The 72,089-nt window shown below is 41.1% G+C and overlaps 2 protein-coding genes across 2 annotated transcripts; both read right to left on the bottom strand.

Moving 5' to 3' along the window:
- Nucleotides 1–15,449: 15,449 nt before the first annotated feature.
- LOC117545318 (zinc finger protein 454-like) lies at nt 15,450–35,926 on the bottom strand. Its single transcript, XM_034215044.1, has 2 exons — nt 35,472–35,926; nt 15,450–16,805 (listed from the first exon to the last, which is right to left on the bottom strand). Exons 1-2 carry the CDS (start codon nt 35,656–35,658, stop codon nt 15,574–15,576), a joined length of 1,419 nt encoding a protein of 472 aa, XP_034070935.1. The 5' UTR covers nt 35,659–35,926; the 3' UTR covers nt 15,450–15,573.
- Nucleotides 35,927–57,138: 21,212 nt separating this feature from the next.
- On the bottom strand, nt 57,139–66,463 carry LOC117545321 (oocyte zinc finger protein XlCOF22-like). Its single transcript, XM_034215048.1, has 2 exons — nt 65,999–66,463; nt 57,139–58,563 (listed from the first exon to the last, which is right to left on the bottom strand). Exons 1-2 carry the CDS (start codon nt 66,183–66,185, stop codon nt 57,332–57,334), a joined length of 1,419 nt encoding a protein of 472 aa, XP_034070939.1. The 5' UTR covers nt 66,186–66,463; the 3' UTR covers nt 57,139–57,331.
- Between the last annotated feature and the right edge of the window lie 5,626 nt (nt 66,464–72,089).

Here is a 72,089-nt window from a genome sequence, read left to right as displayed (position 1 = left end):
GTATATTCCATTTAAACTATAAAAAACACTGTGAAACGCCTACAGACAATCCTAAAGTTTTAGCGTATCCAATTACAGACAGGCGACTTTCATCGTCTGCTTACCTTATTTGCAAAGTTGCAGAGTCCTGCTGATTGTCTGAGATGTTGAAAGCGTCTGAATTCTTCCTCCGCTTCGTTATCTCTAGACGTCGGGTCACCATTTTGTTGGAGATTTGGAGGGATAACTGGTCCGCTTTTCAAATCTCCGCGCGTTCCATGAAGCTGGTTATAATACAGGAAGGAATCCATAGCTACAAAGTAACCGTTAACAATAATCTACTTTAATGGCAATATGACAATGCAATACAATCATTACAATACAACATGATATTACAGTTATATTGCAATGCTTAAGGAGTAATGCCGGCTTACTCCTGCTCTAGTCCGCATACTAACAGAGCTACTTTCACCCGAGGGCAGCATGTGAAGAAGAGGCCGAACGCCAGGGATCCACCGGAGATATACCAAGTAAGAAGGAGGGGTTTGGTGTTAGGTCAGCTGGTCATCTTTTCAGGTCATCTCATTGGGAGACGCAACGCAGCAGGAAACCAAACAGGCTCACTTTACAACCAAAGGTCTCAAGGCCTGCATACCTACACCTCCCCCACAGAGCCATAAAACCCTGTTTACTCCAACCAGCCCAGAATGTTTATAGCCATTTGTAGTCCTTACATTTGAAAGGATAAAACAGAGAAATCAATATAAAACACAAACACAGGTATTGTTTTGAACAGTATTCACTTAACTGCTACTATTGATAACCACCAGAGAAACCCAAGAGACCTCTCTTAACCTCACAAACACTGCAGCTAGATCTAAGTTGAATGCAAATCAGGACATGCTCTCCCCTTCCCCCATCTTCCTTTGTCCTCAAAAACACATGTCAACAGGCCCCAAATGCAGCTCACAGTTTTACCCAAATTATTCTCATTTTAAGCTTATCCATAGTTTGCTAACATGAATAAATACAAATATAACTCTACAAAGGTCCAGTTGATCTCAGTCTTTTTTGGCCATGTGTCGTGCTCTGCAGAGACTTTGACATTTCAGCATAGACCAGTATCCTTTGTCTACAAAAATATGTATGTATGGAGCGCCATCATTTATTAATTCACAATTACAACTATAATGTTCAAGATATCTCTAACTTTTCATTGAGACAGCTGCTTCCCACATTCCCTGAAAAGTGTTTAGCCAAAAAATGTCACTTCCTTATTGTACTACTACTGCAGTTTATCAACACCTAATCCATATTCAAATGTCTAATAAATCTATTTCAGAAACTTGTGCACATAATTATTATCTTGAGTCAAACCATTACTAGGATCTGTAAAGCTCTGCTATGTATTTCATAACTCATATTCACTCATCTTCAAATCTGGTCCACTTAAAGAACAATGTTAACCTCTTTAACAGTGCGTGGAACCTTGGGTGTCCGAATATGTAACAATCACTCCTTCCTTTATCAAGGATTCTAAAAACAAGTCATTTCATCAATGGTTTGGAGCCAAATTCAGGAATTATCACTTATGGTAGGTATGTTTTTACTTTTTAACATCTCTAAATGTCAGTTAATTACTAACTAAATAGATGTCCATTAGGAGGTGGTGACGCTAGTCTTCCAAACTCATAATCTGGTGCCATGTGCTTCCTGTGAAGCTGCAAGTAAGATTTAAAAAACCACTGCAGGGTGGGTCGAGTGACCCCTCCTCCCTATTGGTCGTCAATAATATGCACCATTACAATGGGTGATTGAAGGCCTCACATTATGTCCAATTTCAGCATCAGTCTTCTTTACTCTAAAATTACTTTTTTTAAATAGGAATATTTAGAAATGGAACAAATATTCAATCTTCAGAAAAGTTCTTAACCAAAGTCTATCTAGTGAATAGCCAACATATTTGAAAATGTCAGATGTATAAAAATAAGCCTAAATACTCCCTTACCATCAAAGTCCAAATCTAGACATAAGGTTAACAGTTTTGGTAATGGACAATTTAATCTAAAAACAAAATTGGACTTGTGTCCTTGTTATTTGTTCTTCAAAATACATTAGCAAATACCTTGTGAAGTATTCGCAACATAACTAACCCTCTCTCGGATATAAAATCCATTCATCTTTTTACTCATAGTTATATGTCAAGATTATTAGGTGTGACCTAATAATCAGATGTGTTGTTTGCTAAACAAGGATATTGAACTTTAATCTTTTCAGTATTCCAGACCATCGTTTAAACAATCAGCCTCCCTTCTCAAACACTAAACCTATTGTTGTACACCACCCTCTGGAAAACTCTTGCACAGTTATGCTGTAAAATCATCGCATAATTTCTTCAGAGTCTGAACGATCTGAGACAAGCCTGTCTCAGAACTTGTCATAATGTGAACAGTCAGTGATGTGTTGTCTTCTGCAGCTGTAGTGAATTGGATCAATGAAACTCTTGTTTTGCACTGGGATGTCCTGAGGGGGAAGGAACCTCTGGATCAATGTGGTACAATCAGCAGACACACGTTGTCCTCTGCACAGCAGGAATCCCCAAAAACTGCAGTTCCTCTTCACACCACTGTTGCCTTGGCAACGAGGCCCAAGCAAAAATGTCAAACCCTCCTCAGAGATGCGTTCTTTGCATAGTTCTTCTGTTTCTGTAGTGAGCAACTCTTCACCAACACACTGATTCAGAATACAACCAAAAGGTGGCGCACAACTATCCAGTGCTGCTGTAATCACAGCAAATCAGCAACTGGAGAAAAACTCAATTTAAATCTCTCCCCCAAGGGTTACAAAATAAAACGGCTGAGTGTCTATATGGTCAGGAATGCTGAAACATGTTAATGTTAAAACAAACCAATGGCAGTAGTCTACCCAGATTCTTTACTCCATTAAAAGTAGTAAAACCACATTGTAAAATATCTTGTCTTAGTTGAAGTCCTGCTTCTAAAATTGTTTTCAGGAAATCTATAAAAAACCTCTATATTTAAGAGGAAAAATGTATTTTGTTCCTTCAAACTATTAACACATAGGAATGTATATACCCACACATATATTAGGGATAACATGATGCAATACACCTCTTATATATTGGTGAGATTAAAATGAATATACCAAAAATATGCTGCATCATATCTTCTGCATAATACTCTTCATAAACTTCCACACTAGCCACAATGAAAATAAGATTTTATTGAAACCAGTGGCTCATTTCAATGGAAAGGACGAAGGCTTGTGATTAACATAGGGAGCCATATGCATCCTTAATGATTCCTGAGTTTATGTCTCATTGAATTGGCCAAGGCAGGGAACAGATGGCCCCACGGGTGCCTGTGACAACTTTGAAAACTAAGTGTGTGTGAGTCAGTTTTATGCATGAACGTTGGGTTTATGTGAATGTGTGAATGTGTGTTATATGTATTTATTTTCCAACATTTGCTTCTGCGGGGTGTAGGGGATTTCACATGCATCCACCACAAATGTATGACCTGTGGTGTAAGTGGTCTGCCAATACATTCATGGTGGAACCACCGGTTACACACACATCACAGGCGATCTATGAAAAAAACAATTGCATTGTGTTAATATTTTCAGTTCATACCATAATGATAGCAGGGAAAAACAGCATTTTTGTTGTTTCAGTTATAACAAATCTATAATTAACATGATTGTTATGTCAATATAATTTTTACCCAGTATGTTACTCGTTCCTCTGCGCAACAGATAGCGCTAAGGTAATCTGTTAACAAAAACAGTTGGCACAAGAAATGACAATCAATATATATATGCAGTACATATTTTACTGAATCAACCACCTATTTGCTGTGAGATAAGAGTTAATTTTTTATTGCAGTTGTATATTTAAAATCTTGTCTAAACCTACGCTTTTCTGTGTATCCTTAAAAAGAACATGCATTTAGACAAATACAATTTAGGGAAACATTTATTTACAATACATCTGCTAGCAAGAGTAAACATACCAGTGTGTTGGATCAGGGTTGTGGCTATGTTCCATCTGTGCTCTGCAATAGCCTGCTTGGTTGTTGCGAAAGAGATGTGTGTTCTGCGCTCAGAGTAAAATGCTTTTGTGAGCACAAACTAGAGGGGAACAGCAAGCAACAGTGTGATGTTGGTGAGTCTGTGACTATCCTGGAGAAAGATATAGGGGGGGGTTCCAAATCCGGCAGCTCTAGCAACTGCACTGCCGGATATGGAAGACCCTCTTAGTTTTTGACCTGCTGGGCCCAGAGTGAAATGCTTTTGTGAGCACAAACTAGAGGGGAACAGCCAGCACCAGTGTGATTTTGGTGAGTCTGTGACTATCCTGGAGAAAGATATAGGGGGTTTCCAAATCCGGCAGAGAAATACCTGCTCTGAACATGTTATAGAGAACAGTGCAGATCTTCCCTATTGACACCAGGATTAACCTAGTCTAAAATAAGGAACATTAATAGTGTGATAGAAAATGAAATGTAATAGAGGCACAGATATAAGATCAATATACACTTTATTTTAGGGCACCTTTCAAAGCATTCAATGTCACCTTAAAATACAATTTAAAAAAAAATAGGAGTGGCATTACAATGCAAACATGTGTTGAGTAGGAATATATAAAAATGATATTCAAAAGAGCAATTCAAGTGAGTGAAGCCAGTTTGAACACATTATCTTTTAGGCTTGATTGAAAATAACACAGTGTCTGTCTGACATGATCATGTGATATCATTACGGTTATATCATTGCTTACTATTCGTGGTTATCAGACACTTAAACATCAGAGAAGTTTTTAAGAAATAAGACTATTGACAAATCACATATTATCCCGTCATTGTCTGTTCTGTAGGAAGGAGGAATATAACAGAGTGGGACTATACACTCAAAAACGGAAGTTTATTCCAATACGAAGATTGTGACAGATCTGAAAAACGTGTCCTTAAAACGAGCCTCCTCGCAATTGTATGCACATTATTTATTCAGCCGTTTGCTGTTTAATCTGATATATCATTCAAAAGAGAAAAAAGCTTTGAAAAGGGTGAAAAAACGGCAAAAACTCAAGCCAGGCGATGACGTCACCTTTGCGCGTCCCCGCGAACAGGGCTTCAATCCACGGCAGGGCTTCAACCTACGGCATAACACCGTTTCCAATTACTTCAGAAGTTTCCATCACACAGGGTTTTCTCTAAACTGGGTAACAGGGGCGCTGCACCCTCTTCCTCTCAGCGTGCACCCTCATACCAAAATGTAGATTTCCCCCATAAAATGTTAAAGTGATGCCAGAAAAACAATATTTATGTTCATCAAAAAACGGTATAATTAGAGCGTCATGCGGCAGAGACAGCTATTAAGAGTATAACGAGTTAATACAGAGTCTAACGAGTGAGAGAGAGTGAATAAAGAGGGAACAGACCTGCTCTGTGGATCTGAAGCTGAGGCTGTAAAACAGCGTCCAGTAGTTTCCGGTGTCTCTCGTTCTCCTGTTTTGAACGAGACAGTTCCTCCTCGTACTCTGCTATCGTTCTTTCAAACAGAACAAAGATGTCTTCGGCAGCCGCAGTGAGTCGCTGCTTCACCAACGAGAGCAGGACAACACTCATGTTTACTAGATCACCACTTCCTGTTTCTCTTACTCTGTGTTGCTAGCGTGTTACCAGCTAGCATGCTAAGCTAGCTTCTAGAATCCGAGCTAAAGGCTTCAGAAGAAAGAGCACAAAGTCAGAGGTTCATCCAGACACACAGACGATGGACGGATCAGCTGCTCACACACACTTCCGCAGGAACACCGAGAGAGAACCATGGATGTAGCGAGAGAAGCGATCTGGTTCCATTAGAAAGAGCGAGACCATCACTTCCGGTGCATCTGGAAGTGATGGTCTGGTGCATGGTGCATGCATGCGTCCCCTGGATATTATTTTATTAACTGCTTTCATAACGACGCGATGTTTACAGTGAGAACAGCTGTGAGGTCCGTGCAGAAAGCAGAGCAGTGTGTATCATATATATTGTTGGCGCAGCAGCCATTACCAGCAAAGGTCTAGATAGCCTTGGACTAATACTACGGAGGAATAAAAGACGCCATACACTTGCATTGTAGTTCACATGACACAGTGCTTCTCAAAGTGTGGTCCGCGGACCACTGGTGGTCCGTGAGCGCCCCCTAGTGGTCCGTGGGAATATTGGTAACATTTCACATTTGAAATAAATTAACTTATTTAAGTTTTCCGCACTCTTGCGGGAATATCTCTGCAATGGAGCGAGTTTAAGTTTCACTTTTCGATTGCATGATATAGCCCAGCGCAACACCTTCATCACACATGTTGCCACTTGTTTGTACCATTTGCAGGCGATTTATAATCTGTTCTAAAAAAACGATGTGTTTTTGGATATTTGTGGAGTTAGGTGGTCCGCGATTTTTTTTTTATTGGTTAAGTGGTCCTTGGTATGAAAAAGTTTGAGAAACACTGCACTAGAGGCTTCTCAATACTCAAATGTCCCCTCCTCGGTCCTCCGGTAGTGACCCGGAAATGAATTTCAGCGCACCATTTTGAAGGACATCTAATTTCTCTAAATGCACACCGAGGACAGAGCATCGAGCGTCGAGGAGGCTCTCTGGAGGAGCTATAACCGAGGATACACTGATGGTTCCTCCACGGCTCCTCCGCGGATGCATTTCCGGGAACGGTGGAGGCGTGACGCACGGCCGGACTTATCTCAGCCAATGACAGCTCTGCATGCATCCGCTGGATATTATTTTAGAAACTGCTTTCATCGTGTCGCGATGTTTACAGTGAGAACAGCTGTAAGGTCCGTGCAGAAAGCAGAGCAGTGTGTATAATATATATCACTCAGTATAACAGGCCTCCTCTCTTTATTTGCTGTAGTTTAGTAGATAACTACAAACAAAGAGTCGATATTTTTCTAAGACCATTTAGTGCTTCACATAATAAAATACACAACGGCTGTAGCCTGATATGCTTTAGGAGCTGTAGGTGTGTGTGGTACAGTATGTTGGTGTGTGTTGTACAGTACGTAGATGCGGCAGACAAACGGGTCTCAGTTGGTTTGGTGACCTCTGCTTACTTTTAATATTTGTAAATACAACTTTTGGCCCGTAATTTCAATTCCCGATTTCAGCGACCAGAGAGAGGGGGGGATCCAGTCTCTGATGCTGTTACGTTATTATGAGAGTGCTCCGTTTGATTCTGAAATTGTATATATTTATATAAATATATTTGTGTGTGTGTGTCCGCATCTGTAGCCTGTTATTGTCTCATTATACCGCACTCTCAATGAATTCAAAGTAAATATGTGGGGGAACAATGTTCAGCTGATCTAACAGAGAATATAAAATACAGCGCTATGACAAAACACTCGACAGCTGATGCCACGTAATAATGAACGGACGTCGCTTTAATATGACCGCTCAGAGGAGAGGAGTTCTCATTTCTTTAAACGTCTGCTGCTTCCCCTCCTCTCTCCTCGGTCCTCCGCTCGCATCTCCTGTGGGCGGGACTAAGTCTCGAGGAGGGGAGTCGAGGAGGGGACATTTAAGAATTGAGAAGCCTCTACTGACTGAGTTCACCAAGTGAGCCAGCAATGATCCCTTTATTAGAACCAGCTGTGCGATTGACAGATTGACAGATAACGTCAGCATAAGAGCATTCAAGAGATGAATCGTTCACAACAGTTCAACACCCCCACTTGATCTTATTCTGACAACCTTTGACATACATTTACACTTTTTTTTCTCATTTTAACCTTCAACACCAAAAATGAAATACAAACTTTTCAATAATGCCCTTTGTTACAGGCTTGGTTAAAATATCAGCTACCATTTCTGTTGTTGGGCAGTATTCAATAATAATGTTTCCATCACTAACTGCAGATCGAACAAAATGATATTTGAACATGTTTACACCTTTGACGACACACAGGATTCTTTGATAGTGCAATTGCCCCTTGGTTGTCCTCAAAGATTGTCACTGGTGCATAATCATTTCCACTGTCCATTCCTTTTAATAATTGCACAAGATAAAAACGTTCCTGTGTAGCAGCTGCCAATGCCATATATTCTGCTTCACATGTGGATAAAGCAACTGTAGGCCGTTTCTTAGATCTCCAGGAAATAACAGGTCCTGTCTGACAGAGACTAAAACAGTACCCAGTTGTGCTCCGTCTGTCATTTTGATCTGCTGCCCAATCAGCATCACAATATGCAACAAGTTTTAGTTTTGAATCACTTCTCTTGTAACACAACTCCTGGTCTACAGTTCCCTTCAAGTATCTCAACACATGTTTTGCTGTTACCATATGCTGTTCTTTTGGTTCGGATAAGTGTTGAGACAACTTACTGACAATAACACTTAGATCAGGTCTAGTACATGTCATCACATAAATCAAGCAGCCTACCTCTTCACGATACCTCTTTTGATCAACAGATTCACCTTCATTGTCAAATTGTTGTTTATGTTTTGTTGCATGGAGTCGATCTTGCCTTGCAGTCAGACATGTCAAACCTTTGCAATATTTTCATGATGTACCTTTTCTGGTTCATCTTTATTTCACCATCTGTCTGTGTGAAATCAATGCCTAGAAAGTTCTTAAGTTTGCCAAGATCTTTCATCTTAAATTTGGCTCCCAAAATGTCTTTTACATTTTGGATTGTTTGACTGTTGCTTCCTGCAATGATAAAATCATCAACCCAGATTATCAAAATAATCCTTTCACCTTTAGATGTTAGTTTACTGTAAACACAATGGTCAGCCGGATTTTGAATAAAACCATTTTCACTTAGATAATCATGGAGCATTTTATTCCAATTCCGTCCTGATTGTTTCAGACCATACAGTGATTTGTTAAGTTTACAGACCAGTTTCTCCCCGTTCTCTGACTTAACCTCAAATCCTTCAGGTTGTTCCATAAACAACTCACAGTCTATGAGCATGTAAATATGCCGTTTTAACATCCATTTGATGCAAATCTAAATCATGTTGTACTGCGATTTGCATGAGACTACGTACAGATGTCATATTTGCAGTTGGAGAAAAGGTTTCCTTATAATCAATACCAGACACTTGACTATAGCCTTTTGCTACATACCTGGCTTTGCATGTTTTAACTGGGTTCTCTTTCACTGTGTAAACCCATCTGCCCCCCACTGCATGTTTACCTTCTGGCAGTGTGGTCAGGGTAAATGTGTCATTTTCCCTTAGTGAATCCATTTCCTCCTCCATAGCTTTAGCCCATAATTGAGAATTTGGTGATGTCATAGCCTCCTTCAATGTTTGGGGCACATCACAAATAACTCTATAGCAGTAATCAAGGGTTAGTTCTCCTTGCTCATCAGATTCGACTTCACACTCATAATCCTTCAAATATTGAGGAGGTTTTCTTTCCCTTTGTGGATAAGATGTCCTCTGGCTACTTTGGCCTTCACCTGTCTGAATGTTATCACAAATCTCAGTCTCATTTTCCTGTGACTCTTTTGGGATTACATTTGCCTTTTAAATTTTTGGTAGGTGGTTTACAGCTCTCCTCATACTGAAATCTACATCATCCGTTTCCTGCTCTGTTTGAGTCTGACTCTCAATGACACTCTTGGTGATGAATTTGACCAACCTATTGTTGAGTACTCTTCCTGTGTCAGGATAAAACACCAAATAAGCAGGGCTGTTCTTATCATAGCTTACAAAAATACCCTTTTCAGATATTGAATCCAACTTTTTCTTGTTTTGCTTGTAAGCATAGCATGGTGACCCAAATGTTCTCATTTTTGAAAGGTTAGGCTTCTTTCCTGTCAACATGTAGTATGGAGTCTGTCCTACACGTTTGTTGCAACACCTATTTCGAATGACAGCAGCAGTCATAACTGCATATGTCCACAACTCTTTTGGTAGGTTACTCTCAATTAGCATGTAGCGTAGGTCTTATCCCTGAACGAATAAATGAAACTTTTTAGACACAGAAAAAGAGGGATAGCCCGGTGACCTAGCTACTGAATTTTACAAAGGAAAAATAATAAATCAATTCACTTTCAACATCAAATGTCTGTATTTTTGTTAACTCCAAATAATAAATCAGTACATCAAACAAACATACTCATGTCACAGACCATTTACCAGATAAACTTAACTCAAATACATACAAACAAATAAGCCAAGTTAACTCACAAAACATCAATACATCCTGGGGATTGACTGTGAGTGAGTGTGGGGGAGGGGAGAAGTCTTTTTTGTCCTTTGTCACTCAGTTTAGGAGTGTATTTCAGGGGATAAGGATGTGTGAAAGTAAAGTTGTAAAGTTCAGCTTTTCCAGTCCAGAGTGTGTGTGTGTGTGTGTGTGTGTGGAGTGCTAGAGGAGGAGAAATGATATTGGTGTAGTGAGAACCACTTATCTGAGGGTGACAGAATAGCTCACTGGATTGCAGGGTTAACTTGGAAGGGGAAAGTTGAATGTTTCCCCAACAGCTCCTGTGTTCAGTGACAAAAACTCCCAAAATATAGCCTGATTCAGCTGATGAAGTCCTCAAGAATCCACTTTTCTCCTTGTTCGATTCCGACTTCCTCTTGCTTCTTTCTCCCTCCTTCGAATGACATGCTGTCCTCCTTTTAACAGCACACAGGTGCCAATCATTCTCTTGATTGTTTCCTCCAGTTTCTCTCAGGGGTGCTTGATTAGCCACTCCCCTTTTTCTCAGGGAATCTGTAGGAGTGGGTTTACTTTCTCCCTGTCCTGCTACAAGCATGCATCTTGCCATTTCAAACAATGTTCTCCAATTTCTCTCAGCTGTCCCATTTTGATGGGGTGAATAAGGAGCTGAGGTCTCATGTCTGATGGCATTTCTACTTAGCAATGACTGAAATTGACCAGAAGTATACTCAGTACCATTATCAGATCTAATGCATTTGATTTTTCCATAAGGTGAAACGTCAGCAATGTACTTCTCAGTAGCCTTGACTGTGTCACTCTTAGATTTCAAAAAATAAACAAAAACTGCTCCTGAATTGTCATCAGTAAATGCTAATGTGTATCTGAACCCATCTTTAGCTGTAGGATCTATAGGTCCAGACACATCTGTGTGTACAAGCTGCAGTGCAGCCTTTGCCCTTTCATCTGGCTCTCTGCTCCTGCTACGAGCAAATGTACCTTTTGTGTACACTTCACATGTCAAATTAGATGTATCAGTTTAGCCTTTAATTGTCATACCCTCTGTGACTTTTTGCAATTTCAACACATCTTCGTAGTTACAGTGACCTAGAATTTCGTGCCATGTTTTGATATCATAACACCCATTACATTCATCAACATTTTCATCATTAACTGTGTTTAAATAAAACAATCTATCATACACCTTAATATCAAATGTCGTACCGTTCTCGTGAATGAGCTTGTTCTGTCCTTCTTTGAATACGACAGTGGCTCCATTGGTCGTCGCTGCTTTGACCGAGAAAATGTCTTGGGGAAAGGATGGGACGTACAGTGCCCCCGTCAGCATCGTCTTCACCTCTCGACCCGTATTGTCTTTCAGCCAAACTTTGGCTGCACCTCTCTTCAGCGCTATGCCAGAGGCCCTCACTCCATCAGCCAACTCCAGGACATGTTTTCGTGGCTCGAAACTCTCGTCAAAGTCTTTGAATTTGTTCATGTCAGTCACTATGTGCGATATAGCGCCGTTGTCGACCATAAGCCCTCTTTGCTTCAGTCCATCGCCCGGGTCGCTGTCCACCTGTTGTTCGTGGGCCTTGAAGGCGAATGTGTGGTGGTGGTCGTGGTCCTCTTCATCCATGGCCTGTTTTACGTTGTCTCATCATCCTCTCCGCCTGCAGTTTGCATCTCTGTGCGTGGAACTCCTGCCAAAAACGGCACCACTGTCTCTGTTGTGCCCCGTGACCAGCAGCCTTGCACTCGCGGGCCCTTCTGGCCGCAAGTATAACAGGTCAGCAGCTTCACATCAAAGTCTTTGCCTCTTACGGCCCGTCCACACAGCGGCGTGCGTTGCAGCTTTCAACGCTTCTGCCTATTCACTTTTAATGGGGTGACGTCACTTTTAGCCGAACTGCATCGTGGGAAGCGACGCGGAGCGTTGCTGGCGTGGCTCGCTGCAAAAGTTGAGCAATGTTCAACTTTTGACGCCTCGGCAGAAGCGTCAGCCAATCGAATCATATGCCAGTACAAGTTCTAGCCAATCAAACCGCTGCTTGTGTGTCAGGGGCGGGAGATTCATGTGATTGGTTGTTGGTCGAGTGTCAGACACGCCCGCCGGCAAGCGTCAACGCACGCCGCTGTGTGGACGGGCCGTTACTTTCATCACGCTGTCATCAACTAAGCTCCCACTGAACTTCTCAGTGCTCTCGTAGCTCCTCAGCTTGGTCTTGAACTCGGCGAAGGTGATCTTCTCATCACTTTGTGTAGTGTGGATAGAAAACGGCTTAGATGACGCTGGCAGCCCCTTCAGAATCATAGCTATCAATAAACCGTCACTCAAAATCTCTTCTGCATTCCTCAGTGCTGTGATAGCAGTCTCTGCTCGTATAATATAGTCTGTGATGCTTTCATTAGCATATTTCTGGAGAGACGTAAGCTCTGTATACAAGCTGATCACACGCGGTTTTCCTGTACCTGCGTAGTGATCCCTCAGAATCTTCAACGCCTTTCTTCCATCGTCCGCTGCATCTCTCATGACCAGAGACAAACTTGTATCGTCCAACAATTGAATAAGTTCAGCGTTGACTTCTTCATTTTTATCAGCGTCTTCTGCGGCTCTTACCGCGGCTCCTTCTGCGTCCTCTTCGCCTCCGCCACTGTCAGGCTCTTTCAATATGGTGCTTTTCAACCCTTGTAGACGCAGGTGGCCAAGAACATTTGTTTCCCACAACTCATAGTTTTTCTCATCTCCGTCAAAGCACAAACAATTCCATCGGTTTTCCAAAATCCTTTCTGGGCCCATAACCTGTTGGCGCAGCAGCCATTACCAGCAAAGGTCTAGATAGCCTTGAACTAATACTACGGAGGAATAAAAGACGCGACACACTTGCATTGTAGTTCACATGACACTGACTGAATTCCCCCGAGTGAGCCAGCAATGATCCCTTTATTAGAACCAGCTGTGTGATTGAGAGATTGACAGATATGACGTCAGCATATGAGCATTCAAGAGATGAATCGTTCACAACAGTTCAACATATATCACTCAGTATAACAGGCCTATTCTCTTTATTTGCTTTAGTTTAGTAGATATCTACAAACAAAGAGTCGATATTTTTCTAAAACCATTTAGTGCTTTCACATAATACAATACACAACGGCTGTAGCCTGTTTTAGGAACTGTATGTGCGTGTGTGTGGTGTAGGTGTGTGTGGTACAGTGTGTAGTTGCGTGTGTGGTACAGTGTGTGCGTAGATGCAGCGGACAGACAGGTCTCAGTTGGTTTGGTGTCCTCTGCTTACTTTTTAATACTTGTAAATAAAACTTTTGGCCCGTAATTTATTTTCCTCGTTGTAGCGACCAGAGACTCCAAATTGCTCCTGTGGGGATTGCCCGCAGTATTGAGTATGTAAGTCACTTTGCGCTCAACACACACACAGACTCAAAACCATGGACACACTGGCACATAAGTATCTTATGCAATTTATAGGCCTAAATTGCATAAGCTACAGTATTGCAACTAAGCAGACAGTGCTGCTTCTCTCTCTATCTCTGAAATTAAGTTATTAAATAAACAAAACGAAAAATATAGCCATACTTATGCAAACAACATTGAATCTGGACTTGACATTATTCTGATTAGGCCTAGCCTACATTGCAAATAAGCAAATAAACACACACACACACACACACACACACACACACACACACACACACACACACACACACACACACACACACACACACACACACACACACACACACACACACACACAGGGTTTTGAAGATTGATAAATCCGAAATGGATGAACAAACTTTGCAGTGTATCCAAGGGTATTCCTCTTGTTTCCTCCGCCACATCTCCTCCGTCCATACCTCTGGGTAAGGTGAGCTTGATCTAGCCAGGGGAACGTTGCTAGCGCAGCTAACGTGCACGTTAGCTAGCATTATCCACGTCTTTAGGCGGCTCTTCTGATGATGTATTAATAGCAGCTTCACTTGTAGCTTCGGTGCTGCTAGCCTCTTTCTTCTTGTGAATTATATTATTTTTAGAAAATAAGTCAAGTAAAACATGTTAGCCTGCCATTATAGAGCTTTTTCGTTAGTGTTCTTGAGGGAAAGAGCTGCCGCAAAATCGGCGGGCGCGGCGAGCTGGCTCACCGTGGGTGTGTCAGTGACCGCGGGGTCACGAGCTGATGAATGATGAATCACATTTTTTTAAGGAAATCGTTTTAATTTTTTATTATAATTACTGTGAAATGTATTATGTTTTCGTCATTATTACAACAAATACACACTTGCAAATGATAACACTGGCAATGATTTTATATTTATTAGACTTAAAAAAAAGATCATGCTCCAAATAAGTGGGGGTACGGCGTACCCCCGCGTTCAACGCCCACTACACCACTGGATACAAATGAACACATAATGAAATATGACACCCGGTTTGATGATTGACAGGTCACAGTACAATGGGAGCTATCTACCCTTACCCACAATTTAAAGTCATTCACACAGACCATCTCCTCTTTACTCTTCTCTCTGTGAGGAGCAGCAAGTTCAGCTTCAGAACAAAGTGAAACACAAAGAATGGCATCAAATATTATTAATATGTCAGGTAGTAGCCTAATAGATTTATTTATTTTCTTCTCAGTGTACTAGAATGCAGAGCCATCCCTCCCTACACTCAGATCACGTGGGGCCTCATCTTGCGGAGGGGCCCCTCAACTGAGCGCACCGTTATGCGGCGCAATTAGTGTAAGCGCGGCACAGTTTTGCCGCTGCGACACGGAGGGCCTCATCATATAACTTTGCGTGGGGCCACAAAATGGCCAGGGAAGGCCCTGCCAGAATGCGTAGTTTATATGTTAGCATTTCAAAAAATCTCTGCATGTGTGCCTTTTTATGTTATACAGTTCAGCTTTGATTCCATCATCTCATTAAACTTTTTTAAAAGCATACTTTAGTTCTGTGAAGGGATATAAGGGATATATGCACTGTACTTCACTTTAATTGATTTTGTCTGCTGAAAAGCAAATAAGCAAATAAGCAAATGTCGGTCGCGATTTATTGACAAAGGAAAAAAGTGCGTCCCGAAGCCTGACCAGTTGAGAACCACTGGTTCAGAGTGTTTAACCGGAATAACAGATCTTTCCAATCACCACTGATTTCAGGGTCAGGAGAAGCTAAAGTCATGTTCTTGGCTGGCTCTGGTTCTCTGTCAGTGTCGCCATAAGTGTTGGTTACTTTTGTGTCATAAGAGCACAATGGAATTGTTTCTGTGCTTAATATTTGTTTTAATGCACATTCAGACTTCACTTAGAGCAATGATGTTTTAACACATTTCGAGCAGGTATCGCGTTATAAACATTTACTGGGACTAACTCAAAGAGTTTGAACCTAACAATAATCGCTGTCTTGAGGGTCAGGTTCTGAAGAGTCTCCAGAGTTGTCCTCAGTATCTGGTTGTAAATGTCTCTCTGGATCTGAGTTCCTGGCTGGTTCTGGTCCTCCACAGTCCTCTCCATCAGCTTCTGTTTCCATGTGTTCAGCTGAGCTGCTGGCTGGAGGCTCTGCCTCTCTGATCTCCTCAGTTTGAGTTTGATGAAGCTGTGAGGACTGACGACCAACACACTTATGAATTTTGACCAGATATCTCCGGGTGAATCTTTTGTCACAAACACTGCAGCTGAATGGTTTCTCTCCTGTGTGGATTCTCAGGTGGTACTTTAAATGTCCTCTCTGTCCAAAAGATGTCTTACAAATAGAGCAGCTGAATGGTTCCTCTCCTGTGTGGATTCTCATGTGTTTCTTTAAATCTCCTCTCTGTCGAAAAGATTTCTTACAAATTGAGCAAATGAATGGTTTCTCTCCTGTGTGGATTCTCATGTGGTCCTTTAAATCTCCTCTCTGTCCAAAATATTTTTTACAAATTGAGCAGCTGAATGGTTTCTCCCCTGTGTGGATTCTCATGTGTACTTTTAGATTATACTTGCTGCGAATTTCTTTACCACACAAAGAGCAGCCAAATGGTTTCTCTCCTGTGTGGGTTCTCATGTGACGATTTAAATTTCCTCTCTGTGTAAATGTTTTCTCACACAAAGAGCAGCCAAATGATTTCTCTCCTGCACTACGTCTTGAATCACTGACAGGGTTTTGTTTATTTTTCTGAGAGTTTGAACCTGGTTCTCTGGTCTCCTTCAAATCAGCCCTGTCTTCAGTGTCAGGTTCAGAAGAGTTTTCAGTGTCAGGTTCAGAAGAGTCTCCAGGGTTGTCCTCAGTCTCTGGTTGTAAATGTCTCTCTGGATCCGAGTTCCTGGCTGGTTCTGGTCCTCCACAGTCCTCTTCATCAGCTTCTGTTTCCAGGTGTTCAGTTTGTCTTTGATGAAGCTGAGAGGACTGAGGTTTCTCTTCATCATATTCACTCTTCACAGGGACAGGAGTGAATGTGGACTTGGTGATATCAGCCTCCTCCAGCCCTTGAAGCTGCTCTCCCTCCTGACTGCTCCAGAGTTTCTCCTGTTCCTCTTTAATGTGTGGGGGGGGCTCTGGGTCCTCCTGGTCCAGACTGGAGCTCCACTCCTGCTGCTCAGGGGGAACCTCTTCTTCAACCACCTCCAGCTGCTGGAAGTCTGCAGGAAACAGGAAACACATATTCAGAGAAACTGTAGAGTATTATAATTTAAAATCTAACCACGATTAACACTTCTTTAACTTTGCAGCCCTTATCCATTCCTTATTTTAAATGCTTTTCCAGATTGGTCGGCCTTTCACGGAGTGTGAGGCCGTAGCCTTATAGTTTGTGACCTGTCTCCAGAGTCGTTAGCTGAGAACTGGTGTTGGGGTTTCTCAGAGTAGTCGTTTAGCATCTCTCACCGCCTCGCTAAACCTGTACTTGGACTCATACAGGTGCATCTCAATTCAATTCAAAACCTTTATTTATCCAGGTAAAATCCCATTGAGATCAATGATCTCTTTTTCAAGGGAGACCTGCAGCAGTAGGTTCCACAAGAAGACATAAAAACATAAACAACAGAACAACAAAAGGACATCATAGGGCAACATGTACAGGGATTACAATTGACATATTTAACCACATGTACAGGTACCAACAGCATCTGATTTTGTAGCATCCAACCGAGCTTTAAAAACATGTAGTGGTACTAGCTTGGTAATTTTCCATTCTTTTTGCAGACTGTTCCATGTTAGTGGAGCTGCACATCTAAAAGCTTTCTTCCCTAAGACAGTCCTATTACTTGGCACATTTAATAAAACCACAGCATGCGATCTCAGGCAATAAGTACTTTCAATTCGCAGAGAGATCAGGGAGCAGATATAAGATGGTAGTTTATCCAACATTGCTTTGTAAATGAAAAAGTACCAGTGACTGAGCCTCCGTACAGTAAGTGATGGCATAACCGCCTTGGTATACAGGGTACAGTGATGCATAAGTGCTTTACAATTTGTCAACAATCTCAGTGCACTGTGATACGCAGCATCTAACTTGCTCAGGTAATTGGCAGGTGCATTCATATTTAACAAATCACCATAATCCAGCACAGGTCAAAAGGTCACAGTGACTAGCCTTTTCCTGGCCTCAAGCGAGAAACAGGACTTATTTCTGTAAAAGAAACCTAGCCTAACCCTCAGCTTTTTAAGCAGGTTATTGACATGAAGTTTAAAAGTGAGACAGTCATCAAGCCAGATACCCAAGTATTTGTAACAGGTAACCACTTTGAGTTTTATTCCTTGCGTAGTTACAATATCCAAAGCAGTCTCTGGTGTATTTTTAGCTTTAGCTTTCGAAAAGTGCATTACCTTGGTTTTAGCCACATTTAAAAGAAGCTTAAGCTCAGAGAGCTGAGCCTGAATAATGTTAAAAACAGCCTGTAATTTAACAACAGCCTCGTTAATCGAGGGACCTGCACAGTACATAACGGTATCGTCCGCATAAAAATGTAAGGTTGCTCCTTCGACATTTTCACCTAAACTATTAATATAGACAGAGAATAATAGTGGACCTAAAACAGAACCTTGAGGAACACCATTAGTGATGTTTAACCACTCAGAAGACAGCCCATCAAAGTGAACACATTGGGACCTTTCAGAGAGGTAGTTTACAAACCACCCTACTGCATGGCTGGACATGCCTATACTGACCAGCCTTTGCTTCAAAATGCAAAACTGATTTTTTATTAATATAGAAATGCTGTCCTTCTGAAAATCATGTTAATGTCTATGCATTCAGTACTTGGTTGGACCTCCTTTAGCGTGAATAACTGCATCAATGCGGCACAAATCTCTCTATTTCAGCGTGATAAGCCGATGAACTGCTGCCTTTGTGCATTAACCTGTTTTAACCCTGAGCCAGTTTTTCAGGTCTCAGGCTCGAAAATGACATTCCCAGAACAAATGACTATATCTTCCCTTTTAAAAAGGGGTAAATTAATAATCCTTTTTCTCAAAGCAATGATAAACCTTCGAGTTGGATGTAGAAAAGTCACAATCAATATAGATTTTGTTTATTTTAAAGTAAATTCAGATTGAACATAGTAAAAAAAAAAGTAAATTATAGTGTCCGTCCAAAAAAAAAACAGTACTTATCGTGAAAACCACCCTTGGATGATGGGATAGTAGACTAAAAGCTTTAGGAATCCAAACTATAACATATAATAAGTACCCTGTATCAAGATTGATGCAAAACAAGTGAAATTTGACCTTTTTAGCGAGATTTAGAAAAGAAAACCCACTTCTGGGTCATTTGGGTGCATTTTCCATATCTCTGGCCCCCCTTGTTCGATTTTGATGATTGAGATCTCTTCTTAACCGTTAGAGCCAATAGAATTGAGGGGAAGTTCCTAAAATCCATCTAAACATTACCCATTGGTGAATGAGTGATGCGTAGCCAGAATGCCCCGGAACCGGAAGCTGTGATACACTCAGCTAATATGAAAACTCCGTTATTGACATAAAGTGAATGATGGATTATCAGTAATCATTTCAAAGTGACACAGACACATTGGATTAACCTTCAGCAGCGTTTTTATCATTTTAATGCCATTGAACACGACTTTTTATCAGAACAACAGCAAAGGTAAGACAATGTCCCGTGAATGCTCCGTAATGTTACGTGGTGTGATGTCTGGTTTTGCTTCCCATGTCGCGAGTTCTATCTCAGTGATGATACTTATACGTCTGGAATCTGTGGAATCTCAGCTTGATAATCGATATCTTGTTTGTACAGATCCGATAAGTAATAAGGGTATTTATACCTATAGTTCTGTGCTAAGTGTGTTAGTATTTCTTCGCTCAGGGCTCATTTAGATGCTTCTTGTGAGACTTGTGTTTTGTTTCGGTAAAAATGGTTCATATCGTCAGTTAGCTGAGTTTCTTCCCGTTAAGTGGGTATAACACAATCATAGGGCTTCTTAACATTTAAAAACCTGAGACACAGTTTCGTGAGAAAAAAAACCAGAGAGCCCCCGCTAAACAGGTTAAGCCAGTGGTTCTCAAACTTTTTCTGTCAGGCCCCCCCTTTGGAGAAAAAAAAAGTCGGGCCCCCCACCAACACAAATAGTCAGGCTCAGTGGCGGCGACAGAGATTTATTTTGAGGGTTCTGTGGGGTAGCTTGACGTTTCATAGAGGGTGCTCAAACATTTAGGGTTTCCCATTAATGTACCGGTCGCTACAGAGGAATGTTTTACTGCAACAATCCCCACGCATATACACAGTGTACCCGCGACTGTTACAATGAAGGCTCGATAATCAGCTCACGGCATATAGGTGTAAGCAGGGGTAAAGTGCTATTTTTATAGGTGGTGTGTGGACCTCACATAGGGGGGGTCCGGGGGCAAGCTCCCCCGGGAAGATTTATTTTTAAATATTGAAGTTAAAAGCATCAATCTGGTGCACTTTGAGAGCATCTCTCAACACCCACATGAAACAGAACTGTGAACAGATTTACTTTTTCTTTATGGATATTTTACTAATCACTCTCCTTTTAAACTTTATTCTTTTGTTACTGTCATATATTATTTCATACCTGTTATTCATTTATTCTCTTATTTTTTTATAACTATAATGATCATATAAATGTGTGCCTCGGAAATAATTGTTTACATTAATGGTGACCAAAACGTGTGAGACCCACTGAGATAACACTGAGAGAGTCCTTTAGCTCACTGAGTCTCTCAGTCTGACAGGAGAGGACTCTCCTCCACTTTGTTGTTGAAAAAAACTCCTTATATCCGTTAGCGTAGCTCGCTAGCACCAGCTAAAAGCTGCAGATAGAGCCATAAGAAATGAATGCAACTGATTATGTTGCTATATGCTATATGTTGTTTTTATAGGCAATAATTTAAGCTTTGTTAGCTCCAGGTTTAATTTGTGCAATAAGTTCATTTCAATAAGTTCTGCAATAAACATTGAATCAGTCCGGCGCTTGACTAGTAACGATTTTTTAAATGTTGGCCCACTGTGTATTTGAGTTTGACAGCCCTGCCCTAAAAGGGACATGAAAAAAAAAGAAAAATAAGAAAGAGAAAAAAAAGGGTTAGTTTCCGTGAGCACGAGAAACTAACCCTTTATCCCGACTTTTTTGAGAAAGTTACCGGTGCGCCAAGGAGGAAGTGGAGCGCACAGGAGAAAACCATTTCATTGCAGACTGTTATGTTTACGTGGGGAAATGACAGTGTATACATTATTTGAGATATATTTCGAACTCGGACTTAATTGTATGGACATGTCGGCCAGGGGTGTAGAGCTATTTGTGTAAGCACCGGTTTGGTAAAACAGGAGTCTGTAAACCAGTCTGCTTTGATCTATGACTTAATGTCTGTGACTCTCAGAGTGCTGCCCGCAGCTGGTTTAAACACACACACACACACACACACACACACACACACACACACACACACACACACACACACACACACACACACACACACACACACACACACACACACACACACACACACACACACACACACACACACACACACACACACACACACACACACACACACACACACACACACACACACACACACACACACACACACACACACACACACACACACACACACACACACACACACACACACACACACCACACACACACACACACACACACACACACACACACACACACACACACACACACCACACACACACACACACACACACACACACACACACACACACACACACACACACACACACACACACACACACACACACACACACACACACACACACACACACACACACACACACACACACACACACACAATTTGTATTGTATGAGAGAGGTTCCAGGTTGAATTGAGGCGAATATTTGTAATGTTCAGAGGTTGTTGTGTTTAATATTCATGAGAATATTTTTCATTGTTCAAATGATAATAAACATTAGCATAAAGCATATTTGTCCATATGTTGATAAGAGTATTAAAAACTTGAAAAATATTCCTCTAAGGTACATTTAGAACAGATAAAAAATGTGCGATTAATTTGCGATTAACTATTTTTAATCGACTGACAGCCATAGTTAAAATACGTGCATATTTAATGAGATAATGGATCATTTGCATATTTAAACATGCTATTTCAGAAAACTTGTAATACAAAAAACAATTGCCTTATTGTAAGTAATTAACTGGAGAAATTTCTAGCTGATACCTTTAAGTTAAAAAAATTACCCTATTCACCTGGGGTGTCTCGCCTTAAATAATGTAATGATGTTAACATGCATAGTCTTTTGATTGAATATTGAATGAAGTCAGAGTAATGTAATCCTAGGTTGATAGTTCTATAATGTTAAGTTTATAGACTGAATACTTATAGCCTTTTAAATCGAGTAATTGATAAAGTAACTGGTGTTTAGCTCCAGAATCAGAATACCTTTATTCGTACAGTCCTTTAAATTGAATAGGTTAAGATTATATATTATTATAGGTAAGATTATAATGTACTACATTGATCATAAAAATGTATAATATTGATAGTTGATAAATACATGATAAAGTTAGCTAGGATTAAATGGTTTGTGTTATTATATTCCTGCGTTATTTCATGTATGTTAAAGTGGACCTATCATGCTATATTTGAATAATATATTGTAGGGCCATACCTATATAAAACATGCCTGCAAAGTTTTTTTTTCAAAATACCAAACAGATCCTGCATTTTAGCCATGCCTCATTTCGCTCCATTTAGCAAAGGCTGAATCTATGAGAAGTCTTCTTCGCTGCTTTTGTGGCAGACTACAGCGCCACCTATAGGCCTGGCATATGTACTACAGCGTCTCCAGCACTTTCGAACTGTAATGGCAGTGTCTGTCTCCTCCTGATAGGTGGAGAGTTGCCCATATAGGCGGAGCTCCTCGTTCCTGACGTCAGAGAATTTTCAAATCTGTATCAGTCTGTATCAGATCCGTTTTTAGTAGTGGTGCACGATAATTATCGGCCCGATATTAGGAATTATGACGTCATCCCGATAAACCCGATAAAAGTATTAATAGCCCCGATAATATACAATATATTTTTTGGGTAAAAAAATACTGCGGTGTGGGTGGATTGGGATGAGGGGCGCTTGTTTTTCACTCGGCTCCTCCCGTTTTGCCAGTACTGTGGTATTAGTGGTTTAGGAAGATGGGAGTTTTTCACAAATCCAGCGCTCCCTAACTCATGCCTGGCTGTGACGTAAATGGTGTGCGGCCGTGAAGCCAGGACAGTAAACAAACATGTCGTCGGTAGTATGGGACTATTTCAAAGTTTCAGAGTTAGATAGTTCGCTTGCTATTTGTATTAACAAATGCAATGCAGAAGTTCCACGAGGAGGGAAAAAGGCAACGAGCTATAATACTTCCAACCTGATTAGTCACCTGAAACATCGCCATCGCTACGATGGTGTGTTAAAAGCGTACGAAGACGCCTGCGCTGCTAAACTAGCGGCAAATCCAAAGCCAGCTGCAAAGGCACCGGGGCTTTTACCTATCGACGAGGCTTTTGAAAAAGGCAAGAAGTTTGCCAAAGACGACCACAGGCTTAGTTTTGTTCATAGTAGTAATGCTCATGTCATTTGCTCACTACTAGTCTTTTTTTTTACCACCAGGTGTGCAAAAACTACAGGTACATTTAATATATAAATATATATATATATATTATTATCGGTTATCGGTATCGGTCTTGAGAAGCAGGAAGTTATCGGTATCGGTTTCAAAAAACCAATATCGTGCATCCCTAGTTTTTAGAGATTTGGGTATGGAGGAAAAGAATGAGGGTTGTGTTTTCTGACACTTGGTGAGTTCCCTGACACACCGGGGACACATATTCATGTATAAAAGACGTACAAAAGTGCATTTTGCATGATAGGTCCCCTTTAATTGTTATACCTTTGGAAAAAGATGCTCCAAACTAGGGCTGCACGATATTGGAAAAAACTGACATTGAGATTTCCCCCCCCCTGCGATATGAAAACATACGTTTTTTCCCCCAGAAACCATCCTTTCTTGAACTTTAAATGCTATACATTTTGTCTTTTTTTAACTATTTTTAACCGGATGATGGATTTTAGTCACGGACGTCTGGATCTTAATTTATCATAGCAACAAGCTGAGCTAGCTTGGTTAGCAGTGCCGAACTGCCCTGGAGAAACATATGAAACTACTTTATTCAGTGTTTCTACCTTTAATCATCGGGTGCGTTTGCTTTGGAGATTTGATTGTGATTGGTGGTTTGCTGTCACTCACTCAAGTACCCCTGACATGAGAGCCGCGCAAGTTTTCCTTTTGTAGCAAGCAGCAAAATGATTGTAACATGACGTGTTTGAGTTAATTTGCCTACTTTTTTTTTAAATCGCGCGTCCACGCGATGTGAATATCGCATATCACGATTATCGTCCCAACACGATATATCGTGCAGCCCTACTCCAAACACTGATGGAAGATCAGTTTTTAGGATTGTGATTGACTGCGTAGGAACCATGAAACATAGTAATGCCTTTTGTTTTAAAGGGGACCTATCATGCAAAATGCACTTCTGTACGTCTTTTATACATGAATATGTGTCCCCGGTGTGTCAGGGAGCTCACCAAGTGTCAGAAAACATAATCCTCTCTTTTCCTCCATACCCAAATCTCTAAAAACGGGGCTGCAACCGATCTGATACAGATTTGAAAATGGTCTGACGTCAGGAACGAGGAGCTCCGCCTATATGGCCAACTCTCCACCTATCAGGGGAATGTGGAGTTGGGCCACGGCCGGCCATTGCCGCCCGAAAGCGCTGGAGCTGTAGTACATATGCCAGGCCTGTAAGTGGCGCTGTAGTCTGCCACAAAAGCAACGAAGAAGACTTCACGCGCATGGTTGCCCTTCTGTTTATTCTCCGCTGTGGCTCTTTTTCTCCCTCCCTGAGGCAAGCGTTTGCTCCTGCAGCTGTAATTCAATGCAATCCCTCCCCATCGAGGCCAGCACTGTAATTCTCTCCGGTTAGTCCACCAGCAGATGACAAACACCCACCTCTCCGCCTCTTCCAAGGAACGAGGGGACCGTGCGGCAGAGTTTCAGTTAGATTTTTTTTCGCCGGTCAACATGTCCGTTAAAGTTTAAATCTTCCAGACAAAATTAGAAAAGTGCTGGTCAAAGGTCTTCTTTGTTATTTATTGAGCTTTAACCTCTTAAGCCCCACGGACACGAGCTCAGGTCCGAAAATGCTATATATGTAGCAACAGTGCTATATCTGAAGTGTCATTCATGAAACTATTAATATTCCATACCCATCTGACCGGAGGAAACTTGGCTAACTGACGATACGAAAAAAAAAATGTTTTTCGAAAAATAAGTCTCACAAGAAGCCTCTAAATGAGCCCATGGCAAAAAACGGGCAATTGCTATTTCTGCTCATAACTCACAAAAACGATCATATATAATTCATACTTTCTGCACAAACACATTTTCTGAAAGCTGAGATTCCACAGATTCCATGGGTGTACACCCCATCACTACAGGCACAACATTAAGCGAGCTAGCAGCCAGAACATAGCAAGTAAACAATATCAGTTTTCAAATCCATGACAATAATTAGGTCTTACCTTGGCTGTTTTGTGATCAAAAGTTGTGTTCAAAGTAGGGCTGTGCAATTAATCGTATTTTAATCGCGATTACGATTATGGTTTGCGACGATTAGGAAAACAGCATAATTGACAAAATACGATTATTTTGCTGGGTGCGCTTTCGCCCCTCCCTAAAAGCCCACTCGGCCACGTGGGAGTGACATGTGTTGTGAGTGTTCAGCGCAAGCGAAGATCTCAGAACAAGAGCAGCAACTAGTTAAAAAGAAGGGTCGCGGGGAGATTCCCAGTCGATCGCGAGATGTGTCTAAAAATAGAACAACAATATTCTGTTTTATCGTTAATGTCCTGTAACATAATGTTCCCGTGCCAGAATAATGCACTTGAACGCATCAAAGCTTTGTGATTGGCCGGCCTCACCCCATGTGTCCGGGCGTGGCTGGTGAGCAGTGCACTAGTTCGCTGATGTTGTCCGTGTCAACAGCATGGATGGTCAACAGGAGTGACAGTCCGCACACACACAAGACCGCAATTATGGCAGAAGCAAAAAAGCCCAAAATATATAATTTTCACTCCAAGTGGGAGGATCATTATTTTTGTATCTATTCCAATTCAAAGTCCATCTGTCTCATCTGCAATGCGAGCGTGACTTTATCGAAGAAGGGTAATTTAGGAGCGGCATTTCAAAACAGTGCACAAACGCTACGAGACGGAATTCCCTCCTAATTCTGCCCTACGCTCCAAAAGGGGAGGGGCCTGAAAGGACAGCTAAATGCACAGCAGTCCATTTTCACCAGGCCCAACAACAAGAGCAAGGCTGCTACCAGAGCATCTTATCGTGTCAGTCACGTTCTTGCGAAACACATGAAGTCTTTCGAAGACAGCGAAGTTGTGAAAGAAGCTTTCCTGGAGGCTGCGACGCGCTTTTGGGGGACAGTAAAAATAACAGCAGTATTTCAACAGGTTTTTGATATAATAAAAACTCAATTTGGATACCGTTATTAATCTGCTGTAAGTTTTAGTTTGTTTGAATTTATTCATGATAATTATTGTACAAAATGGTATAAGAATGCAAACATTAAGATCTGTTCTGTTTAAATTGATTATAGTCTATCAGTTCAGAAACTAGTGTTGCTTGCATCCTATTTTAAAGGCATTTCTTTTTATACTCTAATAAAATGCAACAAAAAATGGGTTTGATTCTATTAATGTTGTCTTTTGTATTGCACTGTTGCTGCAGCAGATTACTGTGTAGCTTCAGATCTGAGTTGTCTTATTAGTAAGCCTAATTTATACTTTTGTAGCAACACTATTTTTATATAATGGCAAAGAAAGGGTTCTTCAGAGTCTTTTCTTTTTTTTCCTGTGTCATATGTGGCAGCACTGCCACAAGTTCCTCTTCAGAGAGGGTCTTCAGTACAGGTGGCAATATTGTCACCTGCCTGCGCTCATCTTTGAAACCAGACCATGTAAACAGGCTGGTATTTCTTGCAAAAAATCTTTAAGAGATGACATGAGCAGCCCTACCAGCATTTGCCATGGTGGCCTAAACATTTTTATTTGGTCTTAAATTGTAGTTCAACATACATTCTTACTTACTTCTGGACCATGACGGTTGGCCAGCCTTCAACGTTTAACTGAGTGGAATATGTTGAATATGTTTTACCAAAATGTTGGCTATATGTTAAGGAGTTTTCAGTAGGTTGTGACAGTGCACTGCAACATATTTGATTTAATTTATTTTGGTCTAATTTATTTTTATTTATCATATTAATATATGTTTAGTATGGTTTTGGAAGTGCGCTCCAACACATTTATTGATCTTGTTTATTGGTAAAATATTATTTGTTTTAAAGTTCAATAAATGGTCAATGAATAATCGTCAAAATAATCGTGATATCAATTATTGACCAAATAATCGTGATTATGATTTTTGCCATAATCGCACAGCCCTAGTTCAAAGGAATAAAAACGCTGCTCAAGGTTAATCCAATGTCTCTTGTCACTTTAAAATGATTACTGATAATCAATCCTTTCATTCACAGCAGAAGAGTAGGTCCAACGATTAACAGTCCGTGGCTTCAGCTGCGGGAGATGCAGTTTACGCATAGCTCCCCCTCCGTAGGCGTAACGTATTTTGAAACTGCCACTCGATTCGATTGGCTCTAACGATTAAAAAAAAGGTGTCAATCACCCAAATCGACCAATGGGTTCCAGAGATAGGATCTTGCGTAAGTATAAGTAAAGGCAGTATAGCTGGTTTACGCACAGCCCACTCTTTTTACGCAACATCGCATAGCATAGCATAGCATGTCCCGCGGCGACAGGAGAGCAGAGAACGGCAGATCGATCAGCAAAACAGCAGGATTTGTTTTCTTTGTCTTCATTGTAACAATGGCAGCCAGAAAGAAGACTTTTTTTGTCCGTCGAGGAGGCATTGGACATCGTATTTCAGGACTCTCCGTCGGAAGATAGTGATCTCGTCAAGCATAAAGGGGACAGTAATGACTCTGATTATGAACCTCAGTCACCGGAAAGGAATGTAATCTCTCTGTTTGTATCTATTACTTATTTATTTGGTGTAAGAGTATTCATCTGTTTTTATCTTTTTGTTATTTATTTGGTGTAAGAGTGTATTCATCTATAGTAATTTCACACACGTGACAATAACACGACGGCATCCATCTTGTGATATAATGTTCTTTCACACACTCAACAACAAAGAAGATGGATGCCGTTTCTTGTTCTTGTTGTTGAAATAAACAAGACATATACATGTTGAATTTAACACGGTATTACATTTCATTTAGCTGACGCTTTTATCCAAAGCGACTTACAATTATTACTTATATTATATATATATATATATATACACACACATGCATACATAATATGTATATACACAATATACATATATAAATATATGACAGACGGAATATTATTAAATATTGAAAAGATTATATGAACCCCGTCTCACATAATTTACACGGTATACATTTTGAGTGATATAATGTTATTTCACACACTCAAAATTGATGTTCTGCTGTTGTTGTAGAGCAATTATTTCTGATTTGAGTTACATTTTTGAAAGTACAAGCCAGAGAATTAATCTATTTGTTTTTTCCACATTTGTTTTCACAGTGAGGAAGGCGATGAGGATATGGCTTCTGGATGCCCGAGTATTATGGGGAAGATGCCACCAAGGTCAGGAGGTGCTCTGATGCTGGCAACTGAAGGGTGAAGACACCTGTGTACCAGGGTTTAAGCTAGGATTTTTTCTCGCCGGTCAAATGTCCGGGCAGAATTTATTTTACCGGACAAATTTGAAACTTACCGGTCATATTTCAATAATAATAATAAGAGTTGTGTTGCAGAGTTTCCGTTAGCAGGTAATTACCGGACTATGAGCAGATATGCTGATGTTTAAAACTCAGTTCACGGGGCTCATTTTTATATTGCTTCAGTTTATAATTGTAACAGATCGAAAAATGCAGCTTCATTTTTCAATAAATTATTCCACAAACAACAAACAACATAATTATTACATTCAAACTAACTACTTGTAGTAGATAACGTACATTATTCAAAAGTTTACATCAACTTTGAATAATAACACGGGAGAAACGGATCCTCTCTTTTCCCCTCTCCCTCCCTCTCTCCTGACAGCCCGTCAGTTTCTCATGCAGCTCCTGCAGATCGCTAAACAGTGGGCGGGGCTTCAGGTGATTATGCAGAGCTGCGTGTCTTGGTCAGACTCAGCAGCTGATCTGATCTCTCTCGCGTCCGGTTATACTTCACTCTCGTTTATGTCCATATCGATCAGATCTCCTGATCGGCCTTTATAGAGAGCACCGATCAAACTATTAAGAGTGAATATCGGCCGATAATGACCGGCGGCCGATCTATCGGAGCATCCCTAATTATTACCAGACATTTTGACCGGCAGGTTTTGAATTTACCGGTTTTTAATAAATGTTACCAGCTAAAAACCGGTAATTACCGGCTAACGGAAACCCTGCTGTGTACTTCAGGAAGTGTCAGGTCCCTCTGTGCTTCACTACCAAAAAGAACTGTTACAGGGCATGGCATGACTTACTGGAGTAATACTGTAACATTCAGGGTTTGTATAAAGTTTTTTTTTTTTACCCAAAAAATGCTTGTTGTTTAGTGTGTTGCTAATTTTTTTAAATAAATCTGCTATAGTTATAGTCAAATGTTTCCTAAGTTTCCTAATTTTTATTGTGCAAGTAACATGCATCTCATGCAAAGAGGGAACTTCCCACACACACACCACACACACACACCCACTTAATTATTTTTATTTTTTTAACAATTATTTTTAATTTTTTATGGAATGAATACCTATAGTGATAATTAAATGTTATACAATGATTTTTACAGTCTGGTACCTGAAAAAGGTTAAATGGCACTGATGGAACCAAATGTACCCAAATGTGCCCAAAGCTTAGTCCGCTTGGACTTTTTTTTGATAAATCTCTCTAAAAAGGTCAATTCTCACTTGTTTTGCCTCAATTTTTATATAGGGTACTTATTATATGTTATAGTTTGGATTCCTAAAGCTTTTAGGCTACTAACCCATCATTCAAGGGTGGTCTTCACTATAAGTAATGGGTTTTATTTGGGCGGAGACAAAAATGTACACTTTTTGACTATGTTCCATCTGGATTTACTCCGACACTGAAACATCTTTATTGATTCTGACACTTCTACATCCAACTCACAGATGTGACCTTGCTTTGATAAAATAAATTATTCATATAACCCTTTTAGAAGTTAAGTTATAGTCCTTTGTTTTGAGCATATCATTTTCGAGCCTGAAACGTGAAAAACAGGCTTGGGGCTTAAGAGGTTAAAACAAATGAATAATGACTCTATATAATAATATAAGAATAAAACACGGAGGACGGAGATCTCTTTTTCTCCCCCTCTTCTGAGAGCCCAGCAGCTCATCTCAAAGCATGCTCCCCTCTCCTGCAGGGGGGCGTGGTCAGCTGCAGCTCATTTGCATTAAAGCTACGTCACAGAATCAGCCCCTGCAAAATCAGGGCTGGAAAAGATCAAATAGAGCGAAATGAGGAATGGCTAAAATGCAGGATCTGTTTGGTATTTTGAAAAAAAAACTATATTTATATACTTTATATAGGTATGGCCCTACAATATATTGTTCAAATATAGCATGATAGGTCCACTTTAATATAAGATATTTGTTTGAGCACTATTGATTGGTTGGCTTGGGTCACATGGATATGGGAGGCACTCATTATAATCCTGTTCACCTACGTGAGGTATGTGTGTGGAAGAGAGGGTGACACAGGGTCGTTTGTTGACCACAAGTTGAAATGATTGCTTTGATTAATATAACAATAGGCGCGTTCACACCGGAGTACTTTTCCCGTTTAGTTCCGTTAGTACCCCTTATGTCGCGTTCACACCAAAAAGAGTACTTAGGGACATTTTACCCCCATTTGTTGTGCCTGCTGAGAGGTGGTACTCTCCTGGGGGAAAAAAGTGCCCCAGTTCTGATTGGCTGGGCGAATTGCAAACCACGCCCCGTAAAACTCTGAAATGTTTTGTAGAGCCGCAATTTTATTATCCTCGCATTAGCATTATTAGCATTAGCCCAGCGCACAAATGCAGAGAGATTAACTTATGGCAACACAAAATAAAACATGGGAGCGGTGGAGATGAGGAGGTGTCGGCATTCTGGCGATTTACTCGGAAGGCTTCAGTAGCCTCCCCCAACTCCATGGACTTCCGGCCCGGGACTTCGGGTGGCAGGATACGCCGTGAAGTCGTTTGCGGCCTGCCAGTAAACCCAAAGCAGAAGAAGACGAAGTGACATCAGCGGCTTCATTTGCGCAATCTTCCCTCAGGGAAAAGTACTCCGGTGTGAACGCGATCGGCTCTTAGTTCCATAGGGGAATTAAGTGCTAGGAACTAAGTACTCCAAAGTACTTGGTGTGAACGCGGCTATTGTGCATGTCCAAGGAGAATAAGTGGATCATTCCAGTTTTCATTAAACCACATTATTTTGCAACAGAGTTTTTGATCTCAGCAAGTACTTTTTTGTAGCGTGTCACACAATATGCAAAATGCCAACACCCTTTCCGAATAATCTAATTTATTAGGGATTCCGAACAAATGTATTATTGGTAGGGGTGCACCGAATGGGAAATTATTGGCCGAAACCGATACCGAAAATAGGAAACAGTTGGCCGAAAACCAAATGCCGAAAGGCCGAAAATGATTAATAGAAATATATATATATAATGTATACATTTTTTACCAATGTTGTTTAGCTACCTGATTATGGAAATAGACATGATTATGGCAAAACTTCACTTAAATAATAATCACTATTATGGGTCCATAAAACATTTATTCAGCACTTTTGAATGCATACAGTACATTTATATATGTCATGTATTATTGCTAAAAAACATTATATCGCAGTCTTAGTGTCGTCAACTCGTTTCTAATATGCAAAGACAACAAATGCATCTATGATGTATTTTCGATCAGACGAGATCTCTCTCCCCCGTCTGTGTGCGAGGGGGCGGGGCAGTTTACACACACGCAGCTGCTACATGCAGCGGAGCGCACTGCGGAGATGGCGGAGAGAACGCGCTCCGAGGTGTGGTTAAACTTTACCCGTCTCGATGTGGAGAATACTTGTTACCATAAGTGCAATAAGAGTTTAGCATGTAAGCATGAGCAATTTGTCTAAACATTTAGCAAAAGTGCACCGCATGCAGACGGAGGAATGTACCGGGTTCGACCGTCTTTCTAGCAGCTCTGTAGCCCCATCCACGAGTAACGTTTCCACGTCAGGTGTTATGTATGCTAGCAGCAACACACGGAGTTAACTACATTATACAAACATGGGTTAATGATTAGAGGAAACTGAGTTATTTAGTTTGTTAAAATTTCAGCTATTCTGTTTACAGTCTGTCATCAGATTATTGAATACGATTTGTTAAAGGCTCAGGGCAATCTCGATGACAAAGGTCAATGTTCCCCCCCCCCCCCTGTGAGCCAGCCGCGAGCATGGTCGCCGCGTCTTTATTACGTCATCACAACAACACGTTAGGTTACCAACGTAAGCCTGTTCTGACATTCGGTGATATTTTTTCGGTGCTAAAACCCTTTCGGCCGAAAGGGCATTTTTAACCATTTTCGGCCGATAATTTTCGGTGGCCGAATATTCGGTGCATCCCTAATTATTGGGGTAGGTTTTGTTTATCAAAATTGATAAAAAGGGAAGAATTGTTGGGGAAATATTTTCTCAGGCCCATAACTGTGACCCAGTTTATCAATTTGTACTGACCTCACTGAGCACACGCACCTGTAGCTTGGCTGCTGTGCTCTCAGTGTTTTTTTCCCTGTTCCTGCCTGTTGGCGTCAGCTGATAGAGGTGTTATGGTTTTATCTTGTTATGCACAATGTTGATTATTCTCTCAGAACCAGCTAAATACATGGGTCTGGGTAGAGATCCTCAGAATTTGTTTGGAATCCGTTGTGTCAACTCATGGCTCGTGACACGTCTTGTGAATTCTCCGGCCGAAACTCCAAATAAACTGTCAGTGTTTGCCATCAAAGCTCCTGCTCTCCCCGTGTCTCTCTGAGTCCTGTTTGCAATTACATGAGAAGTTCTCTAAACTGGGTAACAGGGGCACTGCACCCTCTTACTCTCAGCATGCCCTCATACGAAAATGCAGACTTCCCCCATAAAATGTTAAAGTGATGCCAGAAAAACAATATTTATGTTAATCAAGTAACGGTATAATTACTCCAGAAATATGAACATGGTGTCAAATAGAGCGTCAGGCGGCAGAGACAGCTATTAACCTGTTAAGCCCGAAGCCTGGGTTTTTTTTCACGACACTGTGTCTCAGGGCATCTTAATATTTAAAAACCTATTAATGTGTTATACCAGATTAACGAGAAGAATCTCAGCTAACTGACGATACGAACCATTTTTACCGAAACAAAACACAAGTCTCACAAGAAGCGTTAGCATTAGCCCTTAGCTAAAACGGGCAGATGCTACTTCCGGTGCTAACTAGCAAAAACGATCTTTAAAACTTAATATTTTCTGCACAAACTACATATCATCTGAAAGCTGATACTCCACAGATTATTTTTGTTATAAGTATCATCACTGTAGGACACAAACTCAATGAGCTAGCAGCCAGAACAGAGAAGGAAAAAAACAACAGTTTTCAAAACCATAACAATAATTATGTCTTACCGTTGCTGTTTTGTGATCAAAGCTCTTGTTCAAGGGAATAAAAACGCTGCTTAAAGTTAATCCAATGTCTCTTAGTCACTTTAGAATTGTTCCTGATAATCTATCATTACATTCATGGCAGCAGAGTAGGTATAAAGTTTCGCAGTCCCGAGCTAATGCTGTCTCACGTGCCGTTTACGCAAACCTCTCTCTACTTGACGTAAGTGTTTAGCGGGACTTACTAACTGTCACTCGATTCTATTGGCTCTAACGGTTCAGAAAAGGTGTCAATCACCCAAATCGACCAATGGGTTCCAAAGATAGGATCCTGCGTAGTATAAACTACGCCCGCTCCGGCTCCATTACGCATTACGCAGCCTAGAGTGCTAGAGATGCTAGCTGACGATAGCGGGGCTATGATCATACCAGATGACTCTTCGTCGGATGATGAAGATCTCCTCCAGCCAGACCTGGATCCGGACAGTAGTGACTCGGATGTTGAACTTCCACCACGGGAAAGGTATGACATCTCTCTGTTTTTATATATTACTTATGTGTTTGGTGGAACTGCGTCACAGTGCTAGCTTAGCCAAGAAGCTACAGGAATGATTAGGCAAAATGCTAAATAGTGTTACTTGTCTTTTTGGAGTTACATTTTCTAAATGAATGGCCAGTGAATGAATATACATGTGTTTACTTATTTATTTGGTGTAATATTATTCATTTATAGTCCAATATTATCCTACAAGTATAAGCCAGTGAATGAATCTAATCTCTTTGTTTTTCCACATTTGTTAGATGAGGAGTGACCCCAGCAGGACAAAGCCACACACCCAGAAGACTTTCAGGGAGCAGCTTGCTGCAGAATTGTTGGAGTTTGCTGAAGGCCCTGCTGAAGGCCCTGCTGAAGGCCCTGCTGAAGGCCCTGCACCTCCACCACCCCCTCCTCCTTCACCACTCACATGCCCGAGTATTATGGAGAAGATGCCACCAAGGTCAGGAAGAACTGCAGGAGGTGCCTAGATGCTGGACTCAAAAGGGTGAAGACACCTGTGTACTGCAGGAAGTGTCAGGTCCCTCTGTGCTTCACTGTCAAAAAGAACTGTTTCAGGGAGTGGCACGACCTAAATACTGGAACATTCAGGTAGGTATATATATATATACCTAGTGTGATTTTATTGTATAGTTCGTTGGTAAAATGTTTGTTTTTACATGCCTATAGTGTGTTGGTAAAATGTTTGAAATAAATCTGCCCCAGTTGGAGTCAAATGTTACCTATGTTTCCGGTTTTTTTTATTGTGCAAGTACACTTACACACAATGACCTACAGTGTAGTTTTATTGTATAGCGCGTTAGTAGTTACATACACACACAGCTACACTTACACACCTACACATACCCACACAGCTACACACACACAAATATATATATTTTTAAATATTGTTGTTTTTTTTGGTCGAATGAATACCTATAGTGATGATTAAATGTAATACAATGATTTTTATAGTCTGGTATCGGAAAATGGTCAAATGGCACTGATGAAACCAAATGTGCCCAAAGCTTATTCCGCCTGGACTTTATTTTCATAAACCTCTCTAAAAAGGTCAAATATCACTTGTTTTGCCTCAATCCTGATACAGGGTAGTTATTATATGTTATACTTTGGATTCCTAAAGCTTTTAGGCTACTAACCCATCATTCAAGGTTGGTCTTCACTATAAGTAATGGGTTTTCTTTAGGCGGAGACAGGAATTTACATTTTTTAACTATGTTCCATCTGAATTTACTCTGACACAGAAACATCTATATTGATTCTGACACTTCTACATCCAACTCACAGATGTAACCTTGCTTTGTTCTGGGAATGTCATTTTCGAGCCTGAAACCTGAAAAACAGGCTCGGGGTTTAACACGTTAAGAGTCTAACGAGTTAATACAGAGTCTAAAGAGTGAGAGAGAGTGAATAAAGAGGGAACAGACCTGCTCTGTGGATCTGAAGCTGAGGCTGTAAAACAGCGTCCAGTAGTTTCCGGTGTCTCTCGTTCTCCTGTTTTGAACGAGACAGTTCCTCCTCGTACTTTGCTATCGTTCTTTCAAACAGAACAAAGATGTCTTCAGCAGCCGCAGTGAGTCGCTGCTTCACCAACGAGAGTAGCACAACACTCATGTTTACTAAATCACCACTTCCTGTTTCTCTCACTCTGTGTTGCTAGCGTGTTACCAGCTAGCATGCTAAGCTAGCTTCTAGAGTCCGAGCTAGAGGCTTCAGAAGAAAGAGCACAAAGTCAGAGGTTCATCCAGACACACAGACGATGTATGGATCAGCTGTGCACACACACTTCCTCAGGAACACCGAGAGAGGACCATGGATGTAGCGAGAGAACACACGAGAGAAGCCACGAGACGCGATCTGGTTCCATTAGAAAGAGCGAAACCATCACTTCCGGTGCATCACTTCTTCTTCTTCTCTCGATTTAAAGGCGGATTGCAAACAACTTTAAGGTGCATACCGCCACCTATTGTACAGAGTGTGTATCACCATTATCATCCTATCACCACTTGTGGAATTATACTATTTATATATTCCTCAGAGACACAACAACCGCCATCTCACCAGTCATAGCTCACATAATTAACCTCTCCATAAAAAAGGGGAAAGTACCCAAAGACTTCAAAATGGCAAGAGTAACCCCCCTGCACAAAAAGGGCAGCAAATTGGACCCAGGCAACTACCGCCAGAGGTGTGGACTCGAGTCACATGACTTGGACTCGAGTCAGACTCGAGTCACACATTTTATGACTTGAGACTCGACTTGACAACATCACAAAAGACTTGCGACTCGACTTGGACTTGAACACCAATGACTCGGGACTTGACTTGGACTTGAGCCTTCTGACTTGAGGTGACTTGCTACTTTAATTCAGAGGTCTCCAACACGCCGATCGCGAGCTGCCAGAAGAGCAGACTCCCGTCGGGGAGAGCAGAATCTTCAGCCGCTCCTACTCTTGCTGAGATTCCTTGCAGGCAGGGGCGGGTCTTTATTTAGCTGGGCCACCATGCGGCCAATCATATGCGAGGACACACTAGGATCATACCATTATGTGAAAGAAGGGTGGGGGGCACAGCATGTGTAGTGGTACAGGCCAGCTGCACAGAGCGACGGGGAGACGGGGAGCCGGATTGAAATGCAAGCGCGTCGGAAAAAGTTAAGAAATTAGCGAAAACCGAAAAAAGAAGCAGCATCTGGCTGCTTTTCAATGATATTGGAGAAAGCAAAGCTGAGTGCAGGATTTGTAAAAATGAAAATAACCTTCAGAGCAGGGTTTTTTTTTGGTAACCAGGTGGGAGAAGTTCAGACAATTAAAAAAAGTTACAATCAGGGTTCCCGCGGGGTCTTAATAAGTCTTAAAAAGTCTTACATTTGATAATCAGAATTTAAGGCCTTAAAAAGGTCTTAAATATGATTCAGAAGGTCTTAAAAATGATCGGATTTGAAAGGTACTTCTATGTTGCGATAGCGTCTAAATGTGTTTTGGGGGAAATGTCCGGGCTGCAAAGTAACCAGTACGGTAATAGCCTTTCAGTTCCCCCCAACAATTTGTATTGAATTAAATCAACATGGAACCAGTAATCACTAACTTTGTTTCCCCCGGCCCCTTATTGGAGAACACCCAGCTAGTAACCTAGCAACCAAGCTTCAGCTCATGTAGCCTATCTTCGAATCTACTTACAAATAAATATCGGGAAGTGTCAGTTCAACCGTATTTGGTTGGAAAACATCTAATTTAGTGCTTGGTTGAAACCAGTGGAGGGAACGTGTTTGAAGCCCGCTGCACCTTTTGCAAAATAAATTAGTGTTTGTTTTGCTAATGTAGCGTTAGCTAGTGCAGCAGCAGCTAATGTAGCGTTAGCTAGTGCAGCAGCAGCTAATGCAGCAGCTCCTGCAACAACACCGGGGGACCTCCGGGCGAAAATTGGGTCTACGTCAACCCTAAAAGCGGAGGTGCTGTAGACGCTACACACTAGGGCTGCTCGATTATGGCAATAATCAAGATTATGTTGGTCAATAATTAATATCACGATTATTAAATATGATTATTCATTGACTTTGAAAACATCCATTTATTGAACTTTAAAACAAATAATAATTTGAACAGTATCTTTTTAACTGTTGATTACCCTGAACGTATAATTCAACTGAAAAACCAATACAAAAATTAATTAAATAAATGATACATTACTAAAAAATTAATTAGATCAAATATGTTGTAGTGCACTGTCACAACCTAGCAATGCTAAATAATCGTTTTTTCCGATTATGTTGTTTTCGTAATTGTGGCAGGCCAAAATCGTAATTGCGATTAAAATATGATTAATTGCACAGCCCTAACACACACACACACACACACACACACACACACACACACACACACACCACACACACACACACACACACACAGATACACACTTTTTGTCTAACACACTAACACAGTTCTGTACTGTTATGCTGTTATGTTCAGTCACTGTTCTTATGTTGAACATGAATACATTTACTTTGTAAGTGATTATGGGACGTATTTCTTCTTTCATATCAATTTTCCTTCATACTTTATTGCCGTGAAATAGGTCTTAAATTCTATTCAAAGTGGTCTTAAAAAGGTGTTATTTGAGTTGGCGAAACCTGCAGGAACCCTGTACAATAAAAAGTCCTGCATTCAAAATGTTACAAGTAAAAGTACAAAAGTATTAGCATCAAAATATACTTAAAGTACCACCTGCAGAGGGATCTAGATGCAGGTGTTCTTTATAGAGACCGCCTCGCTGCACATTATCCCTTGCATAAAGATAGATTGTGGGTCCCTCATAACATGTTGTACACAGTGGAAATAAACATTCTGGTCACCTTAACATCAGGGATCTTATACATTAAACTCCTTCTGAATCAAACCGTCACGGTAGCCTTACCTTACTGATCCCTCTTAAATTAGAAAAACACACGTTACTTTACCAGCAGAGAGAAAATGGATTATTAAATTATTAATGTGACTAATAAAGAGCAATTTGATTATTAAGTATTATTCTGTTGATCGATGTCATTACATTTGGTGAAAAACACATAATGACTTGTTTATGACTCGTTTTGTCAAAGTTTAGGACTTGACTTGACTTGAACTTGCCCATCCTGACTTGAGACTTGACTTGGACTTGCAAAACAATGACTTGAGACTTGACTCGGACTTGAGCGCAAAGACTTGAGACTTGACTCGGACTTGCAAAACAATGACTTGGTCCCACCTCTGACTACCGCCCTGTTTCTATACTTACCTCCATCTCGAAAGTCATGGAAAAAATAGTATATGAACAGGTCAAAAAGTACCTCGCGGAAAAGAAACTAATCTATGAATTTCAATCTGGCTTTAGAACATCCCACTCCACTGACACATGCCTTCTTTATTTGAGCGACCACATCAAACAAGAGGTGGACGAGGGCAAGTACTGCGGCATGGTGATGCTGGACCTACAAAATGCTTTCGACACTGTCAATCACCCCCATTCTGATTGACAAGCTAAAAGCAATTGGTTTTGATAAACTATCGGTGAGCTGGATGCAATCCTACCTGGAGGGGAGAGAACAGATGGTGGAGGTAAACGGTACTCTGTCCCCCCCCCCTCCCAGTGAGCTGTGGTGTTCCACAAGGAAGCATATTAGGTCCGTTACTGTTCCTAATTTATGTAAATGACATGTCATCAGCATGTGACTGCAACTTGTTCCTGTTCGCGGACGACTCAGCCCTGCTGGTCTCTGACAGGAACAGGTTTGCAGGTTGAAAAAACCCTCAGCTCCGAGCTCGGCAGAATCTGCACCTGGCTCGCCGATAATAAATTATCATTACACCTGGGTAAAACAGAGTCCATTCTCTTCGGTTCGAAACATAATCTCAGCAAATCCGACGACTTCTCAGTTGCAGTGGGCGACATTATTGTCACAAGTAAGAAGGAAATTACATACCTAGGATCTATTCTTGAGGCAAACCTCTCCTGTGATAAAATGGCATCCAATGTAATAAAAAAAGTCAATCAAAGAACTAGATTCCTATACCGGATCTCCTCTCTGGTAAACAAAAACACCCTGAAAACTCTGGCAGGAGCACTCATTCAAGGGTACTATGACTATGCTTGCACGTCATGGTACCATAGCACCTCCAAGGCGCTAAAAATAAAACTTCAAACATCGCAAAATAAACTGGTCAGACTACTGCTTGACCTTTCATCTAGAACCCACCTCACCTCTGCCCACTTTGACAACCTAGGATGGCTTAGAGTAGACGACAGAGTACAGCTACTTGCAATGGGCCTGGTCTACAAGATCCACTACACCTCTATGGTACCCATGTACATGTCAACATTCTTCCCAAAGGTCAAGGAATACCATGATCATAACACCAGAGGGAGCTCCACAAATCATGTGAAACCCAGATTTGGCACAAAAAAGGGGGAATACACGTTTCGCAATTATGCCACATCAAGGTGGAACGCTCTTCCCACAACTGTAAAGGAAAGTAAAACTATACTTACCTTCAAAACCTCTCACCTTCGGGGGAGAGCATTGCAAAACTGGCCCCGGTAATGGTACAAATCTCAACCTGTCGTTCAATGGACAGCTTCCCCCCCCCCATCTATGTATATACTCGCATTTTAGACTCTGTTACTAACTGTATATCTGTAGACTTGGTATGTCTTAAATGTCTGGTTAGGATGTATTAGAACGAAATCTAAAAGGAAAATTGTAAATAAGCAATCTGTATGTAAAAAACCACCTGTATGTAAATTGTAAATAAGCCATCTGTATGTCTTATATGTCTTATATGTCTTAAATGATATGATGAATTGGAAATGGGGGACCCTGATGTAAACAAGACGAAAGTCTTTCTCTGGTCTGCATCCCCTTAACAATTGTATGTTTTGTACTGTACTGTACTGTACCCAATATACAAGCTGTTAATAAACTTTTCAATCAATCAATCAATCAATACCAGCGGAGGCTGTGGCGCAGTGGATTATTAGAACGTTGGTTTTTGGATCAGGGGAACACAGGTTCAAATCCCACTGCAGTCTGCATGTCGTTGTGTCCCTGAGACACGTCACCCCAAATTGCTCCTGTGGGGATTGCCCGCAGTATTGAGTATGTAAGTCACTTTGGATAAAAGTGTCTAACAAGTAACATGTAATGTAATGTATAATACCACTGTATTTACGTTGTTTTAAATTCTTCCAATCAATCCTGTTTCACTCAAATACTTAAGAATAGCCTTCCTGGTAGCTCTTACCCCCTCACCGTCTGTCCCCAGTGTCCCCATCAGGCTCCACTCTCTATCCTGCCTTTCTGACCCTGTCTCTTAGTTTGTCCCTCTCTGTTTTGTACATGTTGCAGTGTAATATGATGTGTTCCACATTTTCTTTCACTCCACGGAGGAGATGTCGGAGAGAACGCGCTCCGAGGTGTGGTTAAACTTTACCCGTCTCGATGCTCGTGGACTAAAGTGCAATAAGAGTTTAGCATGTAAGGGCAGTAACACAAGCAATTTGTCTAAACATTTAGCAAAAGTGCACAGGGTCGGCTCCAGAACAAATCGAATGTGGGGGAAATCATTTACCAAGGGGGGGCACACACTGCCGTCAACAACCAACACACAAACACCAACGCAACTTCAATTAAAAAAAACATGCTGTAAAGTGTATTTCACACACTGTTAACATTCAGGTAAATGTGTTACCAATTTGTGTTATTTGTTGTGCATGACCGGAAGCCAATAGCGTAACAGGTTAAAGGTCATGATGGGTATAAATAAAGCCACGCCTTCCAATGGGAGAGCCCGTTGAATGAAATGTCACTGTCTCTGATGTTTCGTTATTCCTCCGCTTATTTGGATGCTAAACAGCAATGAAGTTATGCTTACTCTGCTAACAGGTTATGGGCCCAGAGATACCCAAATAAGTATTTCCGGCGTTTGTCCACCGATGGAAAGTCGCAACGAAGCACGTGTGGTGGATTAGCAAGCTAAGCTAACGCCATGAGCAGGTTGGGAGCAGGATCCAGTAGCCGCTGGTCTCGGCTAGTGTTTGACGGGGATGAAAAGAACTATGAACTGTGGGAGACGAAATTCTTGGGCCATCTTCGCTTACAGGGACTGAAGAATACTATTTTAAGGAGTCCTACGGACATAATTGAGGAAGATGAAGAGGCGGACGATGAAGGGAAACATGAAGAGGCTTATGCAGAGCTTATCCAATTTCTTGATGACAAAAGTTTGTCCCTTGTAATGAGGGAAGGCGGCGGATAATGGTCGGCAGGCATTGAAGATTTTAAGAGACTATTATGCTGGCACAGGTAAACCACGTATTATCAGCCTATATACTGAACTGACATCACTCCTAAAGTCAAGCAGTGAAAGTGTGACGGAGTATATAATACGTGCAGAGACCGCCATCACCGCTTTGAGAAACGCGGAGGAGAAAGTAAGTGATGGGCTTCTTGTAGCAATGGTTTTGAAGGGACTGCCAGAATCATTTAAACCATTCGCCATCCACATCACGCAAATTGACCGGACAATAAGTTTTGCGGAATTTAAGACTAAGCTCCGCAGCTATGAGGATACTGAGCGAATGCGCACACCGCCACCAGAGGACAACGTCATGAGGGCGCGGGAGCAGTTGAGACCGAGACGACCCTCTGTTCCAAGAGCATGGGATAAAGGAACCAAGTGTGCGGACATTGTTTGTTACAGGTGCGGCCTGAGTGGACACAAGGCCGGAACGTGCCAACGTAAGCTGTGGTGCAGTCATTGTAAAAGCAACACGCATCGGCATGTGGCCTGCAGGCGGAAGCAGCGACGGGAGGACGACGCGCGGAAAGCTTCGGATGAAACGACTGGCGAGGAGTATGCTTTCCGAGTCAACGACGTGGACAACAAGGTCCAGCCAGGGCACAGCATCACCGAGAGAGGACTGATGGTGGACACAGGGGCGACTTCACATATCGTCACGGATGTAACAAAGTTCAAGAGGTTTGATGATGACTTCCAGGCTGAATCCCACTGTGTGGAATTAGCTGATGGTACCAGGTGCAATGGTGTAGCAGAAGGAAGAGGGGACGCTGTTGTTATTATGGTGGATAGCATGGGGAAAAGACACAAAACAACCCTGAATAAGGCGTTGTACATCCCATCGTACCCCCAAGACATGTTCTCTGTGAAAGCAGCTACTACCAAAGGAGCAACGGTAACCTTCGAGCAGGGCAAAGACGTCCTGCAACACAAAGACGGTACACATTTTCACATTTATGAATTGAACAGACTTTATTTCTTGAACACAGTAAATGATGAATGTGATGACCAATGCAACAGGTGTTATGATTTACAGACATGGCATGAGATCCTAGGGCACTGTAATTATGATGATATTCAGAAGTTACAGAATGTTGTTAAAGGCATGTCAGTTAAGGGTAAGGTAAACAAACCTCCACATTGTGATGTATGCACTAAATGGAAGTTTACCCAAACCAGGAACAGAGAGCCTGATGTAAGAGCCAGAGCAGCTCTAGAGCTGGTGCACACAGATATAGCAGGACCAGTAGATCCGCAATCCAGAGAAGGCTTTAAGTATGCTTTATCATTCACAGATGATTACTCCAGTGCAGTGTTTGTGTATTTCCTTAAAAACAAAAGTGACACAGTGCAAGCAACAGAGAGATTTCTGTCCGATACTGCCCCATACGGGAAAGTAAAATGTATCAGGTCAGACAATGGCACAGAGTTCACAGGGAAACATTACCAAGCATTGCTATGCAGTAATAAGATTAGACATGAAAAGTCAGCACCGTACTCCCCACATCAAAATGGCACTGCTGAGAGGAATTGGCGCACACTTTTTGACATGGCCAGGTGCATGCTTATAGAAAATGAGATGCCAAAAAGTATGTGGACCTATGCAGTACAGACAGCAGCCGTAGTAAGGAATAGATGCTTTAACAACCACACAAAACAGACACCTTACTTTATGCTGACAGGTAGACGACCTAACCTGTCCAGAATGCACAAGTTTGGGTCAGTGTGCTATGCCTATAAGCAAGACAAAAAGAAACTGGACTCGAGGTGTGAGGAGGGAATTTTTGTTGGATATGACAAAAATAGTCCAGCCTTCATGGTCTATTTCCCTCACAGTGGAAAAGTGCAAAAATCTAGACTTGTGAAGTTTGTGACCAAGACCAATTCAGAAAGAGAAACACAAACAGAAACCGTCTCTGATGATGACTTTGAGGTACAGAACAAATCTGGCAAAATCAAGTGTGATACTAACGTTAGTCCAGTATCTATACCTGTGGTAACAGAGACAGAAGACGACAAGAGTGAGCTTAGGCGTTATCCTTCAAGAGTGAGGAAGAAGCCAGCTTACTTATGTGCCAGTGTATGTGGTAAGGAAAGTGAGGATCAGCTACTGACAAATATTGACTATTGTTACAGATTAATGTGCAATATCCCTTTAACATTTAGGGAAGCTGTAACTTCATCTGAGTCAAAACAATGGGTTATTGCAATGGATGAGGAAATGCAATCACCAAAAGAAAATGATACATTTATCCTGACCAACTTACCTCAGAGTGAGAAAGCAGTGGGGGGTAAATGGGTGTATGATATCAAAACCAATGTTGATGGGTCCGAAAGATACAAGGCACGATATGTAGCCAAGGGATACAGTCAGAAGAGGGGCGAAAACTATGATGAGACATTTTCACCTACCGCTAACCTCACCAGTATCAGAGTGTTAATGCAAAAAGCAGCACAGGAAAATCTGATTTTACACCAAATGGATGTTAAAACTGCTTACCTACATGCACCAATAGACTGTGAGATATACATGGAACAGCCAGAAGGTTTTGAGGTCAAATCCAGTAAAGGTGAAAAGTTGGTGTACAAGCTAGAAAAGTCACTATATGGGCTTAAACAGTCAGGCAGAAATTGGAACAAAATGCTGCATGAATATCTGAGTGAAAAAGAGTTCCTACAGAACCCGGCTGACCATTGTGTTTACACAAAAGAAACTGAAAACTGGAAAGTGATAATGATAATATGGGTTGATGACATAATCATTGCAGCTAGTGATAACAATGCATAGAAAGTTGTTAAGGAGATGCTCAGCTAAATTCAGGATGAAAGACTTGGGGAAACTAAAACATTTCCTGGGCATTGATCTTCATCAAACTGATTCATGTGTAAAGATGTCACAGAAGAACTATGTGAACAAAATACTTGAAAGGTTTAACATGCAGGATTGTAAACCGAGAGCGACACCTTGTGAGCAAAAACTGAACTACTTAGATGATGCTGTACCGATGAAGGATGTTAGAATGTACAGAGAGGCAGTAGGTAGCCTGATCTACCTGGCTGTGTGCACGAGGCCTGATTTGAGTTTTGTTGTCAGTAAACTGTCCCAGTATTTTTCTGAGCCGACAGAAGAGCAATGGACTACTGTAACACATGTACTGAGATATTTGAAAGGTACAATCGACAGGGAACTGTGTTACCGGAAAAGTAAGAGTGAAAAACTGGGCTTACAAGCATACAGCGATGCAGATTGGGCTGCTGATCTAACCGACAGACGTAATATGTCAGGTTATTGTGTTAGCCTTAATGAGAGCGGGCCACTGGTTTCCTGGAAAACAAAAAAGCAGCCAACTGTCGCATTATCAACTTGTGAAGCTGAGTATATGGCTTTAGCAGCTACTATGCAGGAGTGTATGTACTTAATACAACTACTAGAAGGCATTGACAAATGTGAATATACACTACCTACGATTTACGAAGACAACCAGGGCACAATAGCGTTGGCAAATAATCCTGTTAACAGACAGAGATGCAAGCATATTGACATTAAGTATCATTTTCTGAGGTCTACTGTGGAAGGGGGAAAAACAAATCTGATTTATTGTCCAACAGACCAGATGGTGGCAGATGTTATGACAAAACCTGCACCAAAGTTTAAGTTGATTAAGTTTGCAAAGTTTATGTTTGGAGAGTAACAATTTCTGTAAGGTAGAGAACCTTATAATGTTTTTATTTGTTTAAAAAAAAAAAAAAAACAAAAAAAAAAAAAAAAACACAAATGTGATATCAAGTGGGGGTGTTAACATTCAGGTAAATGTGTTACCAATTCTTGTTATTTGTTGTGCATGACCGGAAGCCAATAGCGTAACAGGTTAAAGGTCATGATGGGTATAAATAAAGCCACGCCTCCAATGGGAGAGCCCGTTGAATGAAATGTCACTGTCTCTGATGTTTCGTTATTCCTCCGCTTATTTGGATGCTAAACAGCAATGAAGTTATGCTTACTCTACTAACACACACATTGCAGGGTGTAGTGCTATTTTCTAGCGCACCTATGACTTGTGCAGACATGCACGGTTGTGGCATGACCACCAAAACAGAAACATATGGACATAGGCCACCATATAAAAGTGTGCAAATGTATTTAGTATCCTATCCATGTGAACATGTTTTAGGTGGGGGTGGACCTAACCTCCTCTAGGAGGGTCCGGGGGCATGCTCCTCCGGGAAGATTATTTTTAAAATATTGAAGTTAAATGCATCAATCTGGTGCACTTTGAGAGCAAAAGTGAAGAGATCTATGGATACATCTCTCAACTCCCATATGAAACAGAACTGTACACAAATGTACTTTTTCTTTATTGATATTTTACTAATCACTCCCCTTTTCAACTGTATTCTTGTGTTACTGTCCTATAGTATTTCATACCCATTTTTCATTTATTCTCTTATTCTTTAATAACTATAATGATCATATAAAGGTATTCCTCGCAAATACTTGTTTACATAAATGGTGACCAAACCGTTGGAGACCCACTGAGATAACCTACACTAAAGTGAACTATCTAAACACTGAGAGAGTCCTTACCTCTGGCTGAGGTTATACGATCCTCTCAGTCTGAGAGGAGAGGACTCTCCTCCACCTTGGTGTAGAAACAGCTCTTTATATCCGTTAGCATAGCTAGCTAACCAGATGCTAACAACAACATTCCATATTACCACTCGCGCACTCACAAAATGCGCTCGTGCCACACACACACACACACACACACACACACACACACACACACACACACACACACAGAGAGCCGAGCTTGAATGAAACACAGAGACCCAGAAGTAGGCTACTTGTACTGTACTGTATCATATTATTTTCGATGGCTTTACTGTATAATCAGTGTAACAGATGAACAGATCGCCACTGGGCTTTCATCTAACAACCCAGTCTCATGGCATTTCGTGTTCACCAACACGATTTTCTCCTTTTTTTCGTGTTGCACAGCAAGATGCAAAAAGCAATGTATTTCTACTGGTAATGTGTTTCGTGCACGTCTTTTTCTCCGGTCGGGTCCTAAACTCCTAGAGGCCTACGTCTGTTTCCGGTTATTTTTATTTTGAAATTCAGTTCCTGACGGACGCCAAAAACGCCCGAGATTATGGAATTAAACCAATAAATAAAAGCAAGGATAATAGTGTGTTATTGTTGAGTAAATAACAGTGTGTTATTTTGAAAAGAATAACAAATTAGAAGGAAAAAAATATTTTTAAAATACAGATTACAGTATTCTGAGGCTCTGAGCCATTTATTTTCCTCACAGATGGCAACAAAAGTCCGAAATTTTACGATTTAAAATAAAAGCAATAATTGTGGCTTGATATTGAGTAAGAACATATTTTTATGAACCACACAGCTTCCGGTTTTCCACGACCCGACCGGAGAAAAAGACGTACTGCAGGCACGAAACACATTACCAGTAGAAATACATTGCTTTTAAAATCGTGCTGTGCGACACGAAAAAAAGGGGAAAATCGTGTTGGTGAACACGAAATGCCATGAGACTGGGTTGCATCTAAACACACAGCCACGTAATGATAACAAAACAAAGGTCGGGGGTCATTGTTCAAGCAACACACCAATCAGAGAGCAGCAGTGAGCACAGCTCAGGCTGTGTTTCATATTTGTATTCTTTATTTCTGATGTATTTCACACAAAAAACCTTTAGTGGAAACGTTTTCACTGATATGATTTAAAAAAAATAAAACGGCAAAGTGGCAAGGCTTGCCCACCCTGCGTTGGGGGGGCACAGTGACTCATTTGGGGGGGCATGGCCCGCGAATGACCCCCCATGACGCCGACCCTGAAAGTGCACCACATTCAGACGAAGAAATGCACAGTTTTCGACTGTCTTCCTAGTAGCTCTGTAGCCCCATCCACGAGTAGCTTTTCCACGTCAGGTATTATGTATGCTAGCAGAAACACACGGAGTTAACTCAATTAGGAGGACTGTCTGAGGACCACAGATGGAAATGAGCTATTAGCTATAATCTGGCATATTGCATCTCTTCTCTTTGCTGAGATTAATGTTTTTGTATGCATGGTTTTAAAAAATAAAAATAAATTATACAAACATGGGTTAATGATTAGAGGTACCAGAGTTATTTATTTTGTTAAAGTTTCAGCTATTCTGTGTAAGAGTTGGTGAGGAGCTGATAATTTATTCCGGCAAATTACTCAGACCTACTAATTGACCTAACTGAAGTTATTGAGTCTATGTAAGTTTACTGCTTGGCTCAGATCCACCAACATCAGCAAGATCTCACCTCTATTAACTCCCTGAAGAACCAGGTTCAATTAACTGCTGTTTTAATTCAGACGACCCTCTTAATCGGTTTAAGCGATCCCGAAGGATTTTGATATCAGTAAATGAGGTGTGAGTGTGGCAGGGTGCAATCTTACCTTTGAAGCAGGAGAAGAGAGCGCAGATGTTTTTTAAGTTGTTCCAATCCAAAAGGTGGGATCAGTTTATTTGAAGAAAAATAGGTCCAAACTAATACAGGGTTTTTACCTTCTCTCGTTACAACATTATAATCATACTAAACATATCATGCTGGGGTTATTTTCTAATCTAAAACCTTAATTCATAGTTCACCCATTAAAGTCTTCCGACAAAATCCAAAAAGAATTTCCTCGTGGTGGCGAAGGTTCTCTAATTAGTTCTAAAATCCCGACACATTTAAGAATAGTAGGTTATATCTCTCACAGGCTCCGCAAATGAGAAAAGATTTTCTGTTTTATATTAGATTTCTTGTTTTATATGTAATGTCTGCACCATGACATCAAGTCAAATTCCTCGTATGTGTGAACCCACCTGGTGATAAACCTGTTTCTGATTCTGAAGTCTCAGTAAGCAGTGGTTAAGTTCAATGATTAAATCTTCTCTAACAGTTATTGTCAACTGTATGCTTTCCAAAGCAGATAGTGAGTCTGTGCATATCACCACCCTATCAGGTCTGACCTCTTCAACCCATTGTAGCCCAATAATTGCTGCAAGTATTTCTGCTGTATAAACTGACAAGTTATTTGACACTCGTTTTGAGATTGATATTTAGAATTCTGGGATATACACGCCTATCCCCACGCATTCTTGGGCGACCCCGCTCTGTATCACCGTGCTATTATAAGATAGATAGATAAAGAGAGAGATAGATAGATAGCTAGATGGATAGATAACGTTGCTATGTTTCTTTTTATTAAAAAAATGAAGAAAAACATTCGTGCAAAATCGCAGAGACTAATTCATCAACAATTCTTTATTAAACTCTGATTTTTACAGTAATAATAATAATAATGGGTTTAATTTATAAAGCACTTCATATTTGATTTCAAATCCTGAAGTGGAGGCGTGTGGTGCAGTGGGTTGAGCGTTGGTGTTCGGATCAGGGGGTCACAGGTTCAAACCCCAATGACGAGACACTTCACCCCAAATTGCTCCTGTGGGGATTGTCCACAGTATTGAGTATGTAAGTCGCTTTGGATAAAAGCGTCTAACAAGTAACAAGTAATGTAAACAAAGTAATGAAGTGCTACAAGCAGTACTGATTAACACTGCATCACATTCATGAATTAGAGTGTTTGTATCAGACCTTCATAGGTAGAGGCTGTCCAGTAGAGCTGATGTTACTCTAGCTATCCTGAAGGTGGCAGCAGAGGAACACAGAATATATATTTATATAAATATAAATAAAGCAATGAAGTCATTAAATAAATAAAGTAACAAATAATATGTAATTTCACATGGAAGTTGATCACCAAGAAGAAAGGACACAGGGAAAATGCCATTTGAGGGGGGGACTCGCCAACTATCTGATATTAAATATAATAATATTTTTTATCCTCTTTTCATACAACTTTATTTATATTTTGAGAACAAGTTTATCCAGCAAAACAAGTGCATGTATTATTTACATGTTGGATTGTTTATTTCTAGTCTTTTCATTTCTCTAATGTACAATGTCTTGTCTTTTTATGCTGCTGCCACACAAACATTTCCCTAGTTGGGATCGATAAAGTACTTCTTATCTCAACTTATGTTATCTTAATAACACGCAGGCCTGTTCCTCCTTGACTGCTATTCGGTGCTTTTATTAACATGCATAGTAGTTTTAGAGGTGAAGAAAGAGACAGGAGCTTCTGAGATCCACGTGTTTTAGAAATGGACATTTTCAAAAACCTTAAATAGACAGTTTATGTTGGTGAGGAACAAAGTGAGGGTCAGTGTTTGACTGTTAAACTACTGTGTGTGTGTGTGTGTGTGTGTGTGTGTGTGTGTGTGTGTGTGTGTGTGTGTGTGTGTGTGTGTGTGTCACCTGGCCTGGTTTTAGAAATCTGGATCTCAAGATGAGATTTTTTTCTGAACACAAAGAATAATTAATAAAATGTCAGGATCTATTCGTCCGTCATACCCAGCATACATTACAACCTTCAAAGATGATATGATACTTCATGATATGTGTGTGTGTGTGTGTGTGTGTGTGTGTGTGTGTGTGTGTGTGTGTGTGTGTATGTGTGTGTGTGTGTGTGTGTGTGTGTGTGTGTGTGTGTGTGTGTGTGTGTGTGTGTGTGTGGTGTGTGTGTGTGTGTGTGTGTGTGTGTGTGTGTGTGTGTGTGTGTGTGTGTGTGTGTGTCTGCAGTCTGGATCACGACAGCCACATGAGTGACGTCCAGACTCTGGCCATGCTGTGCAGTGTGTTCAGAGCTCAGCCCCCCGCAGACATTTACTCTCTGAACGGACATCACCTCTCTCGATCCTCCGTCTTCCCCCCTCACCACTCTCGATATGTAACTGTTGAGAAAATACTGAATGTACTCTTTCAATATCAGAGTAGCACATGATAACAAAGGCCCAACTGTAGCTGTGTACATGACAGGATGTATGATTACATAGATGAAGCTCATAAGATACTGTGTTGAACATACATTAGCTTTGTTCCTACGATTAACATGATGACACAGCCCCTAGGGAGATAGGCATATGACTGTAATGTTTATTGCTTAGGTAGGCTTGAGCTAATCTGAACTAAGCATAGAATACTGCTTTGAACCGGTATCCATGTATCTTGTGACTGTGTAACTCCCTCTCTTGTATATCAGCATGTGAAGGACACTGTTCAGGAACTAGTTGTACCAAATGCTCTGTATGTGATGACTACTTCCATTCTTGAGAGGATCATAAATACATGGATCCTGAGATTGAAGCTCAAGACGGTGACGAGTGATATTTGTCTAATAGTAAGTACTGGCCTCTCTGAATCCCCCGTCTCAGTTATCCAGCAAGATAAACACTTCCATTCATCTCAGGACCACCAGGTTGAGATCAGTCACTAACATAAGCAGTGTGAGGCAAGGCAAGCTATTAATACAGCACCTTTCAACACAAGGCAATTCAAAGTGCTTTACTAAAATGAAAGACAATAAGAGCATTTAGAAATAGTGTAGCAGAAACAATTTATGTAATGGCATTTAAAAACAATCATTTAAAAGCAAAGAGAATAAAACATGAATAACACAGGTACATTAATACAAGTTACAGTGCAGTGTGAGATGTGAATAGTTCAATTAAAAGCAGCGGCAAAAAGAAAAGTCTTCAGCCTGGATTTCAAAGTAGTCAGAGTTGCAGCGGACCGGCAGGTTTCTGGGAGTTTGTTGTGTTGATGAAATGGGTGAGAAACGGTAGAATATCAGGAGCGATAGTCTGAAGGAGGTTTGAGGGGATAGGGTCCAGAGGACAGGTGGTAGGGCGGGCAGAGGTGATGAGGGTAAGAACCTCACTTGGAGAGAGAGGGGAGAAGGAGGTTAGTGTGTTGGTGAAAGGAGGGTCTGGTGACCCAGCGGTGAGTAAAGGTGAGTCAGAAAAAGAAGAGCGAATATCATCAACCTTTTTTTCAAAGTGGTTAACAAAATCGCTTGACAGAAGGGGGAAGGGGCTCTGGGGGGGGGGGGGGGGGGGGGTTCAAGGAGGGTGGAGAAGATAGAAAATAGTTTTTTGGGATTGGAATAGGAAGATTGGATCTTATCTTGAAAGAAAGTGCTTTTTGCCTGAGAGATCGAAGCAGAGAAAGAGGAGAGGAGAGCCTGATAGGTTAGGAGGTCGTCATGGTGTTTGGATTTCCACCGTTTCCGCTCTTCTGCCCGAAGGACGATTCTATTAGCACGCAGTGCGTCATTTAGCCAGTGAGCAGGAGGGGACTGACGAGCCTGCCGAGATGTGAGAGGACAGAGAGAGTCCAGAGAGGATGAGAGAGTAGAGAGTTTCTGCAGCAGAGTTTGGAGGCAGAAGTTGGAACGAGTCAGAGGAAGGGAGGGCTGAGAGCACCGATGAGGTCAGAGTAAAGGGGGAGAGGGAACGGAGGTTGCGGCGGACAGGTGCAGGATGAGAAGAGATTAGTTTGTTATGTTTGGAAAGGGGTAGAGAGAATGAAATGAAGAAGTGATCGGATGTGTGAAGCGGGTTTACAGAGAGGTTAGAAGTAGAGCAGTTCCTTGAGAATATGAGATCAAGGACATTGCCAGCTTTATGAGTTGGTGGGGATGGAGACAGTGAGAAAGCAAAGGCGGTTAACCGAGATGTTAGTTCGTCTATCTTCCCTGTCTGGAGGTTGAAGTCTCCGAGAAATACAGCGGAAGGGCCAGTTTCAGGGATGTGTGAGAGGAGATGATCTAATTCCTCCAAGAAGTCCCCCAATGGTTAGTTGTATAGGATGGGTTACTGTGACGGCATGGAATTCAAAGGTGGAAGGAGTGAAGTTAGGTAGCTTGAAGAGGGAAAAGCTCCATTTGGGAGAGAGCAGGAGACCAGTGCCACCTCCTCTGCCAGTGGGTCTGGGTGTATGGGAGAAGGAATATGCTGTGGAGAGAGCTGCTGGGGTGGATGTGTTGGATGGAGTAATCCAGGTCTCAGTGAGAGCAAGGAAATCCAGAGACTGCAGGGAGGCGTAGCCAGAGATGAAGTCAGCCTTAGGAACAGCTGACTGGCAGTTCCACAGGCCACCTGAAACTAGATGTTGGATCTCAGTGGAGCATGTGGGATAGACGAGAGCAGGCCGGTTACAACGATTAGGAGATACACGGGGTCAGAAATGTATTCTGGGCCTAAATCATTCAATGCTTTATAAACCAGTCGCAGTATTTAGAAATAAATTATTTGACACACAGGAAGCCAGTGTAAAGACTTCAGAACTGGACTGATCCACTTTCTTAGTGTTAGTGAGGAACCAGTGTAAAGACTTCAGAACTGGACTGATTCACTTTCTTAGTGTTAGTGAGGAACCAGTGTCAAGACTTCAGAACTGGACTGATCCACTTTCTTAGTGTTAGTGAGGAACCAGTGTAAAGACTTCAGAACTGGACTGATCCTCTTTCTTAGTGTTAGTGAGGACTCGAGTGTGAGTCTTTTTCAGTCTCATAACTACAGTATGTTTTGCAGCCCAGCTTCAGGTCCAGCTCCAGCACCTCCGACTCCATCACTGCCGGCACCTGGAGCTCAGGTGAGTCAGCATGTTTACATAATGTAGTTTTTAAATATTTACTTTTTAAATATTCATTTAAATATTTTTTCGTGTCTTTATTTTTTAAAATATTTTTGTATTTTAATATTTGTTTATATTGTTTTAATGTTTGTATATTTAATTGGAGTGTCTATCTATAATTGATATACATTTATTATTATTTTTCAAATGTGTATATATTTTTGTTTTATTGTTTATATTTAATATATTTATTTAGCAAGTGCATTAGCTTAGTTGTAGTGTTTGTATATTTATTTTGAATATTTATATATTCTTTTAGGTTTTTTTAAATATTATATTTCTCTTTTTATTCATATATTTTATTATAATTGACTTTATATTTAGTTTTATTATTCAAATTTAAAATGTACTTCCAGTGTTTATGTATTGATCACATGTATGATTTTTTCTGTCTATAGCCATGTTTACATATTTAGTTGGGAGTGTGTATGTATCGTTTTTATATAAGTATAATTTTATTGTTTATATATATTTTATATTTATGTTTATTATTTATTTGTGATGTTTAAATGTCTAATTTTAGTCTTTTTTATATTAGGTTCTAATTTTTGTATACATTTGTTATATATTTAGTTTTATTGTTTAAACTTTTATTATCAACTGTTTAAAATATATTTGTAAAGTTTTTACGCAGTTTTTTTAATCGAATTTTTAATTTGTAGTGTTTGTATATTATTATATATTATTATTTGTATACATATTTTCATCCTTACCCAGGTTGAACCTATATTATTATTTTTGTCGGCAGGTGGAGACTGTGAGCAGGGGCCTCTGTATAACGCCGTGCGTAGGATTCACGTGGGAAGGTTGCTTACGTAGTAGAAATCCGAAAAATAGTTCCATACATTTTCCGCCACTTCCCGATTCAACAAACATTGCGTACCGGCGAGGAAAGTGCGTACAGCACTTCCTACGCCGGTTTCCCTTTATAAATCACAACCGACTCTAAATGCGTGCAGCTTTTGCGGGCTTCACGTAACGCCCATATTTGCCTATAAATGGTCAAAGAAACGCCCATTCATTCATTCATTCATTTTGACTGACTTTATGAAGAAGATAGCAGGAAATGACGACAGAACAGCTAACAAAGACATCTCACACCGTGTCGGATGTGGGTTATTTTGGGGAGGTCGAGATAAATCATATTGTTTGGTGGATGCAGTTTGAACCAGAGCAGCAGCATGGAGGTCGGATCGTCACCAAAATAAATAAATAAATGGCCCGAAAAAGGTTAATGACAAAAACAATACACATAGCCTTCCTCAGGCAGTGTGTTTGTACCAGGGACAGGAGACCCCCCCTTGATGAGAGACTGTAAGAAGTGATCGGGGAATCCCTCCGGAGTGGAGTCATGACCACTGGATCTGAATTATGTTTTTGTATTTGGTGGTTTGTGTTCCAGCTGTCGATCAGCTGTGCGCAGCGTCTCCACTGCAGCCTGTGCCATTCTTCCTTCTGCCAACGGTGTCTCAGTTTCTCGTCTCTCCCGTTTTTGTGCTTTGTGCGTACGCATGGGTTAGAGTTTGCATGGAGGACCGCACGTTTTCCCATCAAGTTAGTATTTTATAAATCGCAAACATTGCGTAGAAACTGGCGTACGCCATTTTTTGAGCGTATATCGCTTTATAAATGAGGCCCCAGGACAACCCGTGGGACGACCACTGCTCAGAGGGACAGGAACAACCCACACCTTCTGCTGCAGAGACAAACCTTCTGACAGCACAGGGACGCCCCGGGACAGAAACAAAGACACCTCCTGCTGCAGAGAGGAACCTTCTGAAAGCACAGGGACGCCCCGGGGCAGAAACAAACACACCTCCAGCTGCAGAGAGGGGTATCTGATGTAGCCTCTACTAATTTAAATAATGATTCACTGACAGATTAACATAAAATCATAACACAGAATATAGATGTGTGAAATGGGTTGGTACTACCTTTATTTTTGGCATATTTCGAAAATGTAACTCATAATTATTCATAAGAACAAAGAGCAAACATGTTTAAATAAATAAAAATACTTCCAGTGGACTGAGGAGGAAGGGTGATCCTTTATGTTATTATAAAATGTGTTTATTTGGCATATAATACTATAATAACTGATATTAAATACATTATTAATTATACATAAGCACTGGATGGAAATCAACGGCAAAAATAGGTAATTAATAAATAAATCATTTCAAGCAGACTTCCACATGTCTTGGTACTTCCTGTTTAAATGTAATTGCTATTACTTTGCATAGCCTCGCCAGCTTTATCAAACTGACAAAATAAACAGTTGTTAAGCTTTTAAATTAACTGTTAAGCTGTCACAGTTGTTTGGAGCTGCTGCCGGGTCTGCTTAAAAAAACACAACAACAATCTTTCTTATAATTCCCCTCACTTCCTGAACGTAGACACAGGTCCGCACTGTCTGACCACAGGGGGTTAAACAATAGCTAACGTTTATTAGCTAAACAGCAATAAGTGGTGGTGCACCAGGAGCTAGAGGGCGGGCCGCCAACAGCAATGTAAGATAGTGTCGGTGTTTCGGGTTGGAGCCGGATCCCAGCTGAACAGCTTGTGGGACACAGCAGGAAGAAGTTTTAACACAGCGAGTCCTTCCTTTTCAAAAAGAGTTCACTTTATTAACAACGATTCTTCAAAAGCATCAGGATGAAATGTAACTCACATTAGCTAGTGATATCAACTAAACGATAAGAGATCAGCCGTTGCTTTTTCTTGTTCAAAGGGAGATTCACTTTGGTTTTTATGTCTATGTTTTTGGTCACAAACTGAGAAACCAAATGGCTTCTCCCATGTGAATTCTCACGTCTCTTCAGACTGTCTTTCAGGCGTAATATTTTCCCACACTCAGATACACCCACGGGTACAACTTCAGATATAAATGAACACATAATGAAATATGACCCCCGGTTTGATGATTGACAGGTCACAGTACAATGGGAGCTCTCTACCCTTACCCACAATTTAAAGTAATTCACACAGACCATCTCCTCTTTACTCTTCTCTCTGTGAGGAGCAGCAAGTTCAGCTTCAGAACAAAGTGAAACACAAACAATGGCATCAAATATTATTAATATGTCAGGTAGTAGCCTAATAGATTTATTTATTTTCTTCTCAGTGTACCAGAATGCAGAGCCGTCCCTCCCTACACGCAGATCACGTGGGGCCTCATCTTGCGGAGGGGCCCCTCAACTGAGCGCACCGTTATGCGGCGCAATTAGTGTAAGCGCGGCACAGTTTTGCCGCTGGGACACGGAGGACCTCATCATATAACTTTGCGTGGGGCCACAAAATGGCCAGGGATGGCCCTGCCAGAATGCGTAGTTTATATGTTAGCATTTCAAAAAATCTCCTGCTGGGGTTGGGTTTTCAGCATGTGTGCCTTTTTATGTTATACAGTGCAGCTTTGATTCCATCAACTCATTAAACTTTTTTAAAAGCATACTTTAGTTCTGTGAAGGGATATAAGGGATATATGCACTGTACTTCACTTTATTTGATTTTGTCTGCTGAAAAGCAAATAAGCAAATGTCGGGTCGCGATTTATTGACAAAGGAAAAAAGTGCGTCCCGAGGCCTGACCAGTTGAGAACCACTGGTTTAGAGTGTTTAACCGGAATAACAGATCTTTCCAATCACCACTGATTTCAGGGTCAGGAGAAGCTAAAGTCATGTTCTTGGCTGGCTCTGGTTCTCTGTCAGTGTGTTGGTTACTTTTGTGTCATAAGAGCACAATGGACTTGTTTCTGTGCTTAATATTTGTTTTAATGCACATTCAGACTTCACTTAGAGCAATGATGTTTTAACACATTTCGAGCAGGTATCGCGTTATACACATTTACTGGGACTACCTCAAAGAGTTTGAACCTAACAATAATCACTGTCTTTAGGGTCAGGTTCTGAAGAGTCTCCAGGGTTGTCCTCAGTATCTGGTTGTAAATGTCTCTCTGGATCTGAGTTCCTGGCTGGTTCTAGTCCTCCACAGTCCTCTCCATCAGCTTCTGTTTCCATGTGTTCAGCTGAGATGCTGGCTGGAGGCTCTGCCTCTCCGTTCTCCTCAGTTTGAGTTTGATGAAGCTGTGAGGACTGACGACCAACACACTTATGGATTTTGACCAGATATCTCCGGGTGAATCTTTTGTCACAAACACTGCAGCTGAATGGTTTCTCTCCTGTGTGGATTCTCAGGTGGTACTTTAAATGTCCTCTCTGTCCAAAAGATGTCTTACAAATAGAGCAGCTGAATGGTTCCTCTCCTGTGTGAATTCTCATGTGGTACTTTAAATGTCTACTCTTTGCAAAATATTTCTTACAGACTGAGCAGCTGAATGGTTTCTCTCCTGTGTGGATTCTCAGGTGGTACTTTAAATTTCCTCTCTGTCCAAAAGATTTCTTACAAATTGAGCAGCTGAATGGTTTCTCTCCTGTGTGGATTCTCATGTGGTCCTTTAAATCTCCTCTCTTTCCAAAAGATTTCTTACAAATTGAGCAGCTGAATGGTTTCTCCCCTGTGTGGATTCTCATGTGTACTTTTAGATTTGACTTGCTGCGAATTTCTTTCTCACACAAAGAGCAGCTAAATGGTTTCTCTCCTGCACTACGTCTTGAATCACTGACAGGGTTTTGTTTATTTTTCTGAGACTTTGAACCTGGTTCTCTGGTCTCCTTCCAATCAGCACTGTCTTCAGTGTCAGGTTCAGAAGAGTCTCCAGTCTCAGGTTCTGAAGAGTCTCCAGGGTTGTCCTCAGTCTCTGGTTGTAAATGTCTCTCTGGATCCGAGTTCCTGGCTGGTTCTGGTCCTCCAGAGTCCTCTCCATCAGCTTCTGTTTCCAGGTGTTCAGTTTGTCTTTGATGAAGCTGAGAGGACTGAGGTTTCTCTTCATCATCTTCATTCTTCACAGGGACAGGAGTGAATGTGGACTTGGTGATATCAGCCTCCTCCAGCCTTTGAAGCTGCTCTCCCTCCTGACTGCTCCAGAGTTCCTCCTGTTCCTCTTTAATGTGTGGGGGGGGCTCCGGGTCCTCCTGGTCCAGACTGGAGCTCCACTCCTGCTGTTCAGGGGGAACCTCTTCTTTAACCACCACCAGCAGCTGGACGTCTGCAGGAAACAGGAAACACATATTCAGAGAAAACTGTAGAGTATTAGAATTTAAAATCTAACCACGATTAACACTTCTTTAACTTTGCAGCCCTTATCCATTCCTTATTTTAAATGCTTTTCCAGATCGGTCGGCCGTTCACGGAGTGTGAGGCCGTAGCCTTATAGTTTGTGACCTGTCTCCAGAGTCGTTAGCTGAGAACTGGTGTTGGGGTTTCTCAGAGTAGTCGTTTAGCATCTCTCACCGCCTCGCTAAACCTGTACTTGGACTCATACAGGTGCATCTCAATTCAATTCAAAACCTTTATTTATCCAGGTAAAATCCCATTGAGATCAATGATCTATTTTTCAAGGGAGACCTGCAGCAGTAGGTTCCACAAGAAGACATAAAAACATAAACAGAACAACAAAAGGACATCATACAGCAAAATGTACAGGGATTACAATTTACATATTTAACCACATGTACAGGTACCAACAGCATCTGATTTTGTAGCATCCAACCGAGCTTTAAAAAAATGTAGTGGTACTAGCTAGGTAATTTTCCGTTCTTTTTGCAGACTGTTCCATGTTAGTGGAGCTGCACATCTAAAAGCTTTCTTCCCTAAGACAGTCCGCTTTTGTTGTTCTGTTGTTTATGTCTTCTTGTGGAACCTACTGCTGCAGGTTTCCCTTGAAAAAGAGATCATTGATCTCAATGGGATTTTACCTGGATAAATAAAGGTTTTGAATTGAATTGAATTGAATGTGTGGGGGTGTTACGTGCCAGGCAGGCTGTACTGGTGTGGTTTTCCTTCCCTCCTGTGTTTCTCTCCCTGTCTTCTGCACAGCTAATCAGCAGCTGATCGGCATCTGCCTGTGCACCTGAGTCTGATGGCTGATTGGATCCTCTCCCCATCAGCTGGCCTATCAGCAGCCAGGGCCGACCATAAAGGAGGCACCCAGGAAGTCTTCTCGCTCTCTCACTCTGGGCCTGTTGCTGATGAAGGAGCCTGCAGTGTTTAGCAACTAATTCACTTTGTATTGTCAGACCTTTTTGAAAGTGTGTGTGTTGAGAGGTGGAGGAGTTAGGTAAGTCTGGGGTACCCAGTACATTTCTCACCACGTAGCTAACTAATGTTTAGACACACTAGGTTAGCGGATTGTTGCCACCCCTGTATATTGTTTTGTCAAAGTCTTTGTAGTTTAGTTAGTGAGGGTTTTTGTTTGAGTTTTGGTTTCAAAGGATAGATGTAGAGATAGGCCTGGTTTTGTTATAATTGTTTGGCAAAATCCTCCTCCTCCTCCTCCTCCTCCTCGAAAAAGAAGACTTCCCACGCATGGTTGCCCTTCTGTTTATTCTCCGCTGTGGCTCTTTTTCTCCCTCCCCGAGGCAAGCGTTTGCTTCTGTAATTCAATGCAATCCCTCCCCGTCGAGGCCAGCACTGTAATTCTCTCCGGTAGTCCACCAGCAGATGACAAACACCCACCTCTCCGCCTCTTCCAAGGGACGAGGCAGAGTTTGTTAGATTTGTTTTCGCTGGTCAACATGTCCGTTAAAGTTGAAATCTTCCAGACAAAATTAGAAAAGTACCGGTCAAAAGGTCTTCTTTGTTATTTATTGAGCTTTAAAACAAATGAATAATGACTCTATATAATCATATAAGAATAAAACACGGAGGACGGAGATCTCTTTTTCTCCCCCTCTTCTGAGAGCCCAGCAGCTGACCTCAAAGCATGCTCCCCTCTCCTGCAGGGGGGCGTGGTCAGCTGCAGCTCATTTGCATTAAAGCTATGTCACAGAATCAGCCCCTGCAAAAACAGGGCTGGAAAAGAGCAAATAGAGCGAAATGAGGCAAGGCTAAAATGCATGATCGGTTTGGTATTTTGAAAAGAAAAAGTATATTTATATAGGTATGGCCCTACAATATATTGTTCAAATATAGCATGATAGGTCCACTTTAATATAAGATATTTGTTTGAGCACTATTGATTGGTTGGCTTGGGTCACATGGATATGGGAGCACTCATTATAATCCTGTTCAACTTTTACCCCCATTTTTAGTGCCTGCTGAGAGGTGGTACTCTCCTGGGGGAAAAAGTACCCCAGTTCTGATTGGCTGGGCGAATTGCAAACCACGCCCGTAAAACTCTGAAATGTTTTGTAGAGCCGCCATTTTATTATCCTCGCATTAGCATTATAAGCATTAGCATTCGCCCAGCGCACAAACGCAGAGAGATTAACTTATGGCAACACAAAATAAAACATGGGAGCGGTGGAGATGAGGAGGTGTCGGCGTTCTGGCGATTTACTCGGAAGGCTTCAGTAGAAGCTGCTGGGAATCCCAGCAGCTTCTACTGAAGGCAGTCCCCAACTCCGGGGACTTCCGGCCCGGGACTTCGGGTGGCAGGATACGCCGTGAAGTCGTTTGCGGCCTGCCAGTAAACCCAAAGCAGAAGAAGACGAAGTGACATCAGCGGCTTCATTTGCGTAATCTTCTCTCAGGGAAAAGTACTCCGGTGTGAACGTGATCGGCTCTTAGTTCCATAGGGGAATTAAGTTCTGGGAACTAAGTACTGCAAAGTACTTGGTGTGAACGCGGCTATTGTGCATGTCCAAGGAGAATAAGTGGATCATTCCAATTTTCATTAAACCACATTATTTTGCAACAGAGTTTTTGATCTCAGAAAGTACTTTTTTGTAGCGTGTCACACAATATGCAAAATGTCAACACCCTTTCCGGATAATCTCATTTATTAGTGATTTGAACAAAATGTATTATTGGGGTAGGTTTTGTTTATCAAAATTGATAAAAAGGGAAGAATTGTTGGGGAAATATTTTCTTAGGCCCATAACTGTGACCCAGTTTATCAGTTTGTACTGACCTCACTGAGCACACGCACCTGTAGCTTGACTGCTGTGCTCTCAGTGGTTTGTCTCCCTGTTCCTGCCTGTTGGCGTCAGCTGAAAGAGGTGTTATGGTTTTATCTTGTTATGCACAATGTTGATTATTCTCTCAGAACCAGCTAAATACATGGGTCTGGGTAGAGATCCTCAGAATTGGTTTGGAATCCGTTGTGTCAACTCATGGCTCGTGACACGTCTTGTGAATTCTCCGGCCTCATACCAAAATGCAGATTTTCCCCATAAAATGTTAAAGTGATGCCAGAAAAACAATATTTATGTTCATCAAGAAACTGTATAATTACTCCAGAAATATGAACATGGTGTCAAATAGAGCGTCAGGCGGCAGAGACAGCTATTAACCTGTTAAGCCCGAAGCCTGTTTTTTTTTTCACGACACTGTGTCTCAGGGCATCTTAATATTTAAAGACCTATTAATGTGTTATACCAGATTAACGAGAAGAATCTCAGCTAACTAACGATATGAACCATTTTTACCGAAACAAAACACAAGTCTCACAAGAAGCGTTAGCATTAGCCCTTAGCTAAAACGGGCAGATGCTACTTCCGGTGCTAACTAGCAAAAACGATCTTTAAAAAACTTAATATTTTCTGCACAAACTACATATCATCTGAAAGCTGATACTCCACAGATTATTTTTGTTATAAGTATCATCACTGTAGGACACAAACTCACTGAGCTAGCAGCCAGAACAGAGAAGAAAAAAAAACAACAGTTTTCAAAACCATAACAATAATTATGTCTTACCGTTGCTGTTTTGTGATCAAAGCTCTTGTTCAAGGGAATAAAAACGCTGCTTAAAGTTAATCCAATGTCTCTTAGTCACTTTAGAATTGTTCCTGATAAACTATCATTACATTCATGGCAGCAGAGTAGGTATAAAGTTTTGCAGTCCCGAGCTAATGCTGTCTCACGTGCTGTTTACGCAAACCTCTCTCTACTTGACGTAAGTGTTTAGCGGGACTTACTAACTGTCACTCGATTCTATTGGCTCTAACGGTTCAGAAAAGGTGTCAATCACCCAAATCGACCAATGGGTTCCAAAGATAGGATCCTGCGTAGTATAAACTACGCCCGCTCCGGCTCCATTACGTATTACGCATCCAGAAGGGCTTCACCACCGAGCAGGTGCTAGAGATGCTAGCTGACGATAGCGGGGCTATGATCATTCCAGATGACTCTTCGTCAGATGATGAAGATCTCCTCCAGCCAGACCTGGATCCGGACAGTAGTGACTCGGATGTTGAACTTCCACCACGGGAAAGGTATGTCATCTCTGTTTTTATATATTACCAGGGTTTCCCACACATAGACTATACTTGGGCGGGCCGCCCAGGTATATTAACGGCCGCCCAAGTATATTTCACGACCCATTTTTTTTTAAAAAAGTTTTTATTTATTTATTTTTTTTATTCGTCCGTGACCACGACGCCATCTGCAATCGATTAACTTGTCGACAATGATCCCTCGCTCCCTTGCTCTGATCTCGCCTCGTTAAGTGGCCTGCCTCACACAGGGTGACTGGCTGTCTACATGATGTGGCCTGCCAACATGGCCACTGTCATAGAGATCATAAATCAAAGCCCTTGATTGGTCTCTGTGTGTCATTCAAGCTCGGGATAACCTCAGCTCAGGTGAGGTAAAGGACTCTCTGAGTGTTTAGATAGTTAACTTAGTCTAAATTCTCAGTGGGTCTCAAACGGTGTGGTCACCATTTATGTAAACACATATTTCCATTTGAGAGGGTAGTGATTGATCTAATGCAGAGGTGCCCAGTACGTCGCCCGCGGTCGACCGGTCGCCCGCGGGGCAAAGCTGGTAGATCGCGAGTCATTCTTAAAAAAAAAAATCCAGCTCCGTTAAAATAGACACAACAGGTTTTGATCCCTCCTCCCTGCCACTTAATTCAGGAGTTTACTTGATTGACAGAAAAAGCGACCTATCGCTTTCCAGTCTGTTAACCCAGAATGCAAAGCGATACAAAATCAGTCAAGTGCCGGGAAAACTCAAATTAAGTTAAAGAGACAAACAACAACATGAGTGCGGGACCGAGCAAGAAGCTAAAGACAAACCACTTCCACCCAGAATGGGAGGAAGAATATTTTGTTGTGATGTCACATTCAAAGGTTATTTGCCTTATTTGTAAAGCAAGCGTCGCTCTGCCAAAGAAAGGTAACGTGGAGAGGCATTATCGGAGTGTTCACAAGGCATATGACAGCGACTTCCCTCCGAGTAGCGAGTTGAGAAAGAGAAAGGTCATGTATTATTGCTACACAAACATGATCTCGCAGTCTTAGTGTCGCCAACTCGTTTCTAATATGCAAAAAGACAAACAAATGCGTCTATGGTCGGTGTATTTTTGACCTTTCCAATCCAGACGAGATCTCTCTCCCCCGTCTGTGCGCGAGGAGGCGGGGCAGTTTACACACACTCGGCTGCTACAAGCAGCAACACACGGAGGAGATGGCGGAGAGAAGCGCTCCAAGGTGTGGTTAAATGTTACCCGTCTTGAGGTGGACAATTCTCGTTGCCAAGAGTGTTCAGCATGTGAGGGCGGAAACACGAGCAATGTGTCTAAACATTTATCAAAAGTGCTCCACATCCAGACGGAGAAATGCACCGGGTTCGACTGTCTTTCTAGCAGCTCTGTAGCTCCATCCACGAGGAACGTTTCCACGTCAGGTGTTATGTATGCTAGCAGCCACACACGGAGTTAACTCATGATACAAACATGGGTTAATGATTAGAGGAAACTGAGTTACTCTTTATTTTGTTAAAGTTTCAGCTATTCTGTTTACAGTTCTGTCATTAGATTATTTAATAGGATTTGTTAAAACATTGTTGTTTCTTTTGATGCGAAATATTATTTATTTTATTTAAATAAAAAGCAATGTTAATTTTGTAAACAATTTGTTAATTTAATAATATATGTATTTTTGAATCAAGTATTCATCTTTATTGTCTTCATTGTTAGTTTCCACATGCCTAAAACAACCTCAAGCTACATCTAAAAGTTGATGGCTAAATAAGAGCGTTTGAGAAATTGTGCAAGGCATACAGTAATAGTCCGAATAGTCGATTAGTCGTTTCATTAATCGAAAGATTAATCGATTATCAAATTAGTCGTTTGTTGCAGCCCTATTATCCCATGTATAAATAAAACGTGTTATTCAGCAACCCTTGCAATTTGGGATTTTATTTTTGGTTGGTAGACCTCGGTGAGCTGGTCATTTCAAAAGTAGCTCACCAGCCCAAAAAGTGTGGGCACCCCTGAATGGATAGTGAGGTGGGCTGAAGATCGGAAGGCTGTGAGTTCAAATCCCGCCAGGAACACCACCACTAGTGTGCCATCTTTACGCAAAAATGATTATACAAAATGATTATACAAAATGAAAACTTTTTTTTTTGTGTGCTGAAGGCCCTGCTGAAGGCCCTGCACCTCCACCACTCACATGCATGCCCGAGTATTATGGAGAAGATGCCACCAAGGTCAGGAAGAACTGCAGGAGGTGCCTAGATGCTGGACTCAAAAGGGTGAAGACACCTGTGTACTGCAGGAAGTGCCAGGTCCCTCTGTGCTTCACTGTCAAAAAGAACTGTTTCAGGGAGTGGCACGACCTAAATACTGGAACATTCAGGTAGGTATAAAGTTCAGGTAGGTATAACGTTTTGAGTGTTTATTTTAAAAAAAATACTTGTTTTTATATACCTAGTGTGATTTTATTGTATAGTACGTTGGTAAAATGTTTGTTTTTACATGCCTATAGTGTGTTGGTAAAATGTTTGAAATAAATCTGCCCCAGTTGGAGTCAAATGTTACCTATGTTTCCGTTTTTTTTTTTATTGTGCAAGTACACTTACACACAATGACCTACAGTGTAGTTTTATTGTATAGCGCGTTGGTACACACACACACACACACACACACAAACACTTATTTTTTTTATTTGTTTGGGGGGAATGAATACCTATAGTGATGATTCAATGTAATACAATGATTTGTATAGTCTGGTACCTGAAAAAGGTCAAATGGCACTGATGGAACCAAATGTGCCCAAAGCTTATTCCGCCTGGACTTTATTTTCATAAACCTCTCTAAAAAGGTCAAATATCACTTGTTTTGCCTCAATCTTGATACAGGGTACTTATATGTTATACTTTGGATTCCTAAAGCTTTTAGGCTACTAACCCATCATTCAAGGTTGGTCTTCACTATAAGTAATGGGTTTTCTTTAGGCGGAGACAGGAATTTACATGTTGTTGCTATGTTCCATCTGAATTTACTCTGACACAGAAACATCTATTTTGATTCTGACACTTCTACATCCAACTCACAGATGTAACCTTGCTTTGATAACCACAATTATTCATATAAACCTTTTAGAAGTGAAGTTATAGTCATTTGTTCTGGGAATGTCATTTTCGAGCCTGAAACCTGAAAAACAGGCTCGGGGTTTAACAGGTTAAGAGTCTAACGAGTTAATACAGAGTCTAAAGAGTGAGAGAGAGTGAATAAAGAGGGAACAGACCTGCTCTGTGGATCTGAAGCTGAGGCTGTAAAACAGCGTCCAGTAGTTTCCGGTGTCTCTCGTTCTCCTGTTTTGAACGAGACAGTTCCTCCTCGTACTTTGCTATCGTTCTTTCAAACAGAACAAAGATGTCTTCAGCAGCCGCAGTGAGTCGCTGCTTCACCAACGAGAGCAGCACAACACTCATGTTTACTAAATCACCACTTCCCGTTTCTCTCACTCTGTGTTGCTAGCTTGTTACCAGCTAGCATGCTAAGCTAGCTTCTAGAGTCCGAGCTAGAGGCTTCAGAAGAAAGAGCACAAAGTCAGAGGTTCATCCAGACACACAGACGATGGATGGATCAGCTGTGCACACACACTTCCTCAGGAACACCGAGAGAGAACCATGGATGTAGCGAGAGAACACACGAGAGAAGCCACGAGACGCGATCTGGTTCCATTAGAAAGAGCGAGACCATCACTTCCGGTGCATCACTTCTTCTTCTTCACTCAATTTAAAGGCGGATTGCAAACAACTTTAAGGGGCATACCGCCACCTAGTGTACAGAGTGTGTATCACCATTATCATCCTATCACCACTTGTGGAATTATACCAGCGGAGGCTGTGGCGCAGTGGATTATTAGAGCGTTGGTTTTCGGATCAGGGGAGCACAGGTTCAAATCCCACTGCAACGACATGCTGTTGCGTGTCGTTGTGTCCCTGAGACACTAAACCCCAAATTGCTCCTGTGGGGATTGCCCGCAGTATTGAGTATGTAAATCACTTTGGATATAAGCGTCTAACAAGTAACATGTAATGTAATGTATAATACCACTGTATTTACGTTGTTTTAAATTCTTCCAATCAATCCTGTTTCACTCAAATACTTAAGAATGGCCTTCCTGGTATAGCTCTTACCCCCTCACCGTCTGTCCCCAGTGTCCCCATCAGGCTCCACTCTCTATCCTGCCTCTCTGACCCTGTCTCTTAGTTTGTCCCTCTCTGTTTTGTACATGTTGCAGTGTAATATGATGTGTTCCACATTTTCTTTCACTCCACGGAGGAGATGTCGGAGAGAACGCGCTCCGAGGTGTGGTTAAACTTTACCCGTCTCGATGCTCGTGGACTAAAGTGCAATAAGAGTTTAGCATGTAAGGGCAGTAACACGAGCAATTTGTCTAAACATCTTGCAAAAGTGCACCACATTCAGACGGAGAAATGCACCGTTTTCGACTGTCTTTCTAGTAGCTCTGTAGCCCAATCCACGAGTAACTTTTCCACGTCAGGTATTATGTATGCTAGCAGAAACACACGGAGTTAACTCAATTAGGAGGACTGTCTGAGGACCACAGATGGAAATGAGCTATTAGCTATAATCTGGCATATTGCATCTCTTCTCTTTGCTGAGATTAATGTATGCATGTTTACAAAATAAATAATTATACAAACATAGGTTAATGATTAGAGGTAACAGAGTTATTTATTTTGTTAAAGTTTCAGCTATTCTGTGTAAGAGTCGGTGAGGAGCTGATAATTTATTCCTGGAAATTACTCAGACCTACTAATTGACCTAACCGAAGTTATTGAGTCTATGTAAGTTTACTGCTTGGCTCAGATCCACCAACATCAGCAAGATCTCACCTCAATTCAGACGACCCTCTTAATCGGTTTAAGCGATCCCGAAGGATTTTGATATCAGTAAATGAGGTGTGGCCCTACCTAGGTGTGTTTGTGGCATTACATTTACATTACATTGCATTTAGCTGACGCTTTTATCCAAAGCGACAATAAGTAAATTCGACCAGGCAGTGTGCAATCTTACCTTTGAAGCAGGAGAGGAGAGCGCAGATGTCTTTTAAGTTGTTCCAATCCAAAAGGTGGGATCAGTTTATTTGAAGAAAAATAGGTCCAAACTAATACAGGGTTTTTACCTTCTCTCGTTACAACATTATAATCATACTAAACATATCATGCTGGGGTTATTTTCTAATCTAAAACCTTAATTCATAGTTCACCCATTAAAGTCTTCCGACAAAATCCAAAAATAATTTCCTCGTGGTGGCGACGGTTCTCTAATTAGTTCTAAAATCCCGACACATTTAAGAATAGTAGGTTATATCTCTCACAGGCTCCGCAAATGAGAAAATATTTTCTGTTTTATATTAGATTTCTTGTTTTATATGTAATGTCTGCACCATGACATCAAGTCAAATTCCTCGTAAGTGTGAACCCACCTGGTGATAAACCTGTTTCTGATTCTGAAGTCTCAGTAAGCAGTGGTTAAGTTCAATGATTAAATCTTCTCTAACAGTTATTGTCAACTGTATGCTTTCCAAAGCAGATAGTGAGTCTGTGCATATCACCACCCTATCAGGTCTGACCTCTTCAACCCATTGTAGCCCAATAATTGCTGCGAGTATTTCTGCTGTATAAACTGACAAGTTATTTGACACTCGTTTTGAGAATGATATTTTGAATTCTGGGATATACACGCCTATCCCCACGCATTCTTTGGCGACCCCGCTCTGTATCACCGTGCTATTATAAGATAGATAGATAAAGAGAGAGATAGCTAGATGGATAGATAACGTTGCTATGTTTATTTTTATTAAAAAAATGAAGAAAAACATTCGTGCAAAATCGCAGAGACTAATTCATCAACAATTCTTTATTAAACTCTGATTTTTACAGTAATAATAATAATAATGGGTTTAATTTATAAAGCACTTCATATTTGATTTCAAATCCTGAAGTGGAGGCGTGTGGTGCAGTGGGTTGAGCGTTGGTGTTCGGATCAGGGGGTCACAGGTTCAAACCCCACTGACGAGACACTTCACCCCAAATTGCTCCTGTGGGGATTGTCCACAGTATTGAGTAGGTAAGTCGCTTTGGATAAAAGCGTCTAACAAGTAACAAGTAATGTAAACAAAGTAATTGAGTGCTACAAGCAGTACTGATTAACACTGCTTCACATTCATGAATTAGAGTGTTTGTATCAGACCTTCATAGGTAGAGGCTGTCCAGTAGAGCTGATGTTACTCTAGCTATCCTGAAGGTGGCAGCAGAGGAACACAGGATATATATTTATATAAATAGAAATAAAGCAATGAAGTCATTAAATAAATAAAGTAAGGCAAGGCAAGGCAAGTTTATTTATATAGCACTTTTCAACACAAGGCAATTCAAAGTGCTTTACAAAAAATGAAAGAGATTAAGAAAATGGCATTTAAAATCAGTCATTAAAAAGAAAAGCTAATAAAATAAACATTAAAAGAAAAAATACATGGATAAAAGTTACAGTGCAGTCTAAGATATGAATAGTTCAATTAAAAGCAGCGACAAAAAGAAAAGTCTTCAGTCTGGATTTAAAAGTAGTCAGAGTTGCAGCGGACCTGCAGGTTTCTGGGAGTTTGTTCCAGATATTTGGAGCATAATAACTGAACGCTGCTTCTCCATGTTTAGTTCTGACTCTGGGGACAGAAAGCTGACCAGTCCCTGAAGACCTGAGAGATCTGGATGGTTCATAATTTAGCAGGAGGTCAGACATGTATTTTGGGCCTAAACCATTCAGTGCTTTATAAACCAGCAGCAGTATTTTGAAATCTATTCTTTGACACACAGGAAGCCAGTGTAAAGACTTCAGAACTGGAGTGATGTGATCCACTTTCTTAGTGTTAGTGAGGACTCGAGCAGCAGCGTTCTGAATTAGCTGCAGCTTCCTAATAGATTTTTTAGTGAGACCTGTGAAGACACCATTGCAGTAGTCGAGTCTACTGAAGATAAAAGCATGGACAAGTTTTTCCAAATCCTGCTGTGACATTAGTCTTTTAATCCTAGATATATTCTTTAGGTGATAGTAGGCTGATTTAGTAACTGTTTTAATGTGACTGTTGAAACTCAGGTCAGAGTCCATGACTACACCTAGATTTCTGGCTTTATCTGTTGTTTTGAACATTGCACACTGAAGCTCAGCGCTAACTTTTATACGTTCTGCCTTGGCTCCAAAAACCATTACCTCAGTTTTATCTTTGTTTAATTGGAGAAAGTTCTGACACATCCAGTCATTGATTTGTTCAATGCACTTACTCAGTGTTTTAATTGGAGCATAGTCTCCTGGTGAAATTGTTACGTAAATTTGTGTGTCATCTGCATAGCTATGGTAACTTATTTTGTTGTTCTTCATTATCTGAGCCAGTGGTAGCATGTAGATGTTAAAGAGAAGAGGCCCCAAGATGGAGCCTTGAGGAACCCCACATGTCATATTTGTCAACTCAGATGTGTATTTACCGATAGAAACAAAGTTGTTTCTGTCCTTTAAGTAGGATTCAAACCCATTTAGAACTGTTTCCGAAAGTCCCACCCAGTTCTCCAGTCGGTCTAGTAATATGCTGTGGTCAACAGTGTCAAACGCAGCACTGAGATCTAATAATACTAACACTGAAGTTCTGCCACTGTCTGTGTTTAAGTGGATGTCATTAAAGACCTTTACAAGAGCAGTCTCAGTGCTGTGGTTTGGACGAAAGCCTGACTGGAACACATCAAAACAGTTATTTAAATGCAAGAAATTACTCAACTGTTGAAAAACAACTTTTTCAATGATTTTACCTAGAAATGGCAGGTTTGATATGGGCCTGTAATTGTTCATTACTGAAGCATCTAGATTATTCTTTTTAAGAGCGGTTTAATGACTGCAGTTTTCAGGGCCTGTGGAAAAACACCTGAGTGAAGCGATTTGTTTACTATATGAAGTAGATCTGAGGCCATGCAAGGAAAAACATCTTTAAAAAATCCTGTTGGAATAATATCAAGGCAGCAAGAGGAGGATTTCAGAAGTTGAATAATGTCCTCTAGGTTTTTATCATTAATCTGATGGAATGTGTCATGGTGTTTGAATTGATATTAGGTGGACATAGGGACAACACATTTGCTGTTCCTGATGCAGAGGCACTGACTGCTTGTCTGATTTTCTGAATTTTGTCAGTGAAAAAGGCAAAATCATTGCACGCCCTGGTGGATAGAAATTCAGAGGCTACTGACACTGGGGGGTTAGTTAGTCTGTCGACGGTAGCAAACAAGGCACGTGCGTTGTTTTTGTTTTGGTAATGATGTCAGAGAAGAACGATTGTCGTGCGTTTTTCAATTCCAAATTATAAAGGCCAAGTCTCTCTTTATAGATTTCAAAGTGAACCTGGAGATTTGTTTTTCGCCACCTGCGTTCAGCTTTTCGACATTCTCTTTTTTCTGTTTTCACGGTCATGGCCTTTCTCCATGAAGATATTTTCTTGCCAGACACTTCCTTTACCTTAGTTGGAGCAATGGCATCTATAACATTTTTAATTTTTGAATTAAAATGATCTACTAGCTCATTTACTGAGATGTTGGCAGGGGCAAGTGTGGAAGAGAAATTCTGAGTAAACATTTCCCTAGTGTTTTCAGTTAAATATCGCTTTGTGGTTATCTCTTTTTGAACATTTTGTGAACAGAAATAGAGCTCTCAAAGAAAACACAGGAATGGTCAGAGAGTGCAACATCAGTCACCACAACCTTAGAGATATTCAGACCCTTTGAGATAATTAAGTCCAGAGTGTGCCCCTTATTGTGCGTGGGCTCCGTCACATGCTGAGTCAGTCCATAGCTATCAAGAACACAAAACAGTTCTTTAGCCCCTCTGTCCTGGGGGTTGTCAACATGGATGTTAAAATCACCAACAATGACTAGACGGTCAAAGTCAATACACACTATAGACAGCAGTTCAGTAAAGTCATCAAAAAAGCTTGCACAGTATTTGGGTGGTCTATAGATATTTAGGAACAGAGCTCGAGAGGAGCATTTCAGCCGAAGGGCCACATATTCAAAAGAATCAAAGTTTCCATACGATGTCTTCCTGCATTGAAGGGAATCATTGAACAGAATAGCAACTCCACCCCCTTTCTTATGCATTCTTTCCTGACTCATAAAACTAAAGTTGGGAGGGGTTGATTCGATAAGAACAGCTGCACTGTTATTTTGTTCAATCCAAGTTTCTGTTAAAAACATAAAATCGAGATTGTGCTCAGTGATAAATCATTGATTACAAATGTTTTTCCTGCCAAAGACCTGACATTTAATAAA

The sequence above is a fragment of the Gymnodraco acuticeps genome, unplaced genomic scaffold, assembly GCF_902827175.1.
Source record: "Gymnodraco acuticeps unplaced genomic scaffold, fGymAcu1.1, whole genome shotgun sequence".
Lineage (NCBI taxonomy): Eukaryota > Metazoa > Chordata > Actinopteri > Perciformes > Bathydraconidae > Gymnodraco > Gymnodraco acuticeps.
This window is presented reverse-complemented; position numbering and strand designations above follow the sequence as displayed.

Coding starts and splice junctions, on each gene's coding strand:
- LOC117545318 (XM_034215044.1), bottom strand. CDS start 35,658: ATGAGTGTTGTGCTACTCTCGTTGGTGAAGCAGCGACTCACTGCGGCT. Junction 16,806..35,471: donor GCTTCAGATCCACAGAGCAG/GTCTGTTCCCTC, acceptor TGTTTCCTGCAG/ACTTCCAGCAGCTGGAGGTG.
- LOC117545321 (XM_034215048.1), bottom strand. CDS start 66,185: ATGAGTGTTGTGCTGCTCTCGTTGGTGAAGCAGCGACTCACTGCGGCT. Junction 58,564..65,998: donor GCTTCAGATCCACAGAGCAG/GTCTGTTCCCTC, acceptor TGTTTCCTGCAG/ACGTCCAGCTGCTGGTGGTG.